Raw genomic sequence first — 71,908 nt, forward strand, 5'->3', positions numbered from 1 at the left:
AAAGAAAGAGAAAGTGCCTGTAGCCAGTTTTTGGTATTTATTTTGTTGCCGCCGCTCTTGTTGTATTGTTGTTGTATTTACTTATTCGAATTGCCTGAAGTGCGCTTGTGTGTGAGCGAGTAGGCAAAGAATGTCAATTTCTTGCCGTAATGCTCATGTAGAGGCCACAGCGAACTTTTGCTTTTTTTTGAAGCTGTGAAGCAAGCCCGACATTAACTCAGATACAAAACACATGCGGACACACTGTGTGACACACACACACACACACACAGCTGCATGCTAAGTAACACGTTCGTCTGCAGCTTTCCCTTCCTGTGCGAGACTCGCTCGTGATGCGTCCGTCCACTTCCACATGGCTCGACGTCTCTTTTTTTTAATATATTTTCGATAGGCTTTTGTTTGATTTTTTTTTTAGTATTTCTTGGTGATCGGCCCTGCCACAAAATGCTATGATAATAAAAATGGGCATCATTTAATGACGTCGTTGACAACTTTTTCTTTTTGTAGAACGATTAATATGCATATCAATGTAAGGCTTCTGAGACTCAGACTTTCGCTAATTGAAAGACGAAAGACGAGTTTTCAGCTTCGCGCTCAAGTTCTCTCTGCATATTCATTGCAATGCGACACAATTAAATCAGACAGATATAGAGATGGGCATGGTCAAGTTGCCGTTGCCGTAGCCGTAGCCGTAGCCGTAGCCATAGCCCAACCCAAAAGACTTCGGGCCAAGCGCACAAATTTAGAAAACATTTTGAGGGCACTTTCATTTACCATTTACCATTTACGATTTTTATTTTTCGCCGGTGCGTATTGAAATTGCTTGGCTCGGCTCGGCTTTCGTTCGATGGATGCGCCGCTCATTGAATGCGAAATGAGCAGCACAAAAGTACAGGAAGGTACTTGGAACTTGGAGCTTCAAACTTGAAGCTTGGCACTTGGACTTGGCTTAACGGTCAGCAGAATTGCCGGCCGTTGTCGTAGCCGTCGCCGTGTTCGTTATCGTTCGTTATGGGGATTGTACGTGAATGAATTCATCAAAAAACAGCAACAACAACCTCTTGAGTTTGGTCAGTGGCAATGCACAGCATGAAAAATTGAATATAATGTGCAAATGAAATTCAACACCAACAACAAGTTCAAGCCCAAATCCCAATACAAATCCGCGTCGACAATTTCTGCGGCTTAGCTTCCACGCACATATTTGAATTTTCAACAAATGAAATTGTTCGCACGCATTTCGAATATAATCAGACAGCAGGAGCAGCAGCAGCAGCTACTAACTAAAAACCGTTTTCAAAATCGATTAGTTGGCAGCCACAAGCACTGAATGGCGGCAGGTAACCGCTTGTTTTATTGACAATTGATGCCCCACCCCCTCCGCACGCCAGTGCCCTGCTAATTATTCCGAGCACAAAGCGACGCTTTCATGCATAATCTCACCTAAAACTACAACCGCAACGACATCAACAACAACAAAAACAACACACGTGCACGGAGATAAAACTTATTATGGTATTTTTATTTCACTTTTTTTTTTTTTTGGTTTTTTTGTGGGATGTTCAAAGCCGAAAGAAAAGCGAAACTTTTTTGAGACGTTGACTTGGCAAGAAAAACGGTTGGTAATCAAATAATTTCTAGCATTTAATTGTCAACGTCAACATTATGTGTCTGTTTGTTAGCCAAAGGCGGAAAAGAGGGCCAACAAATTGGTTTGCTTAAACGAAGCAGACATGAAAATCATGAGCGGCTACACACATGCTGCCCGCACGAACTGTCAGTTAAGCTTAGGATGGGTAGCTCATTGAAAGATATAATTAATTCTAGCTAGCTACATTTAAATGCATACTGAATCCATCAAGAGCATTTACGTTTGCGAAAAAAGCATAAAAGATACGTTTTATTATCGTTCGCATCAGACTCGAAAGTAAAAGTGTTGTAAATAACACATTAGGAAACAGAAAAGAAATTTAATTTTATTCTCTGTTCGTAAATAAATTAAGCAATTGCGAGTGCGCTAGTCGAGACTTTCCGAATAGGAGATACTCTGTAATTAGGCTAAAACTGCCTACGCAAGGATAAGTATCTCTTTAATACTTGCTTTTAAGAATGAATAGAATCTGAAAAGTGATATGCTATATGAGAATCTAGAGTTTTGAGAGCAGCTCAAAAACCCGACGTCACATTTTATTTTTGAAAACTTAGAGTCTCATTTATACGGACAGACTTATCGTCTCGGATGATGATACATACATTTTTTCAACTTAAACATTTCAAACAAAGGGCATATAGCTTTTAATTAAATAATTATTTAAACAATGATAATAGGCACAATAAAAAAATATTCTTTTCTCATATATCCAAAGACATGGAGGGAGGTTATATTATGTCAACAAATTTCAACCGTGAATATTATATTAGGTCCGTTCATACATTTGAAAAATTAAAACTGCTTAGTAATATAATATTCTGCCAGTCAATAAACATTTACAAATGTTGGCATAAAAAGTTTGCTGCTACCATACTTTTAAAACAGTTTCTTAAGAGCTCAACATTACGCAATAAAATCTTGAAAAAGATTTTTCCTTGAAAAATGAGAAATTAACAAATCCACAAGCAAATCCGAAAATTAACATGCATACCGACAGAAACTTTTGTGCTAGCTGCGAAAACTAATCAGGCGCAGAAACCCGTATTTTCACCATTTTCAGTCCGCAAGAAAGTTGAGAAAATTAATTAGTCCAGTGGAGCAACGTCTTTGAGTTGGACTCGAATACCTAGAGTTCCCTGGCACGCCCTGTTGATTTGTTTATGAAAATGTTTACAAACCACCAAATAGCAAATTACACTTTGATTAGGTGCAACTAAGTTTGAACTTGGCAGGTCTTTTGGACGGGGACGGACATCAGAGTCTTCGACCCCTTCCGTAGAACGGTCGGGCGTTAGGTTTAATTGATTTTGTTTTCATTTTCTCGTTTTTTGCCACCTGAGCGATGCTGTCAAGCAAACTGTCAAAGTGTATTAAGCCATTAAAATGCTTAATTATATGGTTTTTGAACCAGTGCTCAAGCCCATTAAATGGCGCTTTAAAAGCTTAAAAATAGTTGAGTTTTAGTCGAGCAAAAATTTGTAGCCTTGAATGAAAGTTTTTGTTATTTGTTGCCTGTTGTTGACGTTGGTTGAAGCTCTGCTGTGTTTATTTTTTGCGATTTCTGTTGTTGTTTTTCGGCACATTACATAAAATTTCGTAACATTCTGCGGCAAAAGACTGAAATCGTCTACAAGTCGAGTTAAGTTTTTAAGTTGAGAAAACTCCACTGACCTGTTAACTGAAATGCTTTGCCAAGACTTGCATACTTTGCCTGTTGTCTCAATAACACCAACAACAACAACAGCAACAACAACAACAAGTTGCGAAGAAAGTTATAGACAGCCCAAGCTCTCGGCTACAGTAAAAACAACTTTTGCCCAACTAGAAAAACTACAATAACTACTCCAAGCAGCAAGAGACCGCTATAAACGAGTAGAACACGTTTTACTGTTGGATACGCCGACTGCGCCGCCAGCGACGCTGTTGTCACATATTAGTGAGAGCGTATGTGTGTGTGTGTGTGTGCGAGTGTGTGTGTGTGTGCTGGTATGGGAAAGCTTTGCTTTTAACCCCTTTAAAGCCCCCTCGCTGACAGTCCATTTTCCTTGGCCCACTGTGTCCCGGACATTGAAAATGAAATGCAATCTAAATTAATTACATTACAGATTGTCAGAGGTATGAGTAGCACTTTTCTTAACGTTATTATTTTTTTTTTTTTTTGGCTAATAGCCAAGTTAACTGCTCAATAGCGATTTCACTTTGATGTGTTTGTGTTGGCCAGAAGACCTCGGAAATTAGCACTTCTTCTGGTTGACCAACTGCGAAAAAAGCTCATCAATAAAAGTCGCACATACAAATCCAAATACTTTACGCATTGTCAATATTTATTTATGAAGTACAAACTGAGAGAGCTGCTTCACAGGAATGTCAAAAATGGGGTGAGGCAACGTCAGTTAAAATGCACTCACAGTCACGTATTCACAAATAGAGAGCTATTCTAATAAAATAAAGTGTATTAAAAAGACAAACTTTAAAAACATAATAATTAATGTGAGAATGTGTTACTATAATTAATCAAAAGAGTAAAGAGAACTCTAACTCTTTTAAATGCTCGGAAAAAAATCTCAACTGATAACAGCTGGACGCCTATCCATAATTGTTAAAATGAAGTGCAGCTTCAGCCTGTTTGGCCGCTAACTGTAATAACAAGTTGTTTACTGTGCCAAATACTTTCCCATAGGAACCGTCAAAGAGCGCGCAGCTCAAGTACAAAATTGATTGAAAATCAAGTTGGCCAAAAAAAAGAGATGATCCGAGAGAGAGAAAGAGAGAGAGAGAGTGTGAGAGAGAAAGGGAGAGAGAGAGACAGTCTGTCAGAAGAGAGCACAAAGAAAGCAATGTAAATGAATTGCGGGGGAACAGTTCGGTGTCGTGTCTTCACGGAGCCGTCTACAACTATGCTGGTAACTGAAGATTCCAGCCACGATCAGTTGCAGACGGTCAGTCGTGCGAGACAGTTGAGTGCGCGGCGGTGTGAAAATTGCCAACAACGAAGCTCGACAACATAAAATAAGCGACCGCAATCACAATCATAAGCCAAAAAACTCCTCCAGCGAGAAACAGGTAAAAAGCAAACGTTGAAAAAAGAAAGTCTGCCAAGAACCGCATGGGGCTAAAAAGCATACGAAAGAAGCTCAAACAGCGACAGTCTTTGACGGGTACTCGAGGAGTGAGCAACGGCTACTCACACTCAAACTCAAACTCAAACTCAAATCGGTTATCGTAACAAGAATTACAAAACTAAACAAACATTCAATCAATTAACGGTGTGTGAAGAAACCAAATCTGAACAATATACGAATAATCGATTAACATTATCATAATCAAGGGCAGCTCCAGGTTAGAATTGGATTAAAAGTGTTAAAAGCTGAGGATTATCGAAACATCGTATCGTGTGTGTGTTATTCTTATATGATAAGTCCATGTAATTGGAATGCAAAACGAATACTCTCACCCAACCAAACGCTTTGCTGCTGACCCACAAAAAACAGTTCACAAACGAGAAATAGTAGAAAGAGCCTTGGCAACGTCTTAGACAAGAACTTTTAATTGATTTTCCAAAGCTCACAAAAACCAAAAACCGACTGAAACTCGGACTCTTAACTGGCTGGGGCCATAAATTGTTTCTGCGCAGCAATTTAGAGCCATCCCCGGCTTTTTTTTTCATATGCTCTGCTCCATATACAAGCCACACAACCAAACTCTGCTCCATTTCATGTGTGCTCTGTGGTCAGCAGCAGCATCCCCCTCTCAGGTTTCTTCTTACAAACTGACCCACATACGAGACAGTGGCTAATTTAAGTGTTTCCTGGCATCGCAGTTATAGTTTACGCTGTTTACACAGCTTCTGCACTTTGCTGCCAAAACAAAACATTCTCAAGTGTTGTTCTAAAGAGTCACAGCAGCAGCAGCAGCAGCAGCAGGAGCCGCAGCAGCAAACCCAAAACCAACACCAACATCAACAGCAGCAACAGCGACCATGCACTTAAGACAAGTAGAAGCTATTAACAGAGAAATATTCGACATGGACATTGTGGTTTTTCAACGAAATTTGAGTGGCTTACACAGTGAACCTCTTTTCAATTCACATACCCCAAAAGTTGCTACTTTTTTTTGTTCGTTTCATTTATGACAAGAAGCTTACGCGGCCTAATAGCTTTTTTATTGTAGGATATTGCTCGAAAAAAAAGATAGTAGTTATATATTGTGACTATTAATAAGCCGATCATTGAGCTAGCGTACCTTTCTAGAATATAAACGAAGGGCTAGGTTCGTAGAAACATTTGTGAATAATCATTGGAAAATCACGCGATCAATTGAATCCTAAAGAAATCACACATATTTCCCAGTTCTGCTTAAAGTACAGGGTATGCATGAAAAAAAAACTAGGAGAAGACCATGTCCATTAGTTGGTTAAGACGCTTGGCTGGCATGCGGCAAGTGCATTGTTGTTCCGCCAGGTGGCGCTGACACGGCGGCAGCAGCTCCTAATTCATGCGACATGAATGCAAAAACTGAGCGAGATGGATGAATATGGAAGCAGAGTGTGAGACAGGAACAGGAGCTGAGTAGTCTTGCGTGAACGCTGCGGCGGCTGCAGGTGCTTCAGCATGGGGCGTGGCAGTTCAAGCGGCACGTGTAAAGATTATTTTTCTACTTTACTTCTGTTGCCATTGTCTTGGAAAATTAACCGCAACGGCAGCAGGCAGCAGGCGGCAAGACAAGCGCGCCAAGCCCAGCATATGAGGCAAGTTTAAACAAAGACTCGACAGCTTCTGTACTGCGATGGTAACAGGCTGATATGCAAATCCTGAGGCACTTTTGTGGGCGTCTACGCGTGGCCTTTTGTGCGGCCAGCATATTTATTGATATGACGCTGATATGACAACGCATACGTAGATAGAGCCGAGCAGGAGCCGCAGGCAGCTATGAGGGGATCAAGTGGCTGCGGGACGGTGGGCCGACGTCGGGCTCAATAATCCCCATTGTACGCGAGTGTGTATCTGTGTGGGGCTTAAGTAATTTTGCTGGCTGTCATGCAAGTGCACAGCAAACACTCTCGCAATGCTTCCCCCATATTCAACCACATAGCCCCCTCCCACTGGCATGAATATTAATGTAAAATGCATACACGGTTAGCTGCATTTTTCTATGGAGCATTAAAATATAGTGGGAGCAACGTTCCATATGAGTTAGTGCCTACAATAGAGAACAACAGCAAAAGCTAGAACCGGTTGGCATTGGTGGGAGGTGGGATGAGGACCGGGACGGATGGAAGCTTCCACGCACTCTTGTGCTTGTCAAAAGTTTTTCCATTGCATTGCTTTTATAGCATGATGCGTAAAATGTTCGGAGTTAGGTGAGAAAATGGAAGAACATTGAGCGACTCACGGAGTATGAAAAGCGAATGCATGGGGCGAAGTAAATGCTATTTCGTAGACTTCAATAACCAGAGTTTATAAGTACCCAACTGAAGATGCCGCACTTGCTAGTCGCAAAAGCGTCAACACATACAATGGGTGAAATATGTGAAGAGCTCTGCAAAAATAATGGAGGTTGATCGAATGCCAAATGAAAATGTACTGAGTAGTAATGCCTAGACATAAAATATAATTGATTGCAAATATGTTCAGCTCTACTTGGAATAAGTTAAGCATATGAAGATATAGAACATTGAACCGGAATAGACTTTTCTCCGCTTAAATTTGTTTAATTGGTTTTACGGTGCCACATTCCGTCGATTGGCATCCGCAGCAGAAAGATGCACGAGGCGTGGGCGTGGGCCAGGTGTAGCTGATGTGTTATATTCGCTTGAGTGCCACGCCCAAAACGTCGCTTCCTTTTGCGCTGCTCTGTCTGTGCCACTGCACTGCCTAGGGCTTCAGATTTTAATAAACGCTGCTAGAGAGAACGCGTCGTAAAAGTTTTAATTAAGCAGAGCATCGTGACGACGCGTCTTCAGCCGAATCTACAGGGCGGGCACATGGAAAGACACTTCGATGCTATGAAACGCGGCTTTGAGCTTATCATTTGGGCTATCTCCAACTTGGCGAGGCCCTTAAAGGAAAGCCGCTGCTGCTCCCGCTGCCACAGGCAGGCCCCTGCAACTGGTCAACCGACTTGGCCGGCCTGGTCCGGTCTGGGCCTGGCCAGTAGGTCACTAGGTTTTCACTTTACTTTATAGCCAGCAACGATTGCTTATCAGCGCTAAGCTGAACTCGATTTTTAAAATGTTTTACTCATTTTTCAATAAGTGGCCGAACAGGCGGCCAACAGCAATAACAACAGCGGCAACAACACAACAACAAATCGCTGCGGCAACGCTGCCGCACAAAACTTGTTCGTGGCAGCGACGTCGACGTTGCTTTCACTTGGGGCAGCCGCACTTGACAGTGCGACAATAGCAACAACAACAACAACAACAGCAACAATAACAACAGCAACAATTGTTGCGGTTGTTTGTTATAGCCATTGGCTGTTGGCCATGCTGATTGTCATGGCTAGAGAGCCAACAGCAATCGCAGCAACAGAAACGAAACAGCAACAAAGCCCGCAACAAAGCAATACCAATGTGAATGGAAAGTTCAGGATGGGCACACGAACACCTCAAATACCCTACTTTGATTTAATACATTTAAAACTCAGCTAACCTGACAGGAAACAAACAACATGTCTTGAATCGGATAAATCGTCTAAATAGTTTCTTTTTTTTTCAAGTTGGCTCATTTTGTATTATTTATTTACATCATCATCTCAGCTTACGTATACATTTCATCTACTAACACTGAGAAATGTTGTCAGAATCTCGGATTCGATCAGAAGAACCTCCATTACAATCTGGCTATAGGAAAACGTGTCTAGATCTATGAAAGTTTGGCAAGCGGTAACACAATGTTGGCAATTGGACCTTGGACTCTGCACGTTTGCAACATTTGCAACAGAGTCGTTGTTGCACTGCAATACACTCACTTCTGGCTGTCTTTACCTGCCACTGCGGTAGCTGCGGCGACGGGAGTGGCGTCAAATGGCGCCTGCAGCTGTCCAAAAAGCGTCGTTGTTCAAGTTTCTGTTGTTGCTGCTGCTGCTGCTGCTGCTGCTGCTGTGTGTCAAGTGCCAACAAAATGGACATGTGGACACAGCCCGGCGGCAACTTTGAGGCATAGTTCAAAAACATGTTTACACTCGCACTTACACACACGTACACCACACACACACACACACACGCGAATACGTAGTGTCTGCAATTATTTGGCTGCTTTCTTTGATGTCTTATTGACAAGCTGAGTAACTTAGTGGCCTGTCAGTTGGCTTTGTTCGATAAATATGTAATTTAAAAGCCATGAAAAAGAAAGTGTTGCACTGCACCGAATTGGGTTAACCGCAAAAGTAAAAGTTCTGCAAGTGCCCCACAATTTCAACTCCACTCAACTCAACTCCTCCTCTTTTGCATTTCATCTGTTGCAGAGACGTACCAATAATGAAATTCGTGATTTTGCTATGCGTGCTAAGTGCGCTGCTGCTGCAGATTGAGGCGTCGCCGGTGCAGCTGCTATCGAGAAGCGAAAGGGCCGTCGCCCGCCAGCAGGCGGTCAACAACGAGGTGGCACCGGCGGCAGCGCCGGCCAGCGAAGATGACGACGACGACGATGAGGATGATGACGACGATGAGCCGGATTTGGGCGACTTAGTTGATGACGATGATGGTAGGTAGCCGGTAGCCAGGCCAATTGCACACACACAGATATTAAGCAAGCACCCGAGCACCTGAGCACCATGCACCACCAGCAACTAGAAACTGCAACTGCAACTGCAATTGCAACCACAAAGTGGCACTCAACGATCAACGATCAACCACCATTCGCAACCACGAAATTTGCATATTTGTGTGATGTTATTAACAAATATTTTGTGCTCTCCTTTCCTTGGGTAACGCAGTTATTTTGCTTTCGGGGTTTACAGATGATGACGATGAGGAAGACGACGATGATGAGGAGGAAGATGACACGCCACAGGGTCAGGCAGCGCCAGCAGCGACCGCCAGCGATGATGACGACGAAGAGGATGACGATGATGATGACTACTTGGATAGACTATTCGATGATATTTTAGGCGGTAAGCCATAGGATGTGCAGCCGGCTGGCCAGCCAATTTAGCCCCTTTTACATTCATTATCAGATGATGACGATGAGGACGATGATGACGAGGTGGCGCCCGCTGCCAGCGCCCAGCAGAGCCCTGCTGCCGCTGCACCCGCGCAGGCGCTCGAAGAAGTCGCGCCTGCCGCTTCCAGCGGCTCACTGAGCTCGGGCATTTCTGATGGTGTCGACTTGCCCGCGGAGAGCGGCAATGCTGCTGAGCCCATTGCGGCCGGCAACACTGTTGAGGATGTGGCCGCAGCTGCGGCGCCCGCCCAGTCGGCGAGCAACAACAACAACGAAGGTGAACTAAATGTTTTTTACGATGAAGATGCACTTGTAGACGGTAGTAGTGGTAGCACCCATAGTTTAAGTAGCACCAATGCAATTGACCAACAAAAACAAAACATACAACAACAAATACAACAACAAATACAACAACAACTGCCACAACAGCAACATGCGACACATCAAACAATAACAGCAAATCAAGCATCATCACAACAGCATATAACAACAACAACAAAAACAACAACATCAACAAAGAACACTCTTAAAAATAACAATAACAATTTAGTGGTCAGCACCGCACCGGCGCAGCCAGTAGTGGGCGCTGTGGGCGTGGCAACTGGGCCAATAGCAGCGCCTGCTGCTGTTAATGTTGCCGCCGGCGCAGCGTCTGACGACGAAGACGATGACGATGAGGACGATGAATATGATGATGATGATGATGGTGATGATGATATTGATGATGGAGTCGATGAAATTACAGGTGCGCTGACAGGTGACGACGAGGAGTCTGACGACGATGACGATGATGATGACGATGATGATATTATTGGCGATGACGTCATCGAGGCCAGACGCGAAGCACGTGAGTCCAAGTCAACAGCAGCAACAAAAACAACCAAAGCCAAAAAATCAACAAGTGTTTCCAAGAAGTCCAAAAAAGAGCTTAAGCATTAAAAGCAAACAACTGCCACAACAACAAACAACGACAGCTTAAACAGGAACTGCATATGACTGGGACAATCAAACCACATTGATATGACTTAAGACGTTGCAAGGCATTGCCAACTGTTTTTGGGTAGGACCACATTAAATCTCTTGGACATTGCATAATTCTTTGCCTGCACTGACTATCCCTAAGTCCCACAAACAACAGATCGATCAAAAACCACTGAAAAGCAACAACCTATTTCTAATTTATTTATTTATTTATTTATTTTTGAGTTTTAGTTAAAATGAGAACGCAAATCTCTAGTTTACATAAAGCAAAACAAAACTAAACACAACAAAACAAAAATGGAAAAAAAAAAAAACAAAAATTGCATATTTAAGTAAACGAATATTTTTACAATATCCTCGAAATGAGTGGATTGAGAGTTTGGTGCTAGTCAAACTATCTGCAAAATGACAACAACCAAGAGCACAACAAAAATGCAAATGCAAACTTTAAAGCTGCACGCACAAGCAACATTCCCCCGTCCCGCCCACACTCTTTCACACAAATATTACGTTTTCATTCCAAGTTATTTACGCACGGACTGTTCCACATGACCACCAACCACCACAAATAACAACAACAGCAAACAAAAAAAAAAAAAAACAAAAAACAAAACGCACAACAAAATGTTTAATGCCGAAGCACAAATTGTTGAAATAATTATCAACGCAAAAAGCAAAGAAAAAATGCAAAAAATTAATGTGAAAATTGCGCCGTGTGGTATGCAGCAAAAACTGGCTGAGCTGAATGGTGATTCGCCATTTTGGCAGGCATTTTTGTTGCTAGCCGTGTCGCAAGCACTCACGCAAATACATATACACACAAACACACACACAAATAGCTAAATTTATGTATGTAAACAACAACAGCAACAACAACCACAACGGCAACAATAATTGTTCATATAGTGTAATCTATAATAATTTTTAATTTTTTCTTGCTTCACTTCTATTTTGTAATTAATTTTATTGTTCACAACAACAACAATTATCGGAGAAATTATCAATGCGTATTTATCTATGCATATCCAAAGTCCGTTATATATATATTTCTATATGTGTATTTCTCTATCTCTGTCTCTGTCGCTCACTTTCCCTTTCACTCACGCTTTCACACATTTGGCTTACAATTGACATCAAAGATTAATCTCTGACTATTTTATTTTTTGGCTTTTTTTCTGGCTCGCATACCTTTCCGTAAACGTAAATAACGCAAATTGTAATAAAAGTAAAAAAAAAACACACAGAAAACAAAATTAAACCAACTGTAAATTGTAGCTAAAAGTTGAACGCTTGAAAGGCAGCGCACGCTTTGCCAAAATTTTCCAAATAATGAAAAGTGACTTCAATTACATTTTCATTGCACAAATTGTTAAACTTTGCGTTTTAGGTTCAATTATTTTGTAATTTATTGTTTATTTATTTATTTATTTATTTATTTATTTATTATATATTGTAAAAACAAAACAAGAAGTAAACAAAAACAAGCAAAGCTGCACACACACACGTAAACACACAAGAATTTGCTTAAATAAATTTTTCATGAATTTTGTGTACAACTTTTTGAGAAATCAATTGAAAAAACTAAACAAACCCAATTTGTGTTTTATTTAAATATGTCCCTAGTTCACTTTCAAGCGTCACTATTTGCATAATGGTCAAGGTATTGGTAACACTTTCTCTCTCGCTCTCACTCTCACTCTCTATGTCTGTCTGTCTCACTCCTTCCGTCTCTCTTACTCTCATCACTAGCAGCATCACATGGCTCATTTATATATGTATGGATTACACCAGGCACTTGTACATAATTATTTTCCTCCGTGTGGCTGGGCGCAACTTCCACATAGATACTTCTACACAACCACACACACGCACACAAACACAAGCATACTTATGTGAAGGTATTGGTGCACTATGGTTTTCTATAAAAAACTTGGCTAGTATCTATTTTAAATATGTCAAATGTAGAACGGGCGCAATGAACTTGATCACAATTTCGCTTCAATTAGTTACAACAAAAGGACAAAGTTGACGTTAATAGTTAACCAAGAGGCCATATGCTAGGTTATACATGTGTACTTACCCAGTTCATGTTACAGTATAGAACGAAGTGCAAAAAAGAAAGACTCACACGCCCACATGTAAAATACACATAAGTAGTTCAATATTTCTAGCGATGACTGCACAATGTGCTATTTTCTATACAATTCAGTGTATGGGCTTAAGGGTTGGAGAAGTCTTCGAATAACTATTCGAAATACTTAAGTCACATTTATCTGAGGGTTACGTATAATTTGATTTGTGAAAATATTTCAATCATTAATCATTATTCAAACTAAGACTTCATAGTCGTAATGATTACGATAACATAACGTTGAGATTCGCTTGTGCTCTGAATATAGATATTTAGCTAAATATTTAAATGTCGCCGAGTTCTCAGTATTGGCTGTTACTAAATCATTTATGTTTTTACCTTTTTACTGATGTTAACTCTGTTCTCTTGTCCTCTGCTCTCTTGTGCTTTCACGAGTTAATCCTCGACACGACTTGGCTGTAGTCTGTGCAAGCTTATATAACATCACATATATTCCCATATTGCAAGAGCACTTAAAAGTCAATTTTAATTTTGCACGGGTGGAAATGGGATGCAAAGGAAAATACTTGGTCGGGTAATAAAATGGCTTATTAATTTCCTGTGGCATTTGAGCCACGTTATTTATTGGTACCCAACGTCCATCCCTGGCATAGTTCTTAAGTGTATTAGTGCGATGTTCTATTATATACGAGTCTGTGGCTGCGCTGCTTCAATGTCAACGCTTTTTATAACATTATTTGCTAAGCAATATTTTCCTGAGTGACATACCCACACACACATATACACAGTCAACACTTATTACGTATTTGTGTATGTGCGCCTAACTATTTCTGGTGTGCTCTAGGCAAGCCTGCACGGGTTGACATTCACACATCTTAAATTAGAAACACTGCATGCTGCAAAATTACCCATCCAGGGCCTTGAAATGTCCTTTATTCAAAAACCAACACACAACACACGAAAAAAAAACTCTTAAGCGAGCCTCCTGAAAGCGTATTAACATTGACATCTTCTATGGTGTGGGGCAGGTGATCTGAAAAACAACGTCATTGACATGTCAACGGATGCATTCCAAGCGCGCCATAATCATTTCATCGATGCCATATTCTCTCGCATAAATCGCATTGTGGCCGACAATTACGATCCGTTTGTGGTACGTTTGGCCGGGCGCTCGGCCACGCCCACCTATGGAAGCGCTGCCGTGAAGACCACAACAAAGACCAAGGGAAATGCTAACCACAAAGCAACAACTCACAAAAAACTGTAAGTGGCAAAAGGCAATAGTTAAAACAGATAATTTCGAATACAAGTAAAATATATAAAATGGATTGAAAGGAGCTCAAGTGGAGATAAATTTAATTGATATTTAAATCAAAAATTTGAATATCATTTCCAGCTATATTTTAATAGAATAACTAAGTCTTAATACTAAAAATTTAAAACAAAATTAAGCGAGAATTTAAAATTTAAATTTAAAATCTTAAATTGGTGCATACTGATAGGAATAGTATAGTAGCGAGGACCCTTCCTTAAGCGATAAAGATATCCTTATCTTGAATAAATTTAAGGAACTCTTAGGTTTCTCTCAATGCTCCTATTGCCCATTAACCAGCGCCAGTACGTACATATAGGAGTCTTATTATGACTTAATCAGAAAGCAGTCGGGATATCTATGTAGCTAAACGGACTTCGAAATGATCCCGAGATATGTGCAGGTTCAAAGTGAAGTTTAATGAGAGCCCAGCAAAGTGTTCGACAAGCGTTTCTATTAAAATGTCATCAGTTAGTTTCTTTAGTTTCTCAACTGGACTGCAATCAGGTCTGCTTTCTAGGCCTTAGTCAGCCGTTGGGCGCTCTGCAGGGGTATAAGCTGGCATCAAATTAAGGCAAAGTCAAAGCAAATGATGCAAATTTGTCAATCTCTGTGACTTGCAGCAAGAACACCCGCTCGGAGCCACGCACCGCCAGCAGCACGGAGTCTGTCAAATTGCAGGAGCAATTGACGCAATTACAGACAGAACTTGGTATCAAAGCCATCGAACAGCAGGCGGTGGAGGAGCAGAGGCAACAGGCCGTGGCATCCGGCTCTGGCAAAGCGGAAACTCGCACCGTGTTCAATGGGGAGCAGGCAAGCGTCAAAGCCAACCAAAAGAAATCCACGGCCGGACAGCAGCAGCAGGCGACGCATAAACACAACACGAAAAAGGCAGCGGCTGCGGCGGCGCTGAAGGCGGGCAACGCCAACTACAATCAGCCAGCCGGCGTGGGGGCATCCAAGGCGGGCACGGAAGTGGAGAAGCTGCAAAAAGCCGAAGGCAGTCTGTCCGGTCTGGCGTCACTGAAACGTGTGGGCAACGTGAAGGTGATCAGCGATGCGGAAGGACGCAATTCGACCATTAAGGCCAGATTTACGCTGGGCCCATTGACTCTGCGCGTGGAGAAGTCCTTTAAGCGGGGCAGTGTGCGCAACGTTAAAAGCGCCACGGCCAGGACCAACGAGATGATCGGCCGCATCAAGTTCAGTGTGCTGGATGATCGGGCCACCTTGATGTCAATCAAGGTGCAGCAGCCCAAACAGGTTAGCCCGTTACCATAGTCCCTCTTTGTGCTTTGAGCAATTAGCTTTCATTCTATGTGTGTTCCTCTGTTCCTTTTGTGCAGGTGGAGGTGGAGAGCAAGGACAATCACGACCGAACCCGCGAATTCGTCTGGCGTCGCACCCCCAAAATCGCCAAATTGGTCAATGAGAAGCTCAAATTGGCAGCCGAGTCCCTCTTTACGCCGCAGGGAGTTGAAGTTGTGAGACTCTAAGGGGCAGACAGTTGCCATCTTTTGCACAGCCAGATAAATGTAGTCCTAAATCTAATTTTAATGTCTAATTTATTTATTTAATTTATTTGCTCACTATTTATTTTTCTATTACTATTAATAATTGAACTATTTCTTTCGCAATTTACAGTCGACTTTTACTAAGTTTAGAAAAGTTTACTGGAAAATGGATGCCAATCTTTGATTTCGTGGTTTTTATACCCTGTACCAATTAAAAAATGGGTGAAAGAGGGTATAATGAAGTTGTGCAAACAGAGATCTATCAATTATTCCCGCTCTTTCCCAAAAATCAATGCATAACTATATTCGGTGTCGATTTGCTATCTCACATGATACTTTATGCTCTCCTTTGGTATCTTCTATCACTTTATTTCCCCTGCCCTAAATTAATAAACAATTAATGAAACTTATATCAAATCGTGACTTGTTGTGTGATTATCTATATCGATTTTAGGCGAAATAATGATCACAAATAAACATATTTTCCGCCTGACTTAGTCCAGAAACTTTTCTATACCTTTCGTAATATAGCTGCGCACTTTCGCAATGCCCTTATAAACAAAGGTGTGCCAATTGTTGGCTCCAGGTGCATGTCAGTTGGTCCCAAGCTACCAATACACCTGAGAGTATCTGTATCAAGTCACTTACAGTTTTCATTAATGCTGCAGGTGGGTCACAGATGGGTGGCTGTAGACGCCCCTGTGCCTTGTAAAGTAAATATAAGTGCGTATTTTGTGTTGCATCTAAGGCGGAAGGACATGCAATTTGTTGTTGTTTGCCTTTGTTAGTATATACTCCTTTCTGCTGCCTTCCATTACGCTAACCCCCGGTGGACTCCCTACAGCATACTCTTGGCTTCTTTGTCGCCATCGTGCATGCTGTTTGTTCTTTGTTGCACCTAAATTGACAACAATATCGTTTCATTTGCTCAGTGAAGTGAACTCATCAGTGCCGAGATCCCCACAACCATTCCCCTGCACCATACCCATATCACCTTCACCATGTAGGACACGCATTGGCACTTCATTTTTTTTTTTTGCTATCTTCTGTAGCTGCTGCTGCCGCTGGACTCTCGTTTGGCAGCTTGATTATATTGACTGGTAGTAGCCGGCGGGATGACAGGACAATCTGGTCATGTGCCCGGCTTAAATTTTAACATTAGGTATCTTTTACATTGTTGTGCGCAATGCAATTGTTGCTTGGTTGTGCCATATGAACAAATTAAACCAATTCAATAGGTCAAAGGTGCGGGCAAGGGCTGAGGGACTGGGCCAAAATCTCATTTGTACAGCTGCCTGCCAGAGCGAAAAATACGTAAATTTGTTGTAACTAAATTTCTTCAGCATTCATTTGCATTTGTTATTACTTCGTCGGTTTTGCAGTTGCAATTCCTGAATATGCAACAATGCCCGGGACAAAGCATCACAGTCCCGAACCAACTCTGTTAGAAGATTAAATTCCATGTTGGAGCTGATTGCATTACTGGAGTGGGTGGACCACTGCCCAGTTTATTCGAGCAAGCTAAAAAATATTTTCATAAATCATAATATGCAATTTCCACATGCTCTCTACAAAATGTGTTCACATAAACGGGTTCTGCAAAACATTTAAATGAGAGTTCTAATAAAAAGTTTTAAGTAATAAACGTAATAATAATAATAATGTAAATGAAGAGTTCTTGTCTATTGCCATGAGGGTCTTCACAAAAAGATCAACTACAGTTCGGCTTGCTGTAAGCTCAGCAAAAGCTTAGAAGTTTTCGAAACGTTATTTTAGATTGTGCAACTTAAAGCCAAACTTGTCTGGCTGCTGGTATTTTGAAAAGTTTAATACCTTCAGACGTGCCATATGCCGCTCATTATATTAAGACACAGGCATGGGCACACACATGACAATACTGGGATAAAAGTTAAGGTTGAATATTATGAAAACTATGTTCGAGTTAGGGGACAAAGTCTAGCATGCAACTTGCCACTGGCACTTTGGTAGCCTGGCAACTTAACACTTTCAAGGCCAGGAGCTCGTGAAATTAATTAACTTGTTTTATTAGCTCGCTAAGCTTTCGATGGGCTTTACCTGCTGTCAAGGCAACATAGTCCGATCGGGAGTGTCCTCGTGGCTCGCCACAAAAGCGACAACTAATTGCCACATAATCAACAACAACAACAACAATTATGCTACTGCAAATGAGCAAAGGAACAATGACAACCACAACAAGCAGCAACTATTGTGGGCGACAGTTGGGCGTCTGAGGGCTGTGAATCGGGCTGGAATTTAAGCACTTGCGCTTTTTACCAACTCAATTTACGCTAATTACTGATTTTCGCCACAGCGATAACGTTCTTGCCTCTGTATTTGCCCAGCTCTCGGCAATCGCAAGAGATAAAACCCAACTTAAGTATCTTTGTGTGTGGAAGACATATATATATACATATACATATATATCGTAGCAGCCGAGCCGCCAGAGCATCGCCAGCCTCAGCGCTCGTTGCCCATCTGCAGCAGGTTTTCGAATGCCAACTGAATTTATATTGTCATTAGCTCTTTTTATGTAAAGTCGCGACACATTTTTCATTAAAATTCTTCGAATTCGCCGTCAAAGAGAACAGAACTGTGAGCAGGTTATGCTCATGCGCGCTCTGTGCTGCGTTCTCTTTATGCTTTCTTAGCACTGACCTAAGGTCTTGCTGTTGCTGATGCTGTTGTCTGAGTCTGCCAGACACTTAATGTGGATGCGATTGCTTATGGGCCTTTGGTACTTTTTTATGACTTCTTTTAAAATTAGGATTGGGTAAGAACATATGAATGTCATATTATGAAAATTTAATTATTGCCTAAAAAGCGAGCGGATTTAAAAAGAAATATAAAAATAATGTTAAAGAAAAAAATTATTAATTACAGGCTGTTTCAAGTCAGAACTTTACAATTCAATATCCATAAAATTTTCTTTCCTTAAAATATAGTCATTTGTTTTTTTTGCTTAACTTGAATTTAATTTTGGGACTCGAAAAATTAAGTTTCCTTGCATTAAATATCATCATCATCCTACCATTATCGTAGGATCAACTTTAAAAGATTTGGCCTTTTAAGCATTTTGCTTACAGAGCCCAAGTGAAAGAGTGACAAATTGAATTGAAGAGAAACAGATTGCGGCGAATTGACAGCTGGCTGGCAGTCGGCACATCGACGACGGCAACTGCGAAGCTAACGATGCCCACGAAATACGAAGACGAAAGCAACAGAAACCGAACACAACACGAGGCTTCGTCCTGACAATGGAGGAGGCTAAGGCTCGTCCAGTATGTTGGCTGACAAGTGCAAGGCCCAAAATAAGTTTCAGTTTCAGTTTGTGTGCGACTGCGACGGTGAACGCATGCGAGATAAACGCAGCGGCTAACGCGTGCGAGTTCGAGTCTGAATCCAAATTCAAATCCGATAACGAATTCGATAACGACAAAGCCAGCGGCGGCACACAAACAAGTTGATATAAATCGAAGGCCCAAGACGTGAGACGCCAAAGTATCTGCAACCTGCATCAGTGTGTAAATGTATGTAGAGTGTGTGAGTGCGAGTGTAAACGAAAAGTTAAGACCAACTTCTTTAGAACGACTAAAAAAGTGCCAGCGTCGTAAATTTGGAACGTGTGAAAACGCAGGAAAAGCCTCATTGCCTCATTGCCGGTTTGGCAGGAGAAGAAATTGAAAGCCCTTTGTTGTTGCTATTGTTGTTGCCATTATTGTTACTGCCGCTGGCTTATGTCTTTTGGGGCAGTTTGCTAAAGCGCGCGACGCACGCGAATATTTTATGACATCGTTTCGAATTATATGCGATTTTTTTTCGGGGCCCGCCTCGTGTTTGCAACTTGTTAGCAGTGGCAGGCGACAAAAGACGAAACTAATAAAATAAAAGCAGCAAAACGCTCATACAACAAATAAAAATGTGTTTACGCCTACACGACTTGCCCCTCCCCTCTGCCGCATACTCGCGCCCCTCGGCAACACTCTGTCTCATTAGCAGTCAGCAAATTAAGTTGTTGTATATGTAGCCCAACGTTTCCACAACACCAAAATAAATTAACAAACTAAAAACAGAACTCAATACAAACACCTCACAAATGTACCAAATCGTCTTTGATCTATAGCCCAACCGATAAATGGAAAAGCGCGTCAAAACAAATTGTGCACACAAATTTCCCGAGCGGCAATATTTTGTAATTTAATACATTCAAAGTCTTCGAGCGGCACAAGAGTGACAAAAATTAATAGAAAACACATAAAAAATTAACTTAAAAATGTGTTAGCAATGCCGCGGTGGCTTTTAGTGGGAAGCCCTGGGGTAGCTGAATGATCGCCAGCGGGCGCACAGTGCGTATGCGCATTGCGTAAACGAATTTGTTACACATACGTCATGTTGTACAACAGTAAAAGACCAACAGCGACAATCGTTATTGCTGTTGCTGTTATTCTAGATGCCTTTGTTCGCCAAAAAACTTTACCCTTGATTGTTGCACTAAGTAGTTGAAGACAGGCGAGAAAAGTTTTGCCGAGTTTTTAAAAATAAGAGCACACATCAACAAAAGTTGAGACAAAGAACGAAAAAAGCCAAGCGCCAAGTTCTATTTTGCTATTTTATCTGGATTTAAACTGTCACCGAACAAAAGTCAGGACACGGAAAATATAGGAGCAATTCTTTCAATAGTAAACGCTTTAAACTTTGCGAGTCTCTGAAGACAGTTCAAGTAGATAAATGCAGCAAATATTTTATTATTCTATCAGCAGATATACGGAATGTTCAACCTTTCGTATCAATTGAAGTTTGTTATTTAATATTTTACTATGAATTGATTTAGCGGGAAAGGTATTTCTATAATGCCATTTTGCCATATTATTAGTTGGGTTTTCCAAGAATATTCAAATCACGGCTCTTGTATCAAGTATGGCAATAATCATTAGGTTAAATGCAAGGAAAATCTGCGTAAATTGTTTTCAATTTAGCTAAACAACCAAGCAGAATAGAAACTATCCTAAAATAAGCACACAATGCTGTTGTATCAATAAAATATTCATGAACAATGCGCAGCAGTGTCGCACGGGGATACACTGAGTCGTAGCAATGCGGAAATGGCCAAATACAGGGGGGAGTGCGATGAAGGGCATATCATCTAATCACGGATACTAAGCATAATGGTAAGCGACGCCGACGGGGAATAGGAAAGTGCTCAAGAGCTGAGCAGCAAACTGCAGACGTTTACAATTACACACAGACACACAGAGAGAAGGAGAGTGAGAAATAGAGAAAGTGAGACAAGTGGACTTCACTTGAGCTTGCACAGCCTTAGGCAACAATTACCAAGCCGCACACACTCACACGCCAGACACACACACACACACATATATATAAATGTATACATATATATATATATATATATATATATATCTACAAAAATAACACACAAAGAGCTTGAGTACGTTAACACTTTTGAGAAGCACAGGAGCGACTGCGTTGTCCTGTGCCTTTCAGGCTGCTCTTGCTGGCTCTTGCTCCTGTCTCTAATTCCATTACGGAAGCAACAGTGACAAGTGGCCCCCACAGGGCGCCAGGCTAAGCTGGCTAAAAAGCCTTCTGCTGCTGATTGAAGTCTGGGACAGGGCAGCATCAGCTGCCGTCAGTCATTGTACCTTTGAGATGACTTTTCAGCCCTGGCCTCAGCCTCAGCCGCAGCCCCAGCCCCATCTGTAGTTTGTAATTAGTTGGAGGCACTGCTGCAAATTTGCAACTAATTAGCTTTTAATTAATTTTACACTCCACCTACAAATCCTTAAGTGTCGTGCGAAAAGCCCAATTCCAGAAACTGCTCCAACAAATTACAAGTGTATTTTGGGCAGGATATTTATCAAGGCAGCTGATTGAGAAGTTTGATCCAAAAGTTGAACCTGCCGCAGGTCAAATTGATTGATATCCCTCTGACATACACTGAATAAATTCGAATATATGAGCAAACGCTAAAATTGCCAAGGGCAAGCTGAAGGTTGGCCAAAGGATGGGACGACAGTTGGCGGGCTTCAATTTTGAGACGTGCCGAACCCTCCGGCCAATCTATTGCCACATTCCCATTTTCCAGATGATTCCCAAACGCCCATATGCAATAAAATACACACAAATATGTATGTAAATATCCTAAAATTTACTTTATATGTTTTCCTTGCCTGTCCTATGTTTGATTATCGTAAGCATAGCAGATTTATTTTTGGGCCTCATTTCTGTGTAACCCCCTTACAATACTCTGCAGACATGCGTGTCAGTTCTCGTTCTCGTTCTCGTCAAATATGCATCATGGAAATTATAGTTAAAGTTTCTGCTTCTGTTATTTGTTCAGATTCTCTTTGAACGCGTGCAGAGTTTTAATTGATTTTTTTTACGTTGAAGGTGTTTAGAGTCGGTAAGAAACACCTGAAGGCAGGAGTTTGACCGAGACGACTCTATAAACTAAGTGAATAGAAGGTTAAGTTTAAATTTAGCTTCTTACCTTAGTATTCCATTAAACTCAGTGCATACTAGGCAGGTATTAATAACTGTGTGCTTAAAAATATGGTTAACTGCCTTTATCTATTTAAATATTTAATATCATTATTGTGAAAGATGTTCGGAAAATTAATAGAAAATTAAAAAATCAATATAGCAATGTCCCACATACAATGCTATATCTGTTTCATGCATTTATTTTAAGCTTTTCACTTGTATTTGTCTTCAGTCAAAACAGATGGGAAAGCGTGGCTTTTGTTAGGTGAAAATGCGTAAATATGCCCACGCTTTTCAGCGAAGCGAACAGAATTATAAAAACAATGATAAATTTAATCAATTTAAGTTCGCAGAGCTGACAAAATCAATTTACTTTGGCCAAGGCGACAAAAAGCGTTGAAAACTCATGGCAAAAAGCAAAGCAACAACAAAATGGCATAAATAAAGGACTTAAAAGAAAATGGAAAAACAAATACTGATATTTGGCCTAGGCAGCAGCAACAACAGCAAAAACAGCAGCAAAAACAACATAAACAGCAGCAAAAACAATATCAAACAAAAAGCGGAAAAAAGGTTAAAAACAAACGAAACGTTAAAAGATTAAATTGTCTGCCGTTGGAATTAAGTGTTTTAAATGTCATTGCGAGTGTTTAATTCATGAGGGGCGGCAGCAGCACAACAATGAGTGGCTGTAATTGTTGTTGTTTCTCTTGTTGTTGCTGTTGTGTGTGTTTGCAATCTGAATAAAAGTATTATTTACAGTGAGGACGCAAAATGAAATAAAACAACTATATCAGTAAGGAGATGTTAAAACAGTTAAAGCTAATTGTAAATCGATAAACAAGCAAAAAAAAAGTTTGTGAAAGCAGTAGACATTGTGGCACTCACAGGACACGAAACGAGAAAGAAAAACTGAGAGAGAGAGAGGGAGAGACAGATCCAAGGAGTAAAGCACACGGCGCTGGACGCCGCTTCCATATCAAAATGTTGACCCTTTCGACGCTGCTCTGCTGCATGATGGGTAAGTTGCAACTCGGGCCAGGACACTTGAACGCTGTCATAGCCTCAGTTATATACCATATACTTACATACATATCAAATCCTGTTTAAGCATGCATAAGATTATCAGCGATTGCCAGCGACAACGAACCCAAACGACCCCCAAGTTATTATTGTGGTTGCGGCGGCACCCACAGTGAATCCTTTAAAAAACATTTGTGGCCCGGGCTGCGAAAATCCTGATTTATGTCTGCCTGCTGCGCTGCACTGCGTTGCGTTCTCGTTCTCGTTCTCGTTGTCGTTGGCGTTGTCCTTGCCAGCAACATGGCCAATGCCAACCGCAGCAGGGGCAAAGGCAGGCAAACAAAAATGCGGTCGCATCGCCTTAGTCCACCCCGGGCATATCATGTAACAGGAGCAGAGGCTGTGGGGTGAGTCATGTGCAGGGGGCGGGCTGCCAGTGCTGCACTTTAAACTTTAAACGACATAACACAAATTGCTCTCTGCGCATAATTATGCATAATTGAAAAGTGTAATTATGCCCGCGGCTCGAGCAGCGATTTTATGAGGCGCAGCATCAAGCTCAATCAAGCGAAGCAAGAGAATAAACAACGGCAACAACATCCGCCGGAGTGTCGCAACAAGAGGCAGCTAGGCACAATGTTTATGGCTCTCAGGTCCTTTTAATTGCTGTCAGCTGCGGGCCAGGACCAAGACGTCATAAGCAGAACTGCTCAAGCCTACACAGCTCCTCCAACCATCGGGAATGTTCAAGAGTTAGGTTCTGCTTATACTTCGCAAGCCGTTTGCGCAAGCCTTTTGTGTAGTGTTAAGGCTGTTGATCGGCTTGCGCAAGCGATTTGTATAAATCTTGAATATAATATGACAACAGATTTACAAAAGTTTGAGCAGTTACCCTTTCCAAATATCGTCGAGTATAACTAATCTAAGTTTTTTCAATACAAAAAATTTGAATTTGCATAATCGCTCGCAGAGACCACAAGCTGATGTTACCAATATTTGTATGTATACAATTGTTAAGGGGTGTTACTATCAAGGAAACCGAAACCACCACGAAAATCACACGAGGGGACAATCTTGGAACTGGCCAACTCGTGGTACTGCTAAAAGGACTCGGGTGGCCTCTTTATTTGTGTCCCGACAGACCCGGGCTTAGCGCAACAGTAAAGTGTCTCTTTTTTGGTCGTCTAGTACGACAAGCGTGACATACCGTCGCGGTTACAGTGGTCGGCATAATTATTTTCACAAGACAAATTGTTATTTATGTATTTTTATTTTTCAATAAGTTTGTTTAACAAAATTGTGTTGATATTTCCTTTCAACATAATAAATGGTAAGATTCTTAAGAACTCAACAAACAACGATAGTCAAAAGTAGTGTTCATCAAGTTGAGTACCACTGTATTCTCCAGACCGTCAACTTCATGGCTGCAATCAGTTTTGGACGAAAGTCCGCTACTGGAAGCCGGAGCGGAAGTGGCTATATCAAGCCGGGTGTTGGATCTAGAACATATACAATTTATGGGATCAGAGATATGTCCATATTAAAGCTGCTTCTGTTTCTTCCTTGGAGTAGGAGATGTATACATATATTTTTCTGCTAAGCTGTTCGTTGTTCAGCTTTTTAACTTCTGGCCTTGTTTGTGTTTCTTCCCTTCGAACAGCGCTCACTTCGACGCCAGTTTTAGTTAGTGGAGTGGTTTATTTAGCTGCCTCTTGTGCCATGTGTTTTTATAGCATTAATTTTTATGGTCGCTGTTGTTGTTTCTGCGGCTCTTCCTGCTGTTGCTGCTATTATTGTTGTTGCTGTTGGTGCTGTTGTTGTTTTCGGTGCTTTTGTTTTACTTTGCGTATGCCCCAAAGTAATAAAGTGAATTGGTTTTCTCAAATAATTTCCATTTTAAATCCAGTCGGCAAATCCGCACAAGCTATGCCTCCTTCCCCGCCCCGCCACGCCTTCGACCAGGCGCAGTAGGTCCACGCAACGTTTGTTGTTGGTTGTTGTTCTTCCTGTTCTGCCAAAAGTGGCTTCATTTTCTCGCATAAAATTGTTTCGTAAAGTTTGTTAAGATTTGTTTGGCGACAGCATTTGCAATTGTTTTTCTTTTCCTGCATTCCTTATACATTCAAGTTGCTGTTGTTGTTGCTGTTTTTGTTGTTGTAGTTGTCGCCTCTTATCTATTTTCGGCGTTGAATACTATTTGCATTTGCGCCAAATGCGGCCGCTGCCGTCAGTGTCAACAAGGCCTCAAAATTTAATTGAAATATAGTGTAAACAGAATGACAGCCTGTCGATTATCCAGCACCCACCCACATCCGGACTCCAATGCGCCGATACATCTAAGTCGCTATTTCCGCGAAATCCTTTCCCGCGCAAATCCTGTCAACTTTGGCTTGGCTTCCAATTTGCCAAGCGCCTTTTGTGTGTCAAAACTCGATACGAAACACGGCAAACATTTCGCACATGTCACTGAGCCAGTGAAGTTCTTGCCATACGCTCAACCTATGGATGGGCCTAACCCAAAACCCGTCCCTCTCGCTCCCCACAACGTTGGCTGTCAAAACAACACCAACAACCTTGCATCTAGACCCACACACGCACAACAGACTCCTCACACACTCCTTTGAATGTAAACGCGAATTGTTTACATATTTGCTTTGTGCATATGGAAATGAAATGGCAAATAAACGAATGAAAGGGGAACAAAAATTACGTTGACTTTTCCAAATGTACATAAATGACATATAAACACACATACAAACACGAGCGCACGCATTCGCATGGTTGGGAGGGGCAGCCAAGACGCTGCCGGCGATAGCGGTAAAAATAACAACACACACAGATTTGTATAGCCCCTTCTGCTGCAATCTGTCTCTGTCACACGCTCACTTTAATGTTAAGCAACAGACTCTCGAACTGTGCCCATTTGCTATCTCTTTCTATGTCTTTATCAGCCCCATTTTTACGCTACGAATTTCGTGTAGACTTGCAATAAATTGAGTTTACATTGGATTTGACATAATATTATATATATATACACACATATGTGTGTGCTTACGTAAATATTTGCATTCTTGCAGAAATAGTTGTGCTAGTTTTTTTAAATTACATTTCCCATTAAAAAAGAACCCTCTTTTCTGACCTTCTACTTTAGTTTAAAAGCCCAATTGCCAATTGACTGCCAATGAACTCCCCATTTAACTATTTTCAAAACCTTTTTCAATTTACTTATTTATCTATTTATTCTAATATTGAACAAATATATTTATGCTAAATATTTGCATTCTTACAGAAATAATTGTGTTATTTTTTATTACAGAAATTTCCTTCTACTATTTCTATATTTATTTAAAAAGCCGATTGCCAATTTGTATACCCCATTTGAGCATTTAATGGCTTTTGTCTTATTTACATTTGGGCTACGCTTGTTTTATTTCCAATTTATTTATTTTTTCACTTTTTATTGGGACTTCTTGCAACATTTACTCTTGTCTAGCAACATTTTCAATTTCTCTGTACATTTCTTTATTTTGCTTATCAAAAAGCTTCGCGTACAAATAAACACAAAGAACATAAAGCAGGGTAGCTAGAAAAAAATTGAATGAAAATAAAGGGGCATGAACAAATTGTTTACGGATGTGTTTGCGTCCGTCTTCTAATCTTTGTTGTTGCTGCTGCTGTTGTTGCCGTTGTTGCCGTTGTTGCTGTTGTTACCACAACTGCCATTGCCATTGCAAAAAGGAAGTAAATGGGAGCATAGAAGCAGCCCGAAAACGCAAAAGGATGTAACAAAAATTCATAACAAAGTACATTTCATGGCAGTGCGAGCAACTCGTTCATCCTGTTCGGTTTCTTTCGGTTGCGTGTTGTGTCTGTGTGTGTGTGTCTGTGTGCGTGTGCGTGTGTATCTGCGTGTATCTATGTGTGAGTCGCTTTTTTATTGTGTGTTTGGTCAGAAAAGGAAATTCACTTGACTTTTGGCTACAATAGTTTTCTTTTACTGGTTCTGTGTTTGTTGTTCTTATTATTATTTCTGTTGTTGCCGACGTTAGCCAAGGGCATAAATAAGCTTGGCTTCTGCTGCAGTTGTCGCCGCTTGGCAGCTTGACTGCGTTTTGGCCATGGCCAGCAAACTAAGATGTGGCCAGTAGGCAGAATACACACACAGGCACACAGACATACGTACGTACTTATTTATGGCAATTTGTCGAAAGTGCTTGGGCATCTATATTTATTAGGAGTAAGAGCTTTCGCAACAAAATAATCTTTCCAAACAATAAAATATGAAACACGAGTGCTCTAGATAGATCGCCTTGGCTGTCCATGTTAATCAACAATATATACACTACACAAAATTGGAAATGTCACAGTTCAATAAACCCGCCAACTGTAGATTGTGGGTAGAGTATGATGATTAGATATAGGCTCATTTATATAAAGAAATTATTTCTATTGGACAATAGATATTCGTAAGCTTCAGTAATTTCGATCACTTAGTGTGGCCATTAAATTATTACATATGACCTTTTAGGCACGCTCTGCTTACTTCTGAAGACATGTGTAGCTTCATTCTTCGTTAAGTGTATTGGAACTTCCGCTTTCACTGGCACATTCAAAGCCACATTCACAACCAATTGTTGTCATAATTGCACCACAAGAGGAACATAGCGGAGCTCATAACTGCTACAACAAAGTACGGCCACACCCAATGGGCCTGCCCTTAATCCCAGTCCCCGTCCTATTCCCATTCGGTTACCAGTATCGGGGCCAAAACATAACGACCCTGGCTAGCTTTTATTATTCCGCTAAATTGATTTTGAATTTAGTTCAATGTTTATGGTCAAATGGTTGCGTTTTTGTGTCACCAGGCTCGGTGTGGAAATAGCAACAAACGCTCATATATGGCTGTATACAGTACCTTTAGATTGGCCTAGGAACAGCCGCTGTCCCTTCACCTTTACCATGCTCTATCTATTTTTGGGAGCCAGTCAGCTAGGTGCGGCTCCAATTCTGGCTTGTGTACATTATAAATCATGTTTGCTTCGATGCGTAAGCGACAGCAACCCCTACGTCCTGGAAGGGATAATCCGCTGGAGCCAAACAAAAAAAAACCTACCTATACCTTAAGAATGTCCGAAACGAGGTAAAAATGAAATCCCCAATCGATTTTCAAGCGCATTCAATAATTTTCCTGCGGCCTTTTTGTGACTTTAAGGCGCATTTCTGTGGCAAACTTTTTATACATTTTATTATTATTTATTTTATATTTTTGCCTCCATATTACTCATGCATATGCTTAGAGCGCGCTCCATGGCCAACGTAAGTGAGTTTATACATTTTTTATTTATTTCATATCCATTAAGTTCAAAGCGAAATGTGTCAGAGGAGGCGTCTAATGTATTGGCTGCTTCGGGGCGGGCTCGGTATGAGCGTCGGGATGCGTTGCGGATTGCTCTCCGGGCGCACATTGATTGCCAGCTCGGCTTCTCTGGTCTGGTAGAGTGTGGCGAGGCCTTGTCTGGTCTGATGGTTCCAGCGTTGAAATTTCAATTACTCAAGCAAATGATAAATGAACTTGTAGCCACAAATTTTCTCGCCTTTTGTCTGGCAGGCCAGGGAATCCATTATGAAGACACGCCGCAAACCGCCCACTAAGTATGTGGGCGTGTCACTCACATGTTCACATGCGAAAAGTGCAGTATGTAAAGTGATTGCGAAAAACTTGCGCAACTTTGCCCAGGCCAACAGTTTGCTCTGACCAAATATGCAAAGCCTCTTCCGGGTCAACATCTAAGGGGTTGTGAGTGGGGGGCAACGGGTCTGGCTATATGCTATTTTCTGGCTGCAAAGTTGTCGTGACTTGACAGCTTTTGCCTGAAGCAGCTGCTGCCTGGTAACTCCATGCCTAGTCACGTTGGAATTCGCTTAATTAACAGCTAAAATATAGGTGAGGGCAAGGCGTATGTGTACTTTTTTAATTGACTTAATTAAGTGACATATCTGGCATGTCAACTGGGTATTATATGGTATATACTCGAATAAGTTTAAATGCACTCACAAATACACTCAGAAATCCACTCACAAATATTACTCACTTGTTGTTCGAAATTCATTTCCGCTATGCCAATTCAAAGGTGTTATTGTTGTTGTTGTTATTGTTGCGCCCTAGAATACTTCAATGTTGCCTTGTCAGTCAGCCGTGCATTCAACCAGCCAGCCACTATAAACATGCATCGACATCAACTTAATTGCATTTCATTCATTGGTAAGCAGCAGCAGCAGCTGCTTCGGCATCTAGTATTGTGCCTCATGATGGCTGCGGGGCGGAGACTCGTGCCGGTTTCCCGGAAAAGTGGTGTGAAGTTTCATTTCACTTCAGTTCCATTCGCTGATGTGGGTGTTCAAAAAGAAGAAAAAAAGCAAGCACAAAAAACCGCATACAAAAATGAAAAGCAATGCTGAAGGAGCTGGAGCTGGAGCTGGAGAAGCCCAGCTCAATGGCGGGGGAGATCGAGGGAGGCTGCCACTCAGAAAGGCAGCGAACAGACGCCCCACAACAGTTGGCAAACAATGGGAGCAATGGCTGAATAAAAGGGTTAAGCACAAACATAACTACCAAAAGTTATTTGTGTTTGTAATTTTTCGAAGTCGAAAAAAGTTACTCATGGTGTTTTTGCAAATTGTATGAAAATTAAAATTATCAAAACAAATAAGTTAATTCTCTAAGGATATGTGACAGGCATGCCAATTAAATATTTAGTCAAACACGTTAAAATAAATATTTTTGAAGACTCTCGAGAATTAAAACAAATTTTAAATTCAGTCATATTATAACGCCGTATCAGAAAGTCAGCCTTTGAGTGGTTAATTTATTTTGTTCAGCTTATATTTTTTAAGGATTTTTATTGTCAGTATTTGAATCGATGTGTTTTAGGACAGCCTATTGAAAAGCCTAAATCTACATTTCGTACTTATGAACTATAGTTGAATTTATATATAGAATTTGTTTTGTGTCTTATAATTGATGCATACAGGACTTAGTTAGACTGTGAAGCTAAGATAACAAAAATCGATTAAAATGCCCTCGACAAATGACAAGGTGTCGGCTACAGTGACCTATGTCAATAAATTATGGGCTATATATCTTCGTATTCGTATATTTTCGTATTGATTGACCGATATATCCAATATAACGGTCGCTTTATTTGCTAGAATATCCAATGTAACCCACTGTATCTTCTACTTGCCACTAGGCATTTATACACCCGCCTTTTCAAGCTCTCTTCTGCTTTCCCATTCAACGAGCGTTGCTCATGGCTTCTGGTTTTTGCCGCGTGGCGTTGCTGAAATGGCTAAAATTGAGACGTCACCGTCATTTTACTGCACCGAACGGAAATACTAGAGAGGGAGCCGATGGAAAAGGATAGGGAAAAAAAGCAAACTTTTTAATTGAATTGTATGCTGCACAGCTTCAATTGCAAGTACGGTTCCGTTCAGCGTTAAAAATCGGTGTGGGATTGACCTGAGTTCGGGTTAGGTTGGCTGGCAGCGACATTGTTCATGTTTTAGCTGTCAAGTGCGAGTTGCAGCTAAAGATTCGACGTCTGTTTAGCGTTTTGGCACGTTTTACTGGCTATACACCCCGTCGCGGCATCTGCTACTCAAATTTAGATGCCGCATCCGCTCGACTTAACGCGCGTGCTTAGATCCAAACAAGTAATGCAAACACTTACGACCGCACAGCTGCTGCCGGAACGAAATGGTTTGACTGGGATCTGCCAGGCCCTGGCAATGGGCTTGGTTCTTCTGATGCTGCTGTTGCTTCTGGCTCTATTTTTTGTTGGCATTTCCCCTTGCCCCAACGCTTTTATTAACACAAATATTAATTTTTGCGGCGCTGCATGCGGCATGTGGCAGTCTTGTTTACACTGACGCCATCGGCAAGCGGCAAGCGTTGCCTTTGTCCCCCAATGCTGGCCCACCCAGCTGGTTTATGTTTTTGTTGTTGCGTGTATCTCATTAAAGTCAAAGCGCCCAGCACGCACTTCAATTTGCATGAACAAAGCTTTGAGATGTCCCTTTTCCGCTGAAACGGACCGACCTTCTGCCCGGACTATGGCTTCATTTTGGGCTTTCTATGTATAACTTAACAGTGTAGAGCAGCAAGAAAATCTCATCATAAAACTGACCGTGTTACGTCAAATGCATTTGGGGCCCTGTTGCTTATCACCAGAGCGATGGCAATGAACATAACGATGTCCATCAGCACAGGGAAAAGAAAACTTTACAGTAACGACAAATTACATGGGGCATGGGCATGGGCATGGCCAGGTGTGGGAGTAGCTGTGCTTGTGGACGTGAATGTGTGTACAGAATGGCAATCGCACCTGACCCAATTCAGCGCTGATTTCGCCGAGCAGGCGGTTGCGAAGTGAGACAAGGCTACATGTCAATATACTTTATCGGCATGTAATTATCAAGGCTTTGTCAAGCAGCAGGTGAGCAGAAAAGATTGTGCATTTTCCGTTCTTTAATATGGTTTTTAATTAGTTTTAATTTAAATTAATTTCCATGCAAACTTTTGCCTCAATCTAGATGAAATGTAAGCTCTCTTGTTTGACACAATTCTTCTTCTCTCCTGCCGCGATTTATCTTCTAATGTTTCAACGTTCGTTTTCAGTCACTTAGCCATTTTTCAGGTTCTTGACAATTGGCTAACGAGCAAACGGGACGATCTTACATTTTTATTTTCTGGGAGACATTCTGTCGGAGTGTATAAGAATGGTGTCATATTTCAAGGAATATACTCTCTTTTATTTACTGGTTTCTTTTGCAACAAGGCCGCAGCCGTCTCCATCTTGGACTTGCTCTTGGCACACAATTGCCGAGAAATGTTTTGCGCCAGTTCTGGATGCGGCAGCTCGTACCGAGAAGTAATCTCAGCAGGCGGCATGGCCATACATGCGGCCGTTGCACGCCTGGCTGCCTCTTTGGCCGCATCCTTTTTGCCACAGCTCCGCTTGGTATTTCCTGCAGCATTTGGAACGCATTTTTGCCTTTGCCCCCCCTTCATCGCCGGTGTTAGTTTGCCGTGCGATTGCTTGGCAAATATTTTCTTAATTAGTTGGCACTGAGCTGCCTGAAAAACTTGGCAATTTCACTTTTAACTCAACGGGCCCGACTTGCTTCTTCGCCCGGCTGACCAACTGTCAAGTGTGAAAAATTGCTACTGAAATTGCTGTACAAAATGGCTTTAAGAGCTCGTTAAAAGTCACGCAGCATATTGTTTAATTTATGCGTACGAAAACAGAAATTATATTATATTAATTACGACTGCAATGCAGGAGCGTGGCAAGTGGCAAGTGTGGGCAGAGGGGTCAACAGTGCAGCGTCCAACACGAAACGGCAACGAGCAAACTCTTGAATGTGGCCCCTGAATTTCGAGTAAATTTTCCCCCAAGTACAAAATAAAAAATGCATAAAATTTGCATGTCAAAAGTGCGTCGACAACGTTGTACTCCAGTCGTTCTGGCACAGCTCCAGTCCCACCTCCCCCCAATCCCCTTTGGCTCGTCAACAGTGTTGTTTGCAAGCGTTCTGGGGCTTGGCTCAACCACAAGCGGTAAAAATTTTGCAATCAACATAACAATTATTTGGTGTTGTGAAAGTGGGATGACGGTCGGGCAGGGGGACAGGACTGGGAAAACAGATTGTCAAATTCTTAAAAGGAAACATTACGCCGCTCGGATTTATCTTGTTTGCATATTACAATGCTGCTCTGCCATATGCTTTAATAGTGCGTACAAATTTTTAAAGTCCACGCAGCTAATTACGTGTGGGCTGTTTATACGATTTGTGTTTGCCACGGGGTGTTTAGTGCCGTCGCATAAATGTCGAAACGATGCGGCTGCCGCGCCACATGTTTGATTTGATGCAGACATCGCGCTGATAGGGGACACGGCTACCGCTAGGGCTAGGGAGAGCGGGGCTGGCTCATTGTCTCGTCTGTGCGTCTGGCTGGCTGCCTTCCGACTAAGCAAGATAAGCGAAATGTGAGCAACACGCACAGCAAATGTCAAAGCGTATTTAATGAGCTACCGCACCCCGCATCCCTCGCCCGCCAGCAACCGTTGCACACCCTTGAATGTTGCCGCGATTTTCTGCGAAAATCACAAAATCAGTTGGCAAGAAATCTGATTGGGAGCTGGGGCAACCGCGGCAGCGACAAGGCAACATCGACAATGTTGTGGCAAATACTCTTGTTGTGCACTGTGGGGTCTGAGCGTAGGGGCTGTCGGAATGACGACACCAAGGAGCTGTAGATAAAGCTAAAGCATATGCCGCGATGCGTGTCAGCGACTGTCGACCGAAGACTGTCTGTCTTTCTTGGTGCCATATATCGAGCGTAGCTGACACAGAGGGAGACGCCACCGATGAAGACACTGATGAAGTCTATGCTAAGTTGACAGCAACAAGGTGGAATAGACGATGTGCTCGGCCAAATGCCACGAGCGACAACAAATTATTCAGGCAGCGACCCTTGAACGCGTCTATGTGAATAAAGGTGTGCGAGTGTATGAACTCAGGTACATAATGTCAGCTGAGAGCCTCAACGAAATGTGACCTTCGATCCCGTGTGTCTGTATATTGATTAAGAAGCTAATTAGTTGGGTTTACGGAAATATAATTGAAAAGTATAAAACCAAGCTAAATTGGGCATAGTCAAATAGGTTTTCCCAAGAATATCGTTCACGACTTCAAAGAATATATCTTGAGTTGAAGTCGATAGCATGGAATATATATAAAATTCCCCTTTGTGGTTCCATTGGATTGTGCTGTAAGTCGATCAACCAGAGAGTCAGTCGGTCAGCCACGATAAACAGTTTTATGTATAGATATTTTAAAGGATTTCTACGCATTTGGTATAAACAATTTCTTAGGTATTTTGACTAGATTTGGCAGAGATGAGCTTTGCCACTTGGATGCCCCTGCATGCCTTTGCCTTGCCAAATAGCATTCTCGGCTTGCACGTTACCACAGCCACAAGACTTTTCATTAGTGCAAGTGCTGCATAGCTCACACATACCCACGCACACATAGACACACACATGGGCATTCAGGGCGCGCTTTAAGCATTGCGGAACGTGCCAAAAACTATTGCATAAGCGCAGGCGGTCGACAATGCAAGAATAAATAAGGTAAAAAAGAAAGGCGTGCACAATATTTCCTTTTCCAGCTCTCCAGCGTCGAGCAACGGCAAACAAATCTCTGCTTTCGTACAAAAAATAAAAACACAAAAAGGAGAAAACAAGAGTGTACAACTAGCTTCGGTCTACCGAAGATTCAACACCCTTCAATGCGTATTATCTGTGCCTTCTTTGGGATTATTTATAAATAGCTCGCCCTAACATATTTTTCAGATATGAAGTTTTCACTATATTTGATGTTTCTCAGTTGCCATTATTGGAATAACGCTTACCTTTCCTTCATATTTAAGTTAGAATTCGATCATTCTGATCAAAATATGCTCTTTATTTATTATCGTATTTGTCTTATGTCACTTATATCAAGATCTTTTGATAGACTGATAGCTAATGGATCCATGTTCGAGTACCAGCGTTGTCTTAATTGTGTTATATAAAAAATCGAGTTAAAAAAAACTAAATCCTATACTAAAGATAACAATTGCAATAAGTGTTCAGGCCTGCTTTGTGACGAGCTTTTAATACCCTTTTCTAGTGTATAACTAAACCTTACTGGCGCCATGCGCTGCCCATAAATGTGGGCAGCACACAACCAGTACAAATGGATGATATTGGAATTGTAATGCGTTTGGCAATCAACTTACGACTCTAAAGTAGAAGCCGCAGTAGCAGTGGCAGTAACTATGGCAGTGGCAGTCAAACTCGTTGCAGCAATCCGTTGCTGCCAAAGCACTACCGAGTTGCTGCCACGACTTTGACTGCCATTTGGCATTGCGCATACGCCGCGTTGCACATGTCGCTGCTGCTGCTGTTGTTGCTGTTGCAGCATTGGCAACTGGCTACGAGGCATGTGTTAATAATGCGTGACATAAACTGAAGCTCAGGCAGCTTCCCAGATGGTTGACTGCTCGATGTGACGTGGACGTGACAAAACGAATTGAGTTGAGCATTTTAAGTGACAGGACCGAGGCGTATGTCGCATGAAACTGAAGAAATGCCAATCGGAATTGCGACATTGTCATTGTTTTATTGACATCCCAATGTGCTCCAAACACTCATACATACTCAGACATTCTCGTATACACGTTTAACGCCTGGCTGCCTGTTACATGTATATCATTTAAATTTTTGCCTTTAAATATGCAAATAAATGCTCCATATGGCAACGGCAAGAAGGCAACAGTCTAAAAATGGGATTGTGAAGGAGGCAAAACTTGCTCATGCCCTGCATAATGTGTATACATGTGTGTAAATGTGTGAGAATTTCAATTTCCGTTTACACAAGCACACACACACACACACGCAGTGATATACAGCAGTGTGTGTATACTTAGCACGCTGCCAATTGCCGCCAATCAAAAGAAAACCAAAGTCGAAGGACTATGCTGGCAACGCGTTGCTGATTTTTGAGGAAATTAAATGAAATTGATTTTAACCCCAAGTGCGAGAGTTCACCACTGTATATATGTGTGTATATGCATATTAGTATGGTGTGTGCGAGTGTATTGTATCCGTTGGGGCATCCAAAATAACTTTCTGTTTATTTCAGTATTTAAATATCACACAATGTTTGAAATTGAAATATTCGAAGGAGTCACCAGAGAGACGATGAGGGAGAGAGACATAGAGAGAGTGAGAGAGCGCAAAATAGGGAGAATGTCACAGGTTTAGGAGATACGTTTAAGCTGCTGTCTTTTGCAGCACTAAGCCCTGTACAAATAATTACAAACTGCAATTATTAGCCTTGAATGGGCGGTAGAGAGAACACGATGCCAAAGCAAATCCAATTAAGTGAAAAGCGAGTGTAAGACGAAGCTTTTCTTTTCCGCCTTTCGCTTTGCTTAAAGCGTTCAGTTAATTCTCTAAATGGCAGCAACTTTCCCAGCAAAATTGCCGTAGATGCAACCGACACGTCTTGCACCTGCTGAGGATTTTTCTGGGGCTCAGCTTGCTATTACTCCTTTTTTTTATATTGTATAAAATGATTGAAAAGGGTATATTTGTTTTAAGTAATGTCTATCTTGCTTACAACCCATATCATTGCTTCTTTTGTATCTCCACGTCAGGCGAATAGACTGATTTAAGCTTTTATTGAACTATATATAGAGTATTGCGCAGTCGGTTGCACCGCTCATTCCTGCTTTTAGCTCACTTTGCATTTTATTTTATTTGCTGCTCGACCATAAAGCTTGAAATTAAATTGCCTTCAGCAAAAATAATAATAACGGCTGGTAGCATCTTAGGAAACTAACGATTTTCGTTGCTGTAAGTAGCTCTTTTTGTTGCTGTCATGACGAGATAATCTGGCCAAGCTAAGACTTCTAGACATGACTGCGGAACGGGTCATTGCTATGACTTACTTTTGCCTGCTGCTGTGGCTTGAATCTGTTGCTTCTATAATGCTATCTCATACCTTGTGAAAGTAAAAAGTAAGACAGCGAAACGAAAAAGAATTCAGTGCTATGCGAGAGCTGCCTGTTAAATTGAATGCGTGAAATTACTTCCAAATTTGTAACATAAAATTGTTTACTCCTAATTATCATATTTTTAGACGATAATAACTAGTGGAAGTAAATAGTAATTTAAGAGAATTTATTTTTTAATCAAGATTATTTACATCGATTAACAGGAAAACATTTGCCACTTTTGCTTCAAAAGAATTATTGAGAAATTGTTTTCATGTGTAGAAACAATTGCAATCTTTCAGTCCAGTTAGTTTAATGTTAATATTAAAGAAAAGCGATGATTTTTTATTAGAATTATTATAAATTTTAACATGGATAACAAAAAATTGCCATAAATATCAGTTTTTCCTTCGAAAGCAGTATTTTTCAATTTCTTTTTCTGGTAAGCTTGAAAACGTTGTGCCATTTAATGAAAGGGAAAAACTGTTGGAGGGGAATGTCCATTCGGTCCTTGGAGTCAAGAAAAACTATTTCAATTCAGGTAGAAAATGAACGACAAGGGCATGGCGGCATTTTCATTTCTCTTTCTACCATACCGTTTTTTGTTTTCTCTTGCTTTTTGTCTTTTCATGAATTGCAGCAGAGATTTACAGAACACTTTTTTCTTGTGTTTACTGTTTAAATTGCAGCGTGAAAAGAATTTTTGCGTTCACATTTCAGCACTCATCTTTCTTTGCCCTTGCTACTTTTTGTTTTTTATTTGTAAATGTCAAGTGTGGCAAGTCGAGGCGGCAACCCTTCACAGCAGCAGCTTGTATACCTTTGGCATTGATAGCCCCCGAGCAAAAGTTAGATTTATTTGCATGACATTTGAACCAATAAGGGTCGGTGTGTGTGCGTGTGTACGTGTGGAAAACTTGTGTCTGTTTTTGTGCTGAATTATGTGCTAAGCTGCATAGGCATGAGTAAGCCATAGAAAAGTGAGCAGCAACAGATGTTCTGGCCAAAAACAGTTGTCACAGCACCACTGCGTGAGCTGGCTAAATGACTAAATGGCTGGAAGCAACTATAAAAGCCACAGTCCCATACCAATCAGCCAACAAACATCAAGTAACATGGAACTGTACTGCAAGCATCTACTGGCCTCAATTATGCTGCTGATGCTGCAGCAAGTCTATTGTCAGGACGCAGTTACCAATTACTGCCAGCCGGGATTGTGCCCCTCACTTAAAAGACATATTGGCTGCAAGAACAAAGGGGTAAGTATGAGGGCAGCACCTACCATGCCCTGCTAGCTGATCGTTCCACCAACCCACAGGAGCTAGCCCGGCTCTGTTCAGCCAATGTGCAGATTTTGAATCTTACTCAGCATCAGCCGATCATTCTTAACCAGCACAACCAGCACCGGAATTTGCTTGCCTCTGGCAAGCTGGAGAACTTAAAGGTGCCCGAGAAAATGGCCACAATGCAATGGCATGAGGAGCTAGAGAAGCTGGCTACGCTCAATGTAAAACAATGCTCGCTGAAGTATGACCCATGCCACAATACTCCGGAGTTTCGTAATTCTGGTCAAAATTTGGCACTGGTGAAAATAAATAAAACTGATATGACGAATGAGGAGCTGATCAATTCTACAATTGATCGCTGGTGGGATCAGCATAAAAACATAACACAGCAGCGAGTGGAATACCTGCCCAAGGAACCCAAAATTACCGAGTTCGTAAATCGCAACCATTGGGATTTCTATTTATATTTCTAATTCTATATCCTAATCTCTCAACAGCCTCGTGCGTAACTTTGCGGTGATGGCGCGCGACAACAACACACATGTGGGCTGTGCGGCCATAAGATATGGCTCGGGACTGATGCAAAACTTTCTAATGGCCTGTAACTACGCTAGCAATTATATGCCCGAGTATGCCATTTATAGAGTGAAGAGTCTGAACTGCCAGAACGGCTATGACAGATTTTATCCGGCATTGTGCAAGGCTGGCGAGCAGTATAGAGATGTCGAGCCATTGGAGCCAAACAAGTGGTGAAATTAAAACATTTAATATAATTAAAATATTTATGAATAAAGTTTAATCGGCCACAAAGCGCAAGCAAATTAAAAAAGTAATTATAGAAACTGCATATAAATATGAAATATTTCCAAAAACTATTCCCAATTTTGTCTGAACAACAGACAGACAAGCTTACGGACTTGGGTTGATAGATCCATTTTACTTTAATTTAATGAGGTCGAAAATGTAGGCTGTTATGTGTTTCACATTTTTGTGACAAAATAATAGTAGCCTCTGCTTGGTATTAAAATGTTCTCCTAATATTAAACACTATAATATTAAACACTAGCTAGTTGATATGTGTGTCAGATATCCATATATCATCGCCTTTATGATAGCCACCTGCATTTGAAGGTGTGGGGTGGGGAGGGTCGGGGCCAGCTCATCACCATTCACATGCGGCAACATTAGGCAGAGGCATCATCCCATCATTCCATTATCATCATCATCTTGAACATCAGCTAAAATATGATACGCGTTGTTTCAGAGGCTGAGACTCTGCCAACGACGCGTCGCCGACAAGTTGGCATCTAATTTTAACGTCAATATACGCAATGTAAAAACGTGTCTTCATCAGCGCTCCACAGCTCGTAATCTGGCGCGTCCGTCCTTGTCTACGCGCCTCACCCACTCATCCATTTCTCTCTAGCCAGCCCCCACACAGTTTTAAGTGCCTATTAATATTGTTGGCCTGGCCTGGCTGAGGAGATTTTTTTCGTTCGTCTTTTGCTTTGCTTTATTTTTAGTGTACATCGTTAGTAAGCATTCTGCAGCGTTCTTCTGCGTTTAATATGCCGTTATGTCGTCAAATCTTAGGATCATTAAAAACAAACAAACAAACACAACGCCAGCCAGCTCTCGAGCTCTCAAAAAGTGATTCTGCCTTTGTCACATTTACAGATAATTAATAGGTGCCCAAATGGCGGCTATATAAAATATACCCCAATTAAATACAATTCTGGACTCGGGCAGGTAACTTTAATCCGTGTAGCACAGTGCACTCACGAAACATGCATAAATTACTTTGTTAGTGCATTTCATGATATTATGCATACCTCTTGTTAATTATGTTGTAAATTTGAGATGTTCATTTGGCAAATATAATTTGTGATGGCAATGCTCATTAAAAGCTTGTAAAAGCGCAGTCAACATATTTTCCCATGTGCATTGTACCCTAACATAAAAACAAGTTAAAACGGGGAAATGAGAAATGCAAACGGCTGAGCAATACATTGTTCGACTGATATTTGCTGCTTAAAACAGCTGAAATGGGATTAACTAGGCGCAAGGCAGTATCTATAACCCTTTCTCGAAATATACAGTAGATATCAAGTTGTTGCATGAATGAAAATTGGTAGATGTTTCTCTGTTTTGTGAAAGCATATTTAACAGTCATCTTTCGGTATGCCGAATATTATGTCTGTACATATAATATTTCGGAAATATTTAAAATGAAAAATCCACAGTTTCAGTTGTAAATATAGTTTTAATATATGTAAAGCATATTTTGCATATCTATAATATATCAAAATTTTATTATGATTATAATTATTTATATTATTCTTATTATTAAAATTTATTTCTATTATTATTATTATTATCAATATACTTATTTGCAATATATTATTACTTTATTACATTTTAACCCTTCAATTACCATTGACTACTATCTCCTTCGACTCAGTAAATATCAAAATCTATACACAAGCCTGGGAAATGAAACCCGGAAGAAATATATATACCCCAATTTCTTTAATATTTTTTGAGTATAAGTTCCTTGTGTATAAATAAACTTAATTTATTAATATGAACATGTGTATATGTATCTCACAAATATTTCGCTGTCGTCATTAGGCAAATTGTATGCGACACACACATTCACACACGCACATATAGATTTGATAGGAGAAAATAGATTTATATATTTTAAATAGGGGTCCCTCGACGCCTCTCACTTTTTATTATTGACGTGATTTTTGGGGCCTCTGCTTCGCGTGCTCGTTAAATCGAAATTAATGCGCGAATTATAGCCAACAAAATATGGCATTGGTTTTATTTTGGCTTTTTGCTGCGTGATATGTGGTCGAGTTTAAACAAGTTAGTATAGTAGAATACTAAATCGAAATGAGCATAAATTACAGAAGCGTGCACAGAGTTGGGAACAAAGCATGCATGATTTAGTGTGGCCGAAATGAACGCCATTTAAATGTTTAATGAGCAGTCAAATGTGTCAACAGGCTAAATGAAAATTTATTTAATTATGAGTCAGACAGCCCGGCAGAATGCCCAGAGCGGAATGAAATGTGAGGCATCATAACTTTTAAGCTAGCAACGCAATAGCTTTGAAGTTGTTTTGCCAGCTAGGCAAAATGTATCCAATGGCAGAAAAAGAGGATGTCTTAAAAATGTCTAAAAAGGCAATCAAAAGTTGCCCAAAGAATTTGTTGGGGGCAGCAAAAGTTTTGATTTATGAAATTTACGCTAAAAATACAAATGCCATTTGATGACATTTGTTGTTAGAGCCGTATCGTAAACAAATTCCCGAACAAGTCCAATAAAAGCCGCAAGGAGCTTTGATTTATCATCCTGTTGGCATTCACTGAATGCGCCGGCATTCAAGCGGCCGCAAATGTCTTTTGGCTGCCCATGCAAATGTCATATAGGGCCTAATAAATAAGCCAAATAAAACTTTGGCCAAGCCCTCGATCAGCGAAAAGGATTGTCAAGCTTTTTTGCCTATAACTTTTTGGCAATGCAAATCACCAAGAAATTCGCCCAAGCTGAGGACATAAGCATGCCTATCACTTATACACATGTGAGCATGTGTTGTCCACAAACATGCCATTTGAGCCACAAAACTTGCCATTGCTGGCTCATTTATTTTATGGCTGCGTCGCTTTAAGTTATTTCTCTTCATTATATTTTATATGCAGCTGGATCATGGCCTAAAAGCAGCCGACGGCATTTGGCAATCAACGCAAATGTTACGTTTGTTTGCCCATATAATTCGCATATAGCTCGCATGTATGTGTATGCGTGCGCAAAATGTCAAATGGTCGCCTAAGCTGGCCATCACACATACGACCCGTTGTGCGTCTAGCCGCACGCTCATTTGCAGTTCGTCAGTTCATTTCTGGGGGCTTAGCGCACAGTTCATTAGCGCCGTCCCAAACTTGGCTTATTAATCCTTAAATCCTCAGCGGACCAGGCGCCAAGACAAAACCCCAGCAATGACCGCCAGCCGCCATTTGGCTGTCGACAGTTGTCATTAGGTTCTGGCATAAACAGCAAATTAAGTTTTACTGTTTCATATATATTTGGCACTAGGGCCGACTGTTAGTTTTCGGGCTATTCAGCTTAAGGGTCTCGACGCTGACGCGTTTTAGGAATTTGTTCTATTATGCGGTGGCCTGTGTAATTTCAGCTGTTCCTATTGATATTTGATTGTTTGTAATGAAGTGCGTACACTGCTGGCTAAGCAAATGACTAAACATTACCGTGGATGGGCAGAATCTTGATTGGATTAACGCAATAGGTATATTAGCTTCATACAAACACATATAAATAAATAAGGGCAAATAATAATAAAAAATTTAGAGTTGGAACGGGCAAAGGCCAAGTCTAATTATGACAAATAATTATCCTGAAGTCATTTAATATATATATTTTTTTTATCCATTTATTCAAAGCTTTTAATGATTTATTTTTAGTTGCTATATTAAATTTAATTATCTATTTAAACATTTTAATAACATCACAATTTGCTTCGTTGATGTTTCGTTAAATCTGATTGGATCCTCAGGCTTTATTATATTAATTTTGTTTCATATTTTGTTTTGCATTTAATTTCATATTATTAATTGGTTTTCTAGTGTCTTGCGGCTTATTTATATGCAAGCTTTCATGATTTTCTGAATTCTCTTCGATTTCATATGCGAAATGCCACTCTCATATTTGAATCAGTTTCTGTGATTCATTTCATCTGTTTTTTTTTTAAAAGCGCTTCAGCGGCAAACATAATTCAATTAACGCCTGGTCAGTGCATACTCAGCAAATACACACGCATACCCCCCGACACACACACACACACACACACACACACATATACATGCACAACTCAAACTCACAACACATGAACAAGCGCTGGACCACTGGCCGCACTGATTGACTAAAAATCTCTGGGCCTGTGCGCAACTGGACAGCTTTCCAAATGGCCGGAAAGTGGCGCTTTACAATTTTGCAATTTCCGCCGCCGCACAACATCAAACAGAAAATTCTTGACGCTTTCAACTGTTTTTTCTCTTTCCTTCTATTGCTATATCTGTCTCGCTTTTTATACCATAGACCGCTTAAAATGGGTTAAAAGGGCATATTGACTTTGTACATATGTTGTAAAAAGCAGCTCCGACCCAAGAGTATAGTCTTTATAATGACGACGTTGGATCTTTCCATTTGTCGGAGACTACAAAAGAGAGTGACACCATACGGAGTTATATTTATTTTTTTAAAAACTTATTCCGTTTTCCCGAAAACAATTAAATTTAATTGGTTACATAGAAATATATAGTATCTCCGCATTGGCACTCTCGACTAGAGCTCTCTACTTTTATCATTCTGTTTGAACAGCGCAAATTTTTGTTGTAAAAACTTGTGATCTTTACGCCTAAAAATTTATTATATTTGAATATATGTATACAAATTGTTTTTTTGTTGTTTATATTTGTATTGTATAGAGTTAAATGCAAACATGAAACATTGAAAATAATGTGATTAGCGGCGATATATTCTCCGTATAATAGATAAATATTATATTATAATATTTGTGTTCTATTTCATTAAAAAATAGTATAACATAATTAATATTTGTTGTTCACAACCATTGTGATGTGTCAAGCAAATATTGAATTTGAATTAAGGTCTATTTAATAGTCACTGCGTTGTCTCGAATCAGTTTCATGCTTCGGTAACTGTAAAATTTAATTGGAATTTCTCTGTTGACGCTAGCCCGGCCCCGGATGCCATGACTGAAATAATAATTGCTTAAATAAATACAACAAAAGTACATTAATAAACATCACCGTTGAAAAGAGGACAAACAAATTAGGGATATGTTCGCTTTAAAACTTGGCATGCAATGAAGCGCAAGCTGGGCGACAGCACAGCCAACTTAACTTGGGGGCGGCATATTGGTTGGCTGCCCTCAACATTCACTTCCGTTTCCGTTCGTTGCCACTGCACATTATTCACATGTTGCCGTGCTGTTGTGACCAGCTCCGTTGCATGCAGTTAATAATAACCGAGGCTCTGGTCATCGACATCGCCCTCGACTCATAGACAGTGCGTGAAGCTCTTGTATTGGTAATTATGCATATTTTATTAGGCATCAAGTTCCAGGAAATGTTATGCCTATTGATTTTTTTTAAACATTTTGACACATATTAGCATGAAACTAGCCCAGGGAAAACTAGCTACACATTGCAACATTTTATTAAAACCAAACCAAAATGTGCATCATGATTCGATACCATTTTTTCTCTTCATGTCATTGGGAGACTTATATAGAAATTCAAACTGAATTCCAATCACAGTTCAATATTACTCTCACACACTTGTCAAATTTGCTTAACAATATCTTACCGCATTCGACAGTTTTCCATTGTAGTAGGTAGTGGCAGTAGGGCAAAGTGTAGATAGAAGGCCGACATACAAGTTTAATTAAGATTTGATTTGCAAATGATTTTGGAAACATGACAAGCAACACAAGTTGAAAGCCTGAGGAATACGGGCTACACAAAAGGGATTGAATATGTGACAAGTGGTTAAATATTTAAAAACATGGAAAACTAGAAATGCACTTCAATAAGACATGTTGATATAAACTTAAAGTCTGCACGACCTTTTTTGAAGATCTTAAATTTTGGACCCCGAAATGCTGATATGCCAGCTGGCAATAAAAAAATGCAACATTAAATGGGCGTTTCACATAAATAAAGCCGCTGGAATTGGGTTAAAAATTAACTACGCCAAATTTAAATCAACTGCGTGGAGACCCACAGGAACTGGCATCGGAGTTGCTGCCTGTCAGCGAGTTCTGGTGCCTTCGGGGCCGGTAAAAAATCGACTCGAAGCCGATGCCTGCCTGCCTGCTAGCAAGCCGTAAATAAAGCGCCGCAAACATTAATAACTCCCATTGGGTGTGTTAACAGGCAATGACCAAAAGAGGGCAGGCCTGGCATGGATTTGGACTACGCTTTTGTTGCTGCTCCCCTTCCTTCTGGCTCCTCTCTCCTGGTTTCCAGTCTGCATAAATTGCAGTAAAAACGGCACGAAAATAACTGGCCATGTTGTCGTTGCTATTTGTTGCTGTTGTTGTTGCTGTCTATGAAAAACGATGTGCAACAAAAGTAACACAGAAAGAGCAGGTGAAAAATTGCGCATACGTCAGGTGCGCCCGTGGCCCGAGAATGCTGCGAGCCAAGCGACGGGTAATGCATGTAAGACAATCATTTTGACAAGGCAGCGGCATCAGCAGCAGCACAACTGTGTTTACACTGTGCCACGCCCTCCAACCTAGACGCTGTCTGGCCCTGGCCCTGGCCCTGGCACCTGCCGAGTTGCTCATTGGCCCGTCTCTCGCCTGGCTGCCTTTTGATTATTATGCACTTTGATACTTATCTTTAATTGAGGCAACATTTTCCCTGAGAGCAGTTGAAAGCTCTCTTTCTATTTCACGCTACACTTAACTGAGAATCGTTTTACCATTCCCCGGATTTTTCATCTTTTTTTTATTAAGCTGACTTCACTGATTCGCCAACAATGAGAAGTTTGTGTTTTATTAAGAGGGGTGCGTTAAAATGTTGTATGTGGAGAGCCAGAGCTGAAGTAAAACCAAATAGATTTTAGATAAAAAAAAATTAAGCTTTTTTACAGAGAGAGAGAGAAGAATGAATGTTTCCATTTTTTATTATACGCTTACATTCACATAATCCATTTGCTTTTGCATTTTGAGGCTGTAATGACTTTGAGTTTACTTCTTAAATATTGAAGACCATTAAACAGACAACCCACAGGCACACACATACAAGCAGAACACTAAGCGTTTTATGGTCATTGTTGCCAGACGGGTTCAATGTGTTGAGCTCATGGCATATGATTGCGTTTGGGCTCAGCCCCAAGCCGTTTTGTAATCGGGTGCACCTTGCAGTCTGCATGAATCGTTTTGTTGTTAAACGTCTGCAGCGGATGCCAAAGGTAATTTTGCGTAAAATGAGTCCCCTAGCTGTGGGCCAATGATTCATTATGGTTAGAGCCGTAGCGAGAGGTCGGCACAGGGCAAGGCCACAAACTGTACAACACGGCAAATGCAAATGAGCAATGAGTGTGGCCCCCTGTTGTGTTATGGCTGACCGTGTTCCGGGTTCTCATTGATTCTCTGGCTTTGTTGTTTTGGTTAGCGATGTGCGCACAACCCCCACTGTCACAAATCAATCAATCAATCTATCAATCAATAAATGTCAGCGGCTGCATTTGCTGATCCCACCTATAATATTCTAGTTGCTTATATTTGAATGTTAAGGGCGCATATTTAAATTTGAGTTTAGTAGATTTTGGTACATGGCAGAAATATAGAGTGAGCTCGAAGCTATGAGTGCGGGTTAGTTAATGCCATAAATACTGTTTGCTGATCTGAACTTTAACCTAACCTTTCACATATTGGCAATATTATCAGCCAAGGGGCACGCTGGACGGACCGTTGCATAAAGCGAAGCCAAAAGCTTGTCCACTGCTGACTGCATTTCTATTTGCAAGGCAGGAGAAGTAGGCGTTGCACCACGTTCCTGTTATAAAAGCAATACTCATACGCCCAACAAGCCAGTCGAGCGCAGCTATTTGCATTCACTTCGTTGCAGTGTTTGCCTGGCCACTCGTTGCCTCGCCCACTCCTGCTGCACACTCGTCTGGCTCGCCAGCACATTTTAATCCTGTCAAAGGCGGTTGTAGTGCTTCGGGGCCAGCTCTCTTAAAGTTTCATGGAATTTACTAGCAGCTACGAGCTGCCTCAGGTACGCCGGCTAAACGACACTTGGTTGCTTGAGTAAACAAAACACTTGATGCAGGCAAGTAGCACAAATTTGATTGGCAACGGACCACATATATATATATATATCAAATATATATATATACACTTTAAATCAGTCTCGAATTTAGCTGTTGAAAGGAGTGCACTTTGAGGTTCCTAATTGAATTGGCAAACATTTTTTTAAAGATTAAAAAAATTGAATATATACTGCGTAGCTCTTTGCTGTTTTTTATAGAGTAAATTATAGTTTCCTCATTTTAGTTCCGTATGGTAGCCTTCTTTGCTGCTTTTAGTTTTTGAATTTTTTATTGTAAGCTCTCGTCAGAACATTTTAAAAAGTTTTTGTTCATTTGTTATGCTTGCTGCTGCTTATGTTGTGATTGTTACTAAAATTACTTCAGCTCTAAAAAACTTTCACTCAGCTTTTGCTATTTTTACGACGCCTCTCAATTTGACATGGGCAGTTTTATGAGCCTCTCAATATGGCTGCCAGTTTTTTTGTGTCGTTGTTTGCCTTTGGGTGCAAATTTGCTGTTTAGAGCTTTTTGTTGCCATTTCCTCTTTATACTGAGAGCTCATTCAAAATGGTTGAAAATAGGGCATAATGTTTTTGTGAAAATGTATGTAACATGTAGAAGTAGGCTGCTCCGACCTCATCAAGGATGTATTTATATGCTTGACCTATGCCGAAAGCGTATATATTTTTTTTAAAAATTTTCAAAAAATGAGTTATCGAATTACCGATTTGCTAAAGTCGTGTATTAAATTTGATATGCGAAACTTTTGGCGTGCCAGCTTGAGTGATTGTGTGGAAGGGTATCTTCGAGTCGGACAATCCCAACTCGAGGACTCTTTAGTCGTAACAGAGCATAAACATCCGAACACTTCATAGTCGGGACACTCTGTGAGTCGTAAAAAACATTGCGTTCTCATTTCGCGAATGCTGTCGAAGTCATAGAAAGTCGACGCGTCTGGTAATTAGAAAATTAACCCCTGCCAGCGGCCCATAAATGCAATGCACAACAACCAGAAGCAACAACAACTGGCACTCCACAAGGGGCGCACTTGACGAGCAAGCGAGGCACATGCAGCTGCCACCGACACTTGAGACCCGGCACAATGAGTTTGTCATTTGCGCAATTTTAGTTTTAGTTACACAAGGATCACAACAAAACACAAAAGCTGGCTCCCGGTTGTGTATGTTTCAGTTGTGTCATCTCTTCAATTCAACTACAATTAGCATGAATAAGGTAGAGTTTGGATAGAAACGTTTCCTGTTTCCGCCCTGCCACAAGCCGGAGCTCGTGGCGCTGTCGACCCCAAAAGCAATGTCCCCGAGCGGGAACGAGTCGCCAAACAGCATTGTCCTGCAGGTGGCTTAGCTGGGATTATAAGTTAATAATAAAAGTATAACCAAAATTGAGGTTAAGTAACGCTGACGGACATTGGCAACGCCAATGGAAAATTACGCATGAACAAATATTTATTTTTATATAATATGAAGAAAAACGTTTTTTTGATTTCGGTTTCTTTTTTCTCTGTCTCGCAGGGCTAACATTGTGCTACCAGCGGCAATCTGTGAACAACAACAACAATCATAATAATGCAGATTCAAAGCCAACACATCTGCCACCATTACATTATCCGCATGGCCACAAATGGAACGAGCCGTATTTTGATTTGACAATGCCAAGGAATATAACATCCCTTGTGGGCAAATCCGCATATTTGGGCTGTCGTGTCAAGCATCTGGGCAACAAGACGGTGAGTACGACTCGCGCAAAGATACGGATAAGCATAAATACAAATCCTTAGATGGCCATCTTTTGTAGTATATATCTATGTACCACAAAAGCTGCACGCTCAAGTTAAAGAGAATAGCATAAAGTGAAGAGATAACGTGGACTGCAAAAAAGAAAATATACACAAAAATGATATGAAACCAGCTTATATGGTTATATACCGAAAACAATAGCTTGACTGTTGCTGCGGGGGCGTCTGTTTTAATAATGTTTATTTTTATTTACATTTAATAAACAAAAATGTAGCGACAAGTGCGGGCAATATGTCGGCCATCTCAGATAGTTGCTATATGATATTGGCATAGGACGCATGTGTTGTAGTCTGCGTGCGTGTGTGTGTGCCATAATAGCAGCCGCTTATTAAATTTACTGTCAGTTTATTATGTACTACGTGACGTTGAAACAATGAACCGAAGTTGAGGCGCAAAACACAAGCCAACACATGTTGTCCATGTACCATGTACCCTGTCCAGATATTGTCATTAGTTTTATGGCGTCACTTGATTTTCTATGGCCTAAAAAAACTTTGACCATTTGCCATTTGCCATATGAGCCTGTTTGGATATTCGGAGCCCCAAGGTTAAATTTGCTTTAGAAAATTAACATCTCGTTTTCCAACTTTTTTGACTGCTTGAGGAGCAGCACTTAAACTGTTGTACAAGTTCGCTTGAAGGCTGTTTTTGGGAAATTGCTTAACAAAGTATTGAATTTCAGCAAACCAATTAAATTGGTTGCCATAACTGCGATACGGCTGAAATGTTAGCCAGCAATAAGTTCATCAACCCGGAGAATGGGCTAGTTATTTAGTCACGCTGTCAATGTCTGCCACTGCCACTGCCACTGCAGCACAATCTGTTGCAGAGCAGGACATGAGCCCAGCATTAAAAGTAATTTACGATGAGATTTAACAATCAAACACACCCGAATAGTTCACACTTCAGCATTGCGGATGTATTCGCATACATTCCAAACACATATATGGCCTGCATGCAATCGTGAGAAACTTTGCAGGTGCTCCTCGTTTAGCGCCAGAAGTTATAAATGCTCCAGCGTTGATTACGTTAAGCGAGCGTTGGTCTTGGCACCCTGGACGGGGGTTATAGATTTCCACATAACCAAATCCGCTTCCGCAATCAGTAAACTACACATACCAGACCTAGAGAGGGAGGACGAAAGATAGAGAGAAAGAGAGAGAGAGAGGGCTTGTGCGGCAAGCTTCTCTAGTTAACTGGCGGCTCGTTTTTGGCCAACGGTAAATTTATGTTGCCAGTGCGGCAAAAACTCTGACGGAATAAAGTTTTTTTGCCGGCTTGGACTGTTATTGCCGAATTAGACAGACGGCAACTGGAACTGCACAGATGGATGCCTGGCACAGTTGGCTGACTCTGACGCAGTCTGTCTGTCTGTCTGTCTGTTGGTCTGCCTGTCTGTTTCTGTGTCTCCCAATGTGTGCTTGCGTGTGTATTTGTTACTGTAGCAATTGGCCACCGCATAAAAAGGCGCCCAAAAAGTTGCCAAAACAGTGGCAGCACACAAAAAAATAAATGGAACATAAAAAATTTACAAAATGTAGTGGCCAATGCGGAAAAGGAATGTCGAGGCTGAGAGCACGGAAGTATCATTTTCCGGCTCTGTCATGCGTGGCGCACACTAATTTTAAGTTATTTAATATTTAGATTGTGAGCTGCATACATTTTTGGCCTGTGGCTGCGGCCGACAATGAGGCTGAGACTCGGACTTAGGCTGACCAAAGCTAAGGCCAGCAAATTGACACAAGTTTTTCTTAGCTTAATCAAAATGCAAATCAGCATGGGACTCACAAATACTACAAAAAAGGCACATTCTGATGTATTCAAATTTGGTTTTCTGCCTCTTTTAATAAATTAAATAATCAGTTTTAATAAGTATGAAAAGCAGTCTTAAATCGACTTATGCACATACACTGACAAATAGTTTTTGACGTACTTAAAATAAATGACAAGATGTTCGTAGAATTTCAAAGTTAGGAAAATTAAATGCAAATTGAAACAGGGTCAAACAAGATTTTAACCCTAGCTTACTTATTCAAATCACATACACTGCCTCGTCTATTCGCTCCTTTAATGCATATGATATATTCTCACACATCAATTTTGTATTCTTAATTATTTTATTTAAATGAGTTAATGGGTTTTCATGCTAGGAAATTTCGTAAGCCAAATAATTAAGAAAGTTGCTATCGGCTGCAGCCGACTGGGAGCATAAAAGGTTCGATTGTTCAGGTTGTAGTGGGCCAAGAGGCAATAGTTTTGGTTCGCCTTTAGAATATGTCAAAGATATAAAATTAAATTTCCTTCTCCATATTCACAGGTCGCTTGGATACGACATCGTGATCTGCACATACTCACCGTGGGCACATATACCTACACAACGGATCAACGTTTTCAGACCTCCTATCATCGTGATATTGATGAATGGACATTGCAAATCAAATGGGCCCAGCAGCGGGATGCTGGTGTCTACGAATGCCAAATATCAACGCAGCCGGTGCGCAGCTATTCGGTCAACTTGAACATTGTGGGTGAGTTAAAACCAAAAACTGTTTCAGGGTGTGCACACATACCTATAACGTATAAAATATACCGAATATTTATATAGCCGTACAGCTGACGAGGCTTTAGCCGTTGGGTTTTGCATATTTCAACTTCTGCTTCTGCTGCCAGCGTATACGTAATATTTCGACATGTTGCAAAAAAATTCGATGCGAGGGGTATTCACATGTTTCTTATTTGCATATTCATGCAATTTGCAAGAGTGTAAATTATGCACACTTGGCAATATCGCTACAAAAATACACAAAAACAATATAACAAGTAATACCGTCCAGTCGGGTCGAACTGACTGCGCAACACTCTCCATTAGTAGTGCAATAATGATAAATGTAACTCAAAGACAGCGATTTCAAAATTCCAACTAAAGTAAAAATAAGCGACAGTGAGAGTACCATGTAGTAATCCACACACTAAATTAAGGGAATCAAGCTCAGGATCTTAACTCAATAGCTAACTTCATTTTTTTTTACATACTTGGAATATCTAGCTTCAATAGCATCCATATGAACAGGTGGGTGTTGCACCAAAACAGAGTATAAAAATAAACACCAGGCGTAGATAAAACAGCTGTATAAAATAGCACACCAGTTGATCGGAAGAGAGGAGGAGATCGATTACAATTTTTCTCGAATTTCAAAAAAATATGTGAAATATTGTTGTGACAGCAAAAAAGTAAAGAAAACAGAAGTTGCATACTACTATTGTAAAAATAGTAAAAATTCTATAATTAAATGTTAAAGTCAAATGGATAGCGCCAATTGCCTTAGACTATTTTTATTATTGTTCATTTTTTACGTGGCTTGCATCTCCTGAACATTATTTTAGAAGTTATAATTTCATTGTTTGCATCTAGGTGAAGTGCTTTAGTAAAGCATGTTCGGCTCGGGGATACCCTGTAGCCACCTTCGCAGTGCACATTTTTAATAGCTCATATATATAGGCTTCAAAATATTCATGATTTTTTTTTATTAATCACTATATAAAAAAAAAAAGGTTATAATTTAGTGGGTGCTTGCATTCATGAAGGTAAATGGTATAAAATAGTTTATTTTTCCGAAAACGTTTAGGTAAACAATAATACTGCATGATTATTTATAAAATATTTAAAAGAATTCTTTGATTATGATTAAAATTCAAAAACTTTAAACATAAATTAAGTTATTTTTAATACGATTTTTGAGTAATTATTAATTTTAATCAAACTACATAATTATTTATTTTTAATTGAATTCAGTTATTATGATTACGATTATTATGATTATGCACCTTATTCATATTTTTTGTTTATTTATTTGCATTTCTTGTTTGTTTTTTATTTTCATACAAATTTTTGGTTGTGTATCTCGCACTTGACGTGGTGTGCATCAGATATTATCGACGAGGAGACGAGCAGTCTGATGCAGCAATATTTCAACGACGATGCCTTCTACATAGCCGCGGATCGAGTTTATCAGTCCAGCGATGATGAATTTGCGGGCATGTTTGGCCCCATTCAAACAGTTGCGGGTTTGTTAAGAAAAATATGACATAAGCAGTGCAAGCTCCTAAGTGCAACTGCCTGACAAGTTTATGTTCAACCAGTTAGTTAACAGTTGCCGTAGACAGAAGGGGAAAGGGGGAGCTAAGAGCTGACAAGCATGTGCATATATTATCCTTTAATATTTTTTTATTTTATGTGTATTTCACGTCAGTTTTGTGCACTTTTTAGCCAAGTCCTCCAGTTGGGCGGAAGTAGGAGAGTTGCTGTAGAGTTGAGTCTAGCACTTTTGGCTGGGGCAACGTTTTTCTGGCTCATAACGAACAAATTGCTTTGGAAAATACTTTTTCCGACTAACTTTGGCAGCTTGTTACTTTCCACATTTTACCTTACACATTTTTTATCCTGGAGGCCCAACAATTTTTATGAAAATACTTTGCCACAAATATTTTTTATTTCTCAAGTACCTGTCACATTTAATTAGGCAACCATCAAGAGTGGCTCGGTTTGTTGCAAATGAAAGTTTTATTCTTTTAGTCGTTTATGTCAGTAAACGTTTTGCACAGATGTGGATAACTATTACTGACCCCGTGAGGGCAATGTTTTGCCTCAAATGTTCCCCTCTTATAGATTGGAGCAATCTGTTCATGCTGATGGTTGTAGTAACATATTAGCACAAACCGATTGGCCGCCTTATCATAGTCCTCAGCCGCGGCACAGCCCACGTATCTGTTGTTATCATTAAGTATGTTTTTAATCTCATAGATTTCACCGCCAAGATCCCCTTGTGCAAGGTTGTACACCTGGTGCAGCCACTGTTCGGTTTGACTAGTTAGTTTCTCAGAGTTCGTCGACCGCGTATAGCTGGGAAGCGATGCAATATTTAACCAATTCAAACCGTAGTTAACAGCTGGATTGGGAAACGCAGTAACAGCCATGCAGTTCTCAAGTCTCTGTAGACAACGCTTCACATGGTACTCGGCTATCAAAGCCAGCTTAGAATGCCACAGCAACTCCGGCATGTGACTAGCTGGAGCCAGACCCGTCAAAACTCCGGACGCCACATCTTCACGGTATTTATTGTGTAGCTTGACCAGGTAATTCTTATATATTTGCATATTGAGCAGTATACAATTAGGCATGCAACTACTATGAAAAGTCTAAAAGAGAGTCGAATTATAATTGCCTTATTGATTCCAAGCCTTACCAAATCATTGTTGCAACCCAAATGGCTGACTCCTTTACACTCAGTCATATTGCAAAAGTCTATTGCCAGACATTTGGAGCAGCAAACGAAAAATAAAAGAAAAACTATGCACATTCGCTCCATTCTATGACCACAGACTTACTGAATTTACTAGACGACGTCTGTGGCTTATATTGAGAACGTCTGATCCAAACAACGGCCACAAGTGTTTATACAGCCCAGGGTTGGATCGAATAGTTGTATCGGATGGTTGGATCGGATGAAAAACAAACAATTTACAAGGTAGCTTTGATGACGCTTTAGAAATCAGATGACTTTCGAGGAAAAGTCACCTGATTTCTTGTGAACAATATGTGGAACTCTCCGAATCAAAATCAAACTCATTCAATATTCCAAAAAAACGGTAAAATAACTTAAAGTTTTGCTGTGTAATACGGATAAAACTATATAATTCCCATACTTTTCTTTGCCAGCTAGAACTTCGAAACTTATTTCACTTATTGACTCGCTCACTAGACAGTTTGTCTATCAGTTAGGGCTTCTTCTTCTCTCGGGGAATCTGGACTTTGGTCATTTGAGTCGCTTCTTGCTCATTTCGTAGTCCACATGTGAGTGCATTTTGCTGACGTTTTTTATTGCCATTGATTTGTTACATACACAAACGAACGCACACTCATAGATACTCGTGTGTGCTGATTGCAACATAAGCGAGAACAATGCCAGGTTGCATAAGTGGCATCGACAACAAAGCGTACGAGTTGGAAGCAAGAGAATGGCTACGTCTGGCAACAAATAGAGTTTTTTTTAGCACTGGAATGAGGTCCGATATGACCAGTTGCCAACTTGCGCACTGAGGTATCGATTTGGACGGAATGAGTCAACCTGGGACAGATGCTAGCAAATTCCACGTTTGTTCTCTGTTATTTAGTTAGTTTTTTGATTGGAAACAGTCACGTGGGTTAAGAAATGTTGACAATAATTTGCTGATTCACTTATTCTACTCATTCTCATTGTTTGCAATAACTGATGAAATTGTTCAACTACTTACTTTGCAGTGCCCACTGCAACGATACTCGGCGGACCCGATCTCTATGTGGACAAGGGCAGCACCATTAATCTTACATGCATCATTAAGTTCAGTCCGGAGCCACCAACACACATTTTCTGGTATCATCAGGATAAGGTGAGCATCATACCAGAGTCCACAAAATTGTATTAAAATGATAAAATAAAAGAAAAAAGTCTTAAAGATAAATTAAAATTTTTTTTGTGTGCATCAAATTATCTTGCAATAATTGAGTTTTGCCCTCGCAATAAGAGAAGCCAAAAAATCAGGGCTGCCACGCCCACAGCTCATACCCCAGGCACTCAAACTCAAACTGTAACTCATACCAATACTCAAGCTCAAGGTCCAGCCAATTGCCTCTGGATAAACGTTTCAACTTTTATGAGCGCTGGGCGCGACTTGTGTTCGCGCTTTTGTTTATGCTGCGTATACGCAACGCATTTAATTTTAGCTTTTATGATTATGAGAAAACATGATTTTGCATTTAGCGGGCTGCCTGCTTGCCGCTTGACTGCCGCCTCCTGCCGCTTGCTTTAAATTTCCTTTTAAACTCAAAAATTTCTAGCGAAAATGTTCTAATACACACCTTCATACACACAGGTGCTCAGCGAGGAGACTGCCGGTGGGCGGCTGAAATTTAAAACCATTAAATCAGAGGAGACCAAATCAATTTTGCTTATCTACGATGCGGATTTATTGCACTCCGGCAAATACTCGTGCTATCCATCAAATACTGAAATTGCTAGCATACGCGTCCACGTTCTGCAGGGTGAGTAGAAATGCAATCCGGGTGAGTAGTAATGCATATTTGTGTGTGGGGCAAGTGCATTAAGCGAGTTTAAATGCCCAATAAGTGAATGGTAACGGTTAAAAAAATCAATAAGAAATAAAATTGAACGGAACCCACAGATGCAGTTGAAGGGCTTTCAAGTCTGATAACTGCACGGAAAGTATTTGAGGATACTTGACCTTTTCTCCATATAGTATGCGGTTGCAAGGATGGAATACACACTCAGCTCTGTTGTACAATTTTTCTCAGCCCGAAAAACTTTATGCATTTTTGAACAAAATATTAAGTGAACCAACCACAACAGGAATAAGTATTTCGAGGCGGTTTTTTGGTCTGTGTGAGTCCTGGGTGGGGTCGGTGCGGTGTCTGTGTGGGGTCGGGTGAGTGTGTTTTGTGAAAGGATCCAACAAATTGTAACTCATTTATGCCATGTCTGCATTAATTTCTCTTCTGTGTTTGCTCATTTTGCACAGGCGAGCGACCCGAAGCAATGCAAACGAATGCGGCACCAGCTGCTGTCGCACTGGCCTGGGCCTGCCACACGAAACAGGCAACGCAGGCCGTCAAAGTAATTAGCACAATGGTCGCGGCATTTGTATTGTTGGAAGCCTGCTGCACACTGCTGCTCCAGGGAGCAGGCAGAGGAGGCGGAGCAGCCGCTGGAGATGGGGCAGAAAACATAGCACGGCCGGAGAAAAGTCAAACGGCGCGGGCGAACAAGAACAGCATCTGCGGTAACCGCAAACATGGTGGCCAACAGACGACGTCAACCCCGTCCAACCATGTCAATACGAGTAGGACAACTGCACGGTGATAAATTAAAGCTGCACAGTTAGAAGCGCCACAGAAATGCCACCGCTAATGCGGCAGCCAAGTCAGCGAATGTAACTAAGTGGGCTGCCCGCTGGAGAGCTATCAAGATGTGAAGCTTGGCTGTCGCGCAAATTATGCAATGCAGCAGTAGGTGCACCAGTGGCAGTGGCAGTGGCAGCAACTTCCGAAGCATGCCGCATTATACCAAAAATAAAATTTAAAATAAAAATTATATAAAAAAAAATAGCTAATAACGCTAATGATGAGCTGCTTTGGATAATTTCAACTACGGCGGCTGGTACTGGTGCAGCTATTGATATTGCTTTTGGTATACTCTCTAAGTTTTAAGTTAGTGCGTGTATACTTTACATGGGTTGGGACTAGGTCTCAGGGGGGGCAGCTATGTACATAGTACTCTTATCTAAACTTATATGCCAGCACTAGAGACATTAGTAAAATTGACAACAAAACTTTGGCTAAAGAATGTAAAAATCACAAGTATTGTTATTGACAAAAATAACTGTTCGAAAAGAAAAAAAGTAAAAAAACGTGTTGTCGGTTGTAGAAACTGCGGCAATAATTTAATATTTTAAAGTCGACTTAAATTTCATTCATTTTCTGATTATATATATATCGTTTTGATTTGAGGGCTTTGTATGCGAAGTTTATTGTCATCAACAATTGGGATAAGTTTCTGATAGTCACCTGTATATATTTGTAAGGCCTAGCTAATAATGTAAATATTTATAATTACTGCCAGTACTTAATCGGCGGCAGTCACTTCGACAACGCATTTCGGTAAGATCAACGTATGCATATGTTTTCATAATGTTCCTACTCGAGCTTTGCGCTTTCGACGTTTTCTAAGCCAGACAACATTTAAAACTAGCAAATTTCCAATAACCCAGCATTACAAATGCATCAATCTTTATTAATACGATTTTCTATATCTTCGTTTAAACAGGCATTGTATTAACTATGTATGTACATAGTTGAGTAGCATTTCTTAAACTTTCTGTCGGGGTGCCATTTCTATCTTCGAAAAAATACGTAAAATGCTGTGCTAGTCTGTTTCCTCCAAAGTGTCACTCGCACTTCTTGAGTATTCCATAAAGTATTGAGAATATGTGCCCACCCCAAACTTGCTGTTGCTCAAGAGTTTGGAGCTGTATTTGGAACTTCTACTTCATCATGTCCGGTTGTATTTCCCCAGAAAGCTGCAAGTCACTTGCCATTGCCTGTCAACAAAATATTTGCATTTATATTTGCTAAGCTGCCCACTAAAGTGTAGCGCCCAAGACTTCAGTTTGTCTGAAAGCATTTCGCCCGGGTTTCCGCCTGGGTCGATGGCCCATGGTTGCATAGGTACTCCTTTTCCCCGTATGGCATTTTGCACCTCCCCCAAGCCGTTTCCTCTGCGCTTGGCGCCGTTTAATGTGTCACATTTAAAAATGCATGCGACTGTCCACCTTAATGGCCGGTCGACTATTAAATGTTATGACCATTCGCAAGCCAGGGCATGGCAGGGCATTTAACTGATCAAAATTGTAAATAACAATTGCATATATGTTACGTATAAATTAAAGCTGCTGTATTTAACTAGATGTGGTAGGAGTATGTGTGTAATTTTCCAAAGAGAAACCCATTTGCAGTCATAAATATTAATATTAATAATTAAAAATTATAAATGCGCGCCAGTGAAATTTGTCGCGACATTTATATGAATGTTTAATGAGTAAATGCATGTTGCTATAAACAGTAAAGAAAAAACGAGAACGAAAATCCAAAAATAATCAAAACAATAAATCCAGTGAAGAGTATAGAATACATATAAAGTTTGTATATGTATATATAAAAGTTAAATTGAGTATTATAATCAGACATAATAATAACAATAAAAACAAAAAACTACAAGCATATATTAATGTCATAGAGATGATAATGATTGTGTTGATGATATTTTGTTACAAACAAAATGTGAACACATTATAATGGATTATAAAGTTGTTTTAATGTTTAAGTGAGTAGCGCCAGCTGAGCGTTAACGAGCATTAGGATTAACTACGTTTATAAATAAAAGCAGCAAATATTTAAATAAAGTTTTTAGTTATTATGAAAATGGTAAATGTAGCAAGCATGCCAACTCCTTTTTGTGTAAATTCCGCTGACATTCTGATCGTGGGCCTTAAAAAGTTGAAATAAATTACATACACGATGCGTATGGGTAACATAAACAAAATGTGGGAAGGACTCATACACGCACAGAGGCTGCGCGTGCCCAAAAGATTTATGCAAATATTTAGCAAACAGACATTTTAACGGGCTGCACATAATAGACAAACTAAATGAGGAGAAGAGGCCCTGTTGCGAAGGCATTTTCATTTTTCAGCCTAATAAAGAAGCAACCGAAAAGAATGAAAAGTTTGTGCTGGACTCAGCAGGAGGCCGGAGTCCAGGACACTGTGGAATGCGCATAAAGTGCTGTCCCCGGTGTTTCCTGCCCAGGCCATGTGTATGTGTTCTACCAGCGAGGCATCAAAACCCCATAGCATTAAAGTTTATTATATGACAAGTAAGTACATATATTTGTATTCAGCAATGTACTGAGCCAAACTCCGCTCCACAAGGCAAATAACGGCAATATCATGCCAAAAAGTTTAATAGCGCAAGACGCGTCATGGCGAATTGGCTGGAAAACGTAAGAAACAGCCAGGAACACTCTGCGCACATGAAGCGTAAAGTTTTTGCCACAACGAACAAAGAGACGGAAACACGAAATAAAACCGTACAACAAAGTACTGCGAAAATAGAGTACCCTTTAATTTGATGGGACTGGAGACTAAATGTCGATATTTCGTAAACAATATTAACCTATAGAAACTATATTCACTTCATATCCTTTAACTGTATCCATTCCCTAACGCGGTGCTTAACATTTTATTTAATTTATTTACTTAAGATTTACATATATACAATTTATTATATTATTAAATTAGATTTTATCTTAGTGTTAAAAGAAATTTAGCTTCTTTAATCAAGGTCCTACAAATGATCCATTTAGTGTTACAAATTTTTAAACGGGTTTTTCATCATCAAGTTTCTTATTTGTTTCGTGTTTATGAGTTTCTGCAAAATAAGTATATACATTTCTCGAGAAAATGTCTTCTTTTTTTCCAAAAAATTTAAATTTTATGTATTTTATTTTATTATTCTCCGAATCAATTGAATTGAATATAAACTGTCTCACAATATCAAAGTGACCTTAATTCCGCACTTTGATCACACTCACATACTTATACGAAACCATCCATAGAAATATTCCAAGCTATCTTTGCCCCACACTCAATGAAATAGATATGATACAGCAGTGTTACGAGTACGGACACCTTCTGGTTTGGGAATTGCCCAACGTTACTTTTAATTGCACAGAGCTTATGGTTCAGATCGCAGCGGTTGGTAGTCAGCAGCTGGCATATGTACGGTCTGGCAGTTTTAGATGAAAGCTAGAATGTCTGAGGAATGTTTGCCAGCTGGTGCGAGGGGCAATTGACAAAGGCAAAATAAATTATCATCATTGTGACATTTTCATTTGTCAGCGTAATTTGCTTTGAGTCGCATTTTTTTGCGATGAAACTCGTGGGCGCCTAAAAGCACACTACAATTTGTACACCTTTCAGGAGCTTGGCGCAACCAATAAAAAAGAAGGCAATTTTGCGAGGAATTTACTTTGCTGCCTGGCTTGCAAATGGTCGGAGTATATTGGGTGACTGTGACAGCCGAGTGATGCGTTTTTTATTTTTTTTATGGCTGGTATTGTGCCGGTTTGCCCAGGATGTTGCTCTTATTATCGTTATATGTATTTTTAATGTGAAAATATGATTTGATTTTTTACATTTATATTTTTTTTTTGCTTTGCATTTGTCGCTCGCAATCTAAAATTTATTGGAACTGCTTCCAAGACCAAACCATTCGACTTTGATTCCCTTTTGAGCCATGCGCATAAATTGAACATAAATCAGGCGACTTATGTGCCACATGCAAAACAACACACACACACATTTGTGCGAGAAGTCTGTAAGCACAGGTTTTGTATTAATGTTTGTGTCTCGCTGAAAATCCACTACATAATTTATTGACATGGCATTGAAGTGCTCCCTGGCAAGTACTGTGTGACGGGCTGCCAAATGTAGCTCGTCCTACAGCTGCCAGTTGGAATATTGTACCATATTTGTGTCTGTCTCTGTAGATATGTATGTTTGTCAGGCAGGCAGGCACCCGCCTGTGCTTACATCCAGTGAATTGTCAAAGCAAATGCCCGGGGCGTCCGACCATTGTATGCTCGACAGCATTTAACGGCTGCAATAGACATTTCGATGCATCCACAAAGCGGTTTATCTAAATGATTCAAGGCATGTCTAACAAAATTTAAATATGTATACCATTCAGCCATTGAAAATTTGGTAAACAAAACGTGAAACGTGGCCAAAAAATTGTAATACCTTGTCCGACGCGAATAAACAGAAGTATATTTAAAGTCATTAGCTTAGGCAAGAAAAACATTATACTGCAATTAGTAACTTCGGGCGTGATAAATTTGAAATATTATATAACTTTACAATTTTAAATTAATTTAAATTGTTTTTAAAGGAAATACAAATGTGTTTTGTTTTAAACTTCAGTTATATGATTTGTGAGTAGCCCTAAATGTGTATATATTTGAAATTGCCGAAAGCTTTTATCTTCTTGGCCCATTGGCACACTGACTCACCCACATACATGAAAAATAAGAATAATTATTTTCGCTTCCGTTAGAGCTTTGCTCGCAGACCCCGCTGGAAGTTTTCTTTTTTTTATATTTGGCCAAATTGTTTCGTAAATAATTTACACATGTAATGAAATTTTTGTGGTTGGTCGTGCATGCATCACCTTCCTCAGACCCAGTCCCATCAAATATTTTGGGCGCCGCATATTCTGCAAATTTTCATTTTTATACCCTGTACCCAAATGAGTGTAACACGCAATGAGAGGGACTCCCAAATTCCATAAGGGGTTCATATGTTCAGCCAGGACAGAAAGCCGAATGAATGTCTGAAGGATTACTATAACGATTAATTTAGATTATAGTGTGAGGACTATAGGTATATCCTAAGTGGACAATCAGAACTAGAGTATACTTGTTATAATAATTATCCAGAGTGCTCTAGTCGAGGTTGGCCAACTTCAGTGTCCAGTATTCAGGTCCTAAAAGCCAGTTGCGCACACCAAAGCATAAGGCCATAACTTTATAAGCAATGATTTTCCAATGAATCACGGATCCATATAAAAGAGGCGAGTGAAAATCTATTTATTGATTTCGATTTTTATTTTATTTGGTTACATGGTATAAAAGAAAAACCAAAACATCGTGGTTTGCGCATAATTAAATTTGTACATGCAATGTGCATTGTAAAAACAATATAAATATGACTCTGTGGTGTAGAGTAATGTGTTTTGATTAGAAAATCGTTTTAAAATTGTTGTCGTTGTTTTGTTTATGGTCTCATATGTTTGTTATTTGCATTTGTTTTCATTTGCGTCTCGCCAAGTTTGTCCAGCCCTGACCCAATCCCTATTTGCATGTGTGTTTGCGTCAGGAGTAACACACACACACACAGCTATACAAATCCTTCTAGCTGTGAATGGGATTTTGACCATGTGCAACATTGTTGTTGCTGGCCTCGTTATTATTTTTGTTGCATTTGCTGTTGGTGCTGCAGTTGCAATTGCATTTGTTGCTGCATTTGTCGTCTTCATGTATGCCCATAAAAGGCCCCTCAGACCAAAAATTGTTGCTTACTTTTTGCACTCTTTGTGCTGTCACTTTTGCGGTCATCCTTTCCTTGTTAGTGGTGTTGTTGTACTAGAGCCCTAATGCAATTTGTCATTTTCAATTTTAGCTCACTGGCTTTTGTCTCCAAAGGAATTTTCTGGCATTTTGTCGCCATAAATCAAAGCTATATTTAAGTAACAGTAAAAATATAGTTTTGATTCAATAAATTTATATGCACATTTTTTTATATATCTTTAACCATCTTGCTGTCATGCTGGCTAATTGGCCCATTGACTTGATTTCGCTTGGTGCAGTCGATGAAGACGCTGCTGAGATGCATAAAATTCAATTACTTTTAATATGGTTACATGCATTTAATGCAGTTTATACTGACCACGCCCACTGCAGTGCGTCTCAGCGCCCAGTGGTCATAACCCTTTGTACTGTTTCGTTTCTGGCCAATAAAGTTGAACACAATTTTATGGGTCATAACCTGGGGTCCAAGTACGTGAGCTGAAGGAGCACGAAATGTTACTTTTATACATCATTCCCATTTAAATTGTTTGAAAAGACCGCTTATCTGTCTTTCATATCAATACGTAGGTCTTGAAGACTAATAGAGCTTGATAAAACAAATTAGACATGGTATTTCCCGAACATAATTCGAATTCTACAAAATTGAATTTATGAAAATCGAATAGGAGGGTGGTATTTAAATGTAATTTTCAACACGTTCAAAATGAATTCATTATGTTATTTAATACATACAACCTTGGACTCTCTGTTTACTATGCAAGGAATAGTATAGTATATTGTGCTGCTTTAAGACGCTCAAGTTGTAATATTTTTTTGACATTCTAATGACTGAATAATTTGTTGAAACCTTTACGCGATTTTACTTATGGTTTACACTAATATTTTCGTCCTCCCCTGCACGTCCTGGCATCATATACTAAAATGCGCGCATGTCTCTCATTTCTCGGTGTCTGTGTGTTCGTGAGTTGTGTACTGCTTAGCTTGCTTTTGTAGTTTTATCACACACTTGACCCATAAATCAAACATGTGTAAATGTTTTCACTTTATATGCGCACTCATACATATCAAATATTTTCGCTGTCTTCTATGCATAGCGTATAAGGCGCTGCAGGATCAGCATTGGAGCGTGTGCGAGGTATTTTCTTCTACTCATTCGTGCGTGTAAGCGAAGCTGAGAGGCGTATAAAATATACCACAAACAGCAGACTGCCTGCAATATTACTGCCATTTTTTTATTATTATTTTAGTCTCTTTTTCTCATTGTTAGCCATTCGTCAGTCCCTTTTGACCGCAGCCTTAGATTTTTGACATAAGTAATTCCATTAGCTATGATTTGTATTAGGTTAGTTATTGATTGGTCAACAATTCGCTTTTAACGAAAAATTCAAACACAAAACCAAACACAAATATTCTAATTGAAATTTGATAACCACTTTTAGTGTTTTGTTTTTGTTCTTTTAATTTTATCCTGCCCAAAAAAACTATCGTATAAATACGAAAAGTCTCATTTGCTTATTAATATATTTATTTTTTTGAAATAAATTTATGAAACCACAAAAAACATTACTGAATGTATTTAATTACTTAATTACACCACAAGCAACACCCAGAAATACTCTTTGAAATATTGCACTACTTTGTCTACCTAATGTAGCCATCATTGTCTGACATAGATGTTTAAAATGTTACTTCAAAAATACGCACCATCATGTTTGTGTCATATTTAATACAAGAGACGATGCAGTTGCCGGCACAAAAAGTTGTGTGCACTCTGTCAGGTGAGCTTCTGGTTAAGTTTAGGGGGTTCAGTTTGAGGGGGCAAATGAGAGACAGATGAGAGTTTTGGTTACAACTTTTTCCATTTTACGCTCGAAAGCCTTTTAAAATGTAATTTTTGCCTAATTAGCAACAAACAAAGGCCCGTTGCGTCCGTCTGTGTACTGTCTACATCGTCTTGCTCTTTATCCAGATTGCCACCTCTTTTGAGTCACGGGCGCTCGTCCAAAATCTAATTTGCGCCTTAGCAGTCACTCAGTCCATGCTGAGGCCAAGGATAAGAAAGCAGAGCCAAGCAAGCATTTGTGACCTTGAAAGTAAATGGCTTTAGTAGCCTTAAGTTGAGGCATTAGCTGCGACAAAGTGCTGGCACTCCCGCGCGGCCACCTCGAGTGATATATTAGAGGGTTGTCTCCCTGACTCGCTACTGTATTCATAATCCTTTGAGGAGTATCTCGCATGAGTAAACATAACAGCAATGAGAATTTCATATTCGCACGTAAACAACGCATTGAGTGGCGGTCCTTGGCCACCTATTTTGCCACGCCCATGCTGCCTTGACTGGCAACTAATCCACGTCCAGCTTGCTGGAGCATGCTGCTGGTAACTCGTCCCACTTGGGCTCCCAATATCGTGCTGTGTTAAATAAAAGAAAGCATTTCTTCCCGCGTGACTAAATACCTTTCACGTGCTGTCAGGAGCAGGCCCACCACACACCGCCCACCACTTCACGCTGTCCCTTTTATACCTTATACCAATTGCAAAAAGGAAAAAAAAGAGTATTCGAAGTTGTGCAAATATATGTAACTGACAAAAGAGGCCTTCTTTTCCGAACTCGTAAAGCCTATTTATTTTCTATCAGCATTGATAGTCAAGTCGGTCAAAGAATTGCCATTGATCTGTCTTTCGGCACGTGCGATCTTGACGATCCCTGATACCAAAAGGCCTACGGACATGAAGTTTATCGTTTGGCATAAACTGATCAGGACTATTTCAATTTTTGAATATCTAAACACTTAGATATTTATTCAAATAAATATACAAAGACAAATCTGAGCTAGTTACAGGACATCTTTCAAAGGGACATTCTCGACCAGAGAACTCCTACTTGTCATTAATCGCGTGTCGAGTTTCATGCGTTCGTAATATTAAGCAGTGTTTAAGTTGCCTTTTTTACCCATTCAAAATAGTTAAGAGAGGGTATACCGAAATTGTGAATATATATGTAACTAGCTATATATAATAAGCATCTCTCCCAACATGTTTTCTTAGTTAACATTAAGTATAGATTAGGCATGTCGGTCCAACTTCTTTTTCTGAGAATATGAGAATATGGACTACTGCACTTTTTCCGCCAAATAAACGCCAGCATAGCACATTAGGGCATATCTCGGTGAACATTTAAGATAGAGATACTTAATTTGGTATCTTGAATATTATAAAACTGACGAAAACTATTCTTTATTTTAAGTACACCTGTACACCTCCGGCTTCCGCCTGAACTGGAAACATCGGAATCTTTGGTGCAAGCATTCAAGCGTATATATTTTATATTCTAGGGTATCAGCTTGTCGGTCACTTACGTCTAGGAAACTCCTATTTGTTTTTTTATTGTTCAACATTGTATTTGTATTCTGTTCCAATTGTTGTTCTTGTTGTTGCTTTCAGCTGCTGCCTGGTGAGGTAATTAAAAATTATAATTAATTGCATTTGTTGAGCGCACAAGTCGCCTGTCTGCGTGTGTGTGGGAGAGTGTGTGTGTCTTACGGGTGTGTCCCAGCATATCTTGGGAAATTCATCTAATTTCTTGGTGCTACGTTCTGCACCGTTCCGGGAGCAGCACATTAAGCTTATTAAATTCACAGAACTGAGAACGACAACGAAACCGTGAACGTAAACGACTTTTACCATTTGAACACACATGCATTAAGTTATTAAATGTTTGTTAGCTATGTAAGAGGACAACAGCAGCAGCAAGAACATAGAAACATAGCTTATTTTATTCCATAAGCCGAGATGCTAAGCGGCGATTAGTTGATGTTACCATTATGCTAACTGCTTATTAAAAATCATAATTAAAATGCCGACTGCCGACTAAACCGTAGGCCCGCCTATATCGTTGGCTGTACATCTTAGCCGAGTCATAAATATCCATAAATTGCGTCTGTTGTTGCATAACTCATTTTACCTGTCATTTAGCGGGCGGAGAATGTTTTCGTAATTAATATAAGGCACTGACAACAAATTAATATAAGAGAATTGATGATGATAGTTGATAACAGCATACCCTAGCTCAGGTAACTGATGAAACCTGATAGCAAAGCACAAAAGTTTCAGCTCATTTAAGAAATGTGTCAGAGACATAATCAATTTTAATTGTATACTCTCAAATAGGCCCTCTCTAGGTCCGTATTGTGGAGACCTTACATAATCAGAGAATCAATGGATATAGTTTGCTGTTTTAGGCCAGGTGCCTCGGTCAGTTCGACTATAACAAATATTTTTCGTGCCCTTAAACAGGCTCGCTCATGTTAACCCTTAAATACTCTTCCAATATAAAAAAAAAGTTTGCAGTCAGCATTTATATACGATACAACACATAATAATAAAAAAGGAAATAAATATAATTTCGCATTGATTTATGCTGCGCGAGTTTGTTGATCAATGGCAAATAATAAATTAAATTACTTTAATTGCACATTACTTGGACAGCTGCAGCATTAATGAGGGCCTACTGTGGGCGTCAATTAATAATGAGCTATAAAATATGAGATACAATTTACAATTGCAATGGAAATTGAATGACGGCTGGCTACGACAGTAATTGTTGTTGTTTCTTATGGCAGTGCAGCCTTTAGTCGCCTCAAATACTTTTACACATATCCAGGTGGGCACAGCCACAAATCAATTAATTTCATTCAATTATTATTATTTGCTATTATTATTGCACTGTGAAAAAGCGCTGACAGCGGAATGTGCGCCAAGCAATGCCCCATCCGATTCCATTTCCATCATCATCATCATCATCATCATCATCATCATCATCAACATCAGTGTGCTCATCATCAGCATTACAGGAATTCAGAAATAACTAGGAAAATGCTTACAACGCCTTTTTGTTTCCTCACGCCGCGTTAATTATTTCCGCTGAGGCTGGAAGTTTTATTTATGGTATTATGCGTGACTTATTTTGTTGGCATGGGGTGAGCAAAAGTGAGAGGGAGGAATTTCACGGAAAGAGACGGCCATGAAATATGCATGCACTTTGTTCCAATTTTGACATAAATTGTGTTTAATTGAAATTAACAGTTCGCTCAATTCTGCTGAAATTGTACTTTTCGCTTTCTAATTAATACACGGCCACTGGCATCTTTGTTGCCATTTGGTATTTTCTCCGTATCGTATACATTAACAAGGTAGCGCGGAGCACTAAATAGAATTTCCTGGAAAATCAATTTAAAGCCCAATTGTTGAGCATCAAACTCTGCAAATTCATGTCTACATTGAAAAATTTGAAAAGTGTTTCTTAATAAATCATAAGTGAATGTGCGGGTAGGAGAGCTGGGTCAGCAGCTGTTAGCTGATTGATTTGCTTATAATATGCATGGCCAGAGCCTTAATTTTCTGGCAGCAATCTAACGAAATAAACGAACATAAAAATGCCGGCAACAGAGTTTCGTAAGACTGTTGCGTTATTGACGTTGATCGACAGTTGCCATTTCTGCACTGGATTGAAATAATTTATGGACTCGCCTTGGGCTCGTCTTGCGCTGCCTGGCTAATCATTTATTCATTCATTAATTTTTGTTTGTTTTATGTTAATTTATTTACTACTGAATGCCCCCGGCCAGCTAGCCATCTGGCCAACTGGCCACCTGGCGAGCCAATTACACATGCCTCGCCTGCCCCCGTGTGCGCATAAATATTCCTTTTGGCTAAGAGAGCTGCGAAAAGAATTAGCTGATACGAGCACTCGCTGCTGACATTTGACATGTTGCTTTTTGATTGTCACACGCAATAAATGTATTGCGTACATTTTCTCAGTTAATTTGACTTATTATGCCTCGCATTCGCAGCCAAATTTGTGCGCCTTATCAAACTTATCACTTCAGCAAAAGGTTTTTTGGGTAGCCTTCGCCTTTTTGCGTATATTAATTAAAGCACGTACAAACGCAACACCAGATGCAGACAGAAAAGGGCATGGGCAACGGAGGATTGTAGGGCGTGGCGACATGCATGCAGCAATTAAAGCCAAATAATGGCAACCAGCAACGCATACAAAATGGAAATGAATGGCGCAATGGCAAAAGGCTAACAAGGCGGCGACTTCCAGCGACAATGGCTCCTGGTTAGGGCATTGCGTATACGCCTCGTACCTCTCCTTTCTTTATTTTTCATTATTTTTCTACTTTTGCATTGCTTCTGCTGTCCATTGTCCTCTTTTTTTTTGCAGTGCTGGTCACGCGCCGCGCAGAGGTCGCGTCGTGTGCTCCAAAAAAATGTTGCGCAATTGCTTCGACAGTTGCATGAACGTTTGTACAGCAATTGGGGGCTTGTGGATGAAGTGTTCTTCAAGACAATTGCTTGTACTTGCTTAAGATATTTGACAGAGGGCAGCGACCAGAGACTTGGAGCTCCATTTAACCTTGCTTAATTATGGTAATTTATGCAAACAATCAGTGCGCAATAGGCAGACAAGTGACAATAAGAGAAACAACAACAAAGTGCTGAGCGTGCCTCGGGCGAAGATAAGGCAGTCACACATACGCAGATACATTCATGGAGCAACACACATGCGAAACAATTGACTTGAGCTAACACAAAAAGATACGAGATATATGCAAGCAGGCATACAAAGATACAATTGAGGCCATTGTTTTTCAACTGAAGACAAAAGCACCAAATTTAACTTCATTCAGGAGTGTGCGTGCATGTGTGTGTGTTTGTGTGTGTATGTGTATGTTAATTGTCTTGTTTTACACCGACAATGATAACGCATATATACACATGTATTTAAACAAACATCTTGATATAGCAGCTAACAGCTCTGAATGTCTAACCAATGTTGTTGCATTTGTTATTGTTGCTGTTATTGTTTGTTGCTGTTGCTGCTATCTGCGGCTTGTCTAACATTTTATAATTGAAATTTTGTTGCAGCCTACATTCTGGCGCTGGTTACAGTGTGCAGTCACAGTCGTCGCATTACGCATACGCCACATAAGCACTTAAAGGAATTAAACTAACTATTTTGCGCAAAACTGCGTGCGTGTCTCCGGCTCTTCTTTTCGCTAATGTTCGTGTGAGTGTACGGTGAATGTGTCATTTTAGAAATTAAAAAATATGCTGAAACATGACATTGGCTTCATTACAGAGACCCAACAGCAAAAATATATTAAATCTCTTTATCAAAAAAATGTTTGCTAAGAATTAAATGAACACGCGTTTCAGCGATATTTATAGTAAATTACCGGTTGTACGAATGGTATTTGTTGACTTTTCGAACGGCTTCAATGACACACAAAGTCACGCAAAATCCGTCCTTCTTGGATGATAAGCATGGCTCAAAATTGATTGAGGTAAGTTCTGAAATTCGTCCGATCGGACTCAAGCTTATTTTCAAAGCAAAGCTCGCAAATTCTACCACTTAAACAGCCTCAACAACTTGTTGCCTGCAAACAGTTTACCTTCCTTTTATATATCAGTTTCTCTGTATCTTCTACATGCATTTAAAGAAACTCAAGGTTAACACATCTATTTTAAAGTGTAAATTTGTTTTATTTGGCGGCGCAAGTTGCATAAAAAATGAATGAAACCAGTCGACAGACATCCAGCCAGACCAGCGTGCTTAGGGACTGGCAATCCGAAAATTTCATTGAACCTAATCAGTTTTTAGGCCAACAAGTTGGGCACGTGGCAAGTATGTAGCCCAGCCACTGATCCCATAAATAATGCAAAGCCAGAAGCCGTTTTGCTTTGCTTGCTTGGAGACAGCATGGATGGAGATTCTCGTCGTGGTGGGTGATGGTCAGTGGATGGGCAGAGGGCTCAGAGATATGGCCAATCATTTCAAGGACATAAATTCACGCAAATGTTTCAATCAATTTTGTGCTGCTCGGCACAATACAAATTCAATTTGACCCACAAATTGCTGGCACATCCCAGTCCAGCGAAAGGAACGAACCATTCAGCCTCATTCCGTTTTTGTCATGTTGTTATTGAGCCATCTTTATGCGATTACACAAACAACAGAGCAAAGGCCGGGACGAGACAGGACAGGCTTTGACTGGCAATGGACAGTGCACACAAAGGACGAACATAGCTGCGCTCTAAGAGTACAGCGCACCGGAAATATCTAACGATTGAATGAAACGGAAGGCAATGAAGCGGGGCCAGGAGATTCGCCGAGGGGCATAAAATAGCAGCCACGATGCAAACGGTAATAAATGACATGAAAGACAACGAGGCAAATTCCTTTTCAGACGACTGTCACAGCCAAAAGCGCTTAGCAAATGCAAATGCAAATTAGGTGACGCCCTGTGCCACGCCCATAGCCACAACATGTGCACCACAGTTGCTCATTAAAAACTGACTAAATTGAGTTGTAAACCAGAGAAAACATTCCAAAAATAACAGTTGCAAAGAGCTTAGGCAGAAGGAGGTTCGGAAAGACTGCCACTAGCAAATGCCTGGCTCGGATTTATAATGTTGTCCTCAGCAGCAACGGCAGCGACCCTCGAGTCGTTAAGTGCACGCGTTAACCTCATTTTTGGGTTTGCCGCGGCAATAAACGAAAGTCCTGCAAGTGCAAGCGTTGCGATGAAGTTGTCATCATTACTTAACCTAACGCCTCAAAAAGTTCTTGTCTTCTGCTTAGAAATTCTAAGCCTAATTAAAGAAACGAGTTCAAGACAAATAAAATAGTGTACTTATATTAACACCTACAACTATCTATGTATTTTGAAATTACAGACAGTGTAAGCAATTTAGCTATCCACTTTTCTTCTACTCAACACATGTACTTTGCTTTCCAAAAATTATTGGGATGCTGAATGAATATGGAGCACAATCGCAAATTAAATTTTGATCAAAAATACAGATGTTGTCAAATTTTGAAATACATCTTCACAAAAGGAATGAAATTTATTTAAAAACTGCATGGAATACCCTTTTTTGTATTAAAGACAAAGCCTATATACTAAGCATGCCATTGGATAAATATAGCCGCAACCGAGAACATTGCCATATATGTATTTGTATATACTTGAAACGCGTTCGCGACTGCTGCAGACGCACAAAGCCGCAATCAGAATGGAAAATTCAACATTAGCCGGCAGGCTTGTTGTGGCTTTGTTTTAGTCTGGCTCTGAATTGGCGGAAAACAGGCGTCGGCAGCCATTATCTATATGTGTCAGACAACTGCAACATTGGACGCGAGTTGTATTTACGCCTCCTCCTTGCTAAATGCACTTGCATTTTATCAACGTCATCTGGCGCAATTGAAGCTATACCTGGTCTTTTATATCGCATCTTTTGTC

General features: G+C 40.2%; 4 protein-coding genes and 1 long non-coding RNA gene across 19 annotated transcripts; 3 read left to right on the forward strand and 2 right to left on the reverse strand.

The window, feature by feature from the left end:
* The first annotated feature begins 8,391 nt into the window (after window positions 1-8,391).
* ect (ectodermal) lies at window positions 8,392-15,808 on the forward strand. The gene is made up of 7 exons (XM_064696327.1): window positions 8,392-9,354; window positions 9,611-9,763; window positions 9,827-10,090; window positions 10,559-10,660; window positions 13,915-14,149; window positions 14,822-15,464; window positions 15,548-15,808. Exons 1-7 carry the CDS (start codon window positions 9,129-9,131, stop codon window positions 15,695-15,697), a joined length of 1,773 nt encoding a protein of 590 aa, XP_064552397.1. The 5' UTR covers window positions 8,392-9,128; the 3' UTR covers window positions 15,698-15,808.
* Window positions 15,809-18,768: 2,960 nt separating this feature from the next.
* Window positions 18,769-58,871, forward strand: dpr10 (defective proboscis extension response 10). 13 transcript variants are annotated; one of them, XM_064696286.1, is made up of 8 exons: window positions 18,769-19,263; window positions 22,997-23,255; window positions 48,556-48,770; window positions 51,158-51,368; window positions 52,768-52,905; window positions 55,139-55,266; window positions 55,750-55,918; window positions 56,413-58,871. In XM_064696286.1, the coding sequence occupies exons 2-8, from the start codon at window positions 23,219-23,221 to the stop codon at window positions 56,751-56,753; spliced, it is 1,239 nt and encodes a 412-aa protein (XP_064552356.1). In that variant the 5' UTR covers window positions 18,769-19,263; window positions 22,997-23,218; the 3' UTR covers window positions 56,754-58,871. The 13 variants fall into 13 exon arrangements, 12 of the variants coding, with proteins under 12 accessions (XP_064552356.1, XP_064552354.1, XP_064552353.1 ...); XR_010437853.1 differs by lacking the exons at window positions 18,769-19,263; window positions 22,997-23,255 and adding exons at window positions 47,727-48,203; window positions 56,059-56,319 and having other exon boundaries at window positions 56,413-56,554; XM_064696284.1 differs by lacking the exons at window positions 18,769-19,263; window positions 22,997-23,255 and adding exons at window positions 47,728-47,980; window positions 48,037-48,203.
* LOC135438088 (antigen 5 like allergen Cul n 1) lies at window positions 37,952-38,982 on the forward strand. Its single transcript, XM_064696242.1, has 3 exons — window positions 37,952-38,122; window positions 38,182-38,579; window positions 38,647-38,982. The coding sequence occupies exons 1-3, from the start codon at window positions 37,979-37,981 to the stop codon at window positions 38,900-38,902; spliced, it is 798 nt and encodes a 265-aa protein (XP_064552312.1). The 5' UTR covers window positions 37,952-37,978; the 3' UTR covers window positions 38,903-38,982.
* LOC135438116 (uncharacterized) lies at window positions 46,468-47,428 on the reverse strand. Of its 3 annotated transcripts, none has more exons than XR_010437849.1 (3): window positions 47,215-47,428; window positions 46,657-47,162; window positions 46,468-46,624 (listed from the first exon to the last, which is right to left on the reverse strand). It is a non-coding gene; the product is annotated as an uncharacterized LOC135438116 (long non-coding RNA). The 3 variants fall into 3 exon arrangements; XR_010437848.1 differs by having other exon boundaries at window positions 46,657-47,151; window positions 47,215-47,427; XR_010437847.1 differs by having other exon boundaries at window positions 46,657-47,134; window positions 47,215-47,419.
* Window positions 53,309-54,238, reverse strand: LOC135438124 (antigen 5 like allergen Cul n 1). The gene is made up of 2 exons (XM_064696295.1): window positions 54,084-54,238; window positions 53,309-54,036 (listed from the first exon to the last, which is right to left on the reverse strand). The coding sequence occupies exons 1-2, from the start codon at window positions 54,204-54,206 to the stop codon at window positions 53,410-53,412; spliced, it is 750 nt and encodes a 249-aa protein (XP_064552365.1). The 5' UTR covers window positions 54,207-54,238; the 3' UTR covers window positions 53,309-53,409.
* Window positions 58,872-71,908: the final 13,037 nt, after the last annotated feature.

The sequence above is a fragment of the Drosophila montana genome, unplaced genomic scaffold (assembly GCF_035044405.1).
Source record: "Drosophila montana isolate Dmon_TW-CO22-7 unplaced genomic scaffold, ASM3504440v1 contig_3846_1, whole genome shotgun sequence".
NCBI lineage: Eukaryota > Metazoa > Arthropoda > Insecta > Diptera > Drosophilidae > Drosophila > Drosophila montana.

Coding starts and splice junctions, on each gene's coding strand:
- ect (XM_064696327.1), top strand. CDS start 9,129: ATGAAATTCGTGATTTTGCTATGCGTGCTAAGTGCGCTGCTGCTGCAG. Junction 9,764..9,826: donor ATTCGATGATATTTTAGGCG/GTAAGCCATAGG, acceptor ATTCATTATCAG/ATGATGACGATGAGGACGAT. Junction 10,091..10,558: donor GAGCAACAACAACAACGAAG/GTGAACTAAATG, acceptor ATGAAATTACAG/GTGCGCTGACAGGTGACGAC.
- LOC135438088 (XM_064696242.1), top strand. CDS start 37,979: ATGGAACTGTACTGCAAGCATCTACTGGCCTCAATTATGCTGCTGATG. Junction 38,123..38,181: donor TTGGCTGCAAGAACAAAGGG/GTAAGTATGAGG, acceptor ACCAACCCACAG/GAGCTAGCCCGGCTCTGTTC. Junction 38,580..38,646: donor AAGGAACCCAAAATTACCGA/GTTCGTAAATCG, acceptor ATCTCTCAACAG/CCTCGTGCGTAACTTTGCGG.
- dpr10 (XM_064696282.1), top strand. CDS start 48,017: ATGCAATGCACAACAACCAGAAGCAACAACAACTGGCACTCCACAAGG. Junction 48,204..48,555: donor AAAAGCTGGCTCCCGGTTGT/GTATGTTTCAGT, acceptor TCTGTCTCGCAG/GGCTAACATTGTGCTACCAG. Junction 55,267..55,749: donor TCTGGTATCATCAGGATAAG/GTGAGCATCATA, acceptor TCATACACACAG/GTGCTCAGCGAGGAGACTGC.
- LOC135438124 (XM_064696295.1), bottom strand. CDS start 54,206: ATGGAGCGAATGTGCATAGTTTTTCTTTTATTTTTCGTTTGCTGCTCC. Junction 54,037..54,083: donor TGGGTTGCAACAATGATTTG/GTAAGGCTTGGA, acceptor ACTCTCTTTTAG/ACTTTTCATAGTAGTTGCAT.